The sequence below is a fragment of the Hoplias malabaricus genome, chromosome 3 (assembly GCF_029633855.1).
Source record: "Hoplias malabaricus isolate fHopMal1 chromosome 3, fHopMal1.hap1, whole genome shotgun sequence".
Lineage (NCBI taxonomy): Eukaryota > Metazoa > Chordata > Actinopteri > Characiformes > Erythrinidae > Hoplias > Hoplias malabaricus.
In genome coordinates, this window is record NC_089802.1 from 49,119,458 (window position 1) to 49,191,546 (window position 72,089).

Consider the following 72,089-nt stretch of genomic DNA (forward strand, 5'->3'; position numbering starts at 1 on the left):
CCCCGTGTCTGTGTGGGTTTCCTCCAGGTGCTCCGGTTTCCTCCCACAGTCCAAAAACACACATTGGTGGGTGGATTGATGACTCAAAAACCAGTTTCTGTAGGTGTGAATGTGTGTTGCCCTGTTAAGGTGTATTCCCGCCTTGCGCCCAATGATTCCAGGTAGGCTCTGGACCCACCGCGACCCTGAACTGAATAAGGGGTTACAGATAATAAATGAATGAATTAAGTTAATAATATAATGAATAATATCCATAAAACCAAAGTTAGTAATAAAATGAATAATATTCACTAAATTCCCAATAGTTTAAAAGTGGTAATCTTTTTAAAATTTTCATTTAAACATGTAAATAAACAACAGATCATTCAACAGTAAGCATTTAAAAAAAATCCCTGCTGTATTAATTTTATTATTGGTGTATAAAGTTCAAGACTATATAATACATGCCTTTAGCTTTCCTGGAAAGGGGCAGGGATTTTTAATGCAGTAAGCTGTGGATAGTCTGGGTACGTTCTGTCCGTGAGTCACATCAGCATCCATCTCACAACAGGTGGCTTTGGTGCAGTGGTCTTCTTATGTAAGATGTCCTCACATCCTCACAATGACAGATGAAGTATTCAGACACACTGTATGTCACATCAACTGCCCCCTTAAACCCCTTTAACCAGGTCCAGGTCTTCACTCACACACAAACACATACATACAAACACGTTTGTGTCATAATCAGTTAATAAATAATCCATAACAGTTACTACACAACAAAGCCTTACTAAAGGGATTCAGGAATTAAGATACGGGTTTGAGTAAATGCGGTGAGGTGGAGCAGCAGTACGGCCTCACATGCAGTCATACCTGCAGAGGAGGAGGAAACATGATGTTACTGAATCCTACGTCATAACTCGGGGTCATATTTTTTGCTGAGTCACAGTCCACAGTCTCTACTGCCCTTCAACTGTCTGCTGGGGTTAAGTGGGAGAGAGTGAAAAAAAGGAAAGAACAAACCTCCTTTCTCTGAAAATGAAAGCCTAAGTCAATTGTTTACAAAGAGCCACAGATTTAAAGGCAGGTGAGAAAAATGGTGTGAGTGTGTGTGTGGGTGTGTGTGTGTGTGTGTGTGTGTGAGAGAGAGAGAGATTTTGTGCATGTGGCTGGACACCCATCCACAGGGAAGAATAGACAAGACGTCATGCTGCCTAAAAGGGAGAACATGAGATGATGCAATTGATAGAGAAAGAAGAAGGAGAGGTAGAAATCTGCTCATCTCACCACACAGTGAGTCACAGAGAGAGAGAGAGAGAGAGAGAGAGAGAGAGAGAGAGGGAGAGAGAGAAAGGGGGAGAGCAGAGATAAGCACAGAGCGGACAGAGATAGATAGGGAGAGAAAGAGACAGAGAGAGAAAGAGAGAATAAGTGAGAGACAACCACTTTTGGAAGACCACTCAGCTTTCACCCACCTGCGTCACTTGTGGACTCTTATTTTCTCTTGGATAAATCAGCACTGGTCAGGAGATTCAGCTTGAAGAGAAACTCCGTTTGATACATTGTAAACTCTGCAGGATCACCAGCTGCTGGCATCTGCTCCAGTGGTCTCTGCCTGTGTGTGTGTGTTTGTGTTCTACGAGATGATGAGGGGGGACCTGCTGCAGGGTATGAACGCGGATCAGCAGAGGACACACTCTAAAGAAAAGAAGCTGGCTGCTTTCTGGGTCACTCTCTCACACCGCACCAGAACCTTTTTCAAACCCCGACAACACTGCGCATTCCACAGGACTCCATCGGTAGCAAAGCTACTGAAGAGTGAGGTCTAAGTGTGTGTGTGTGTGTTTGTGTGTGTGTGTGTGTGTGTGTGTGTCTGTATGTGTGTGTGGGTCTGTGCGTGCACAAGGTATTGAACCTGAAACTGAGAAAGTAATACTCCAGATTTTCTGTTTCACATGACTACGTCATATGGACAACAAACCTTCACATGTTCATATGAAAATGGTGTATACATCTGAATCAGGTAAATAGAATGCTTTATTTCTCTGTATTCACTGTGAGCGCGCGAGAGAGGGCTTGACCTCTACAGATCAAGACCATATCTGACCTCAAAACAAAATGAGGATGACGAAAGAAGACGGCTAGAGAACAGCAGAAGACAAAGAGACAATAATCAGATTTGGAGAAAAGCTGGGGACCAACAGGTGCCAGTCACACATTTCTCCTCTGTGTTTGTCCTCATCCGCAATCTAGTCCCAGAAGACCTTGCTCTCTTTTTACTGCTTGCTTGACTGCATTCTGAGGCAAGGACATCTGAAGGATTCTCAGCTGAATGACCACTGCATCTGAATATCCATAATCAGTGCCTCCCATAGTAGTCCAGTTCTAACTCTGTGATGCTGTGTTACACCACTGAGACATTTAAACTCTTTTAGAATGATGCTGAATTACTTCATTGAAATGAAGGATGAACTCTAGTCTCCTTCATATGTTCTTTGGCTTCAAGAGCTCACTCCAGGTCAGTCTCAGGAGGATCTCCACAGACTGGCTCTGGAAGTGGTTTTTAATGTTTTTTGAGCTAGAGCTCAACAGACACTGCAAGGTTTCACCTGTAACCTGACTCACCCTACTGAAGGCTGCCTTCCAGAGTCATTCCTGTATATCTGCTCAGGTGTGTGTGTGTGTGTCTCAGACAGAAAAAGAGAGAGAGAAGCAAGATCCGCAATCCAACATTCATATTTATAACTATGTCTTATGTAAGTATGAATTTCCAACAATAGATTTAACTAACAGGGAAAAAAACGAATCTCTGATTTGTTAATTCTCTTGAAACATTCTTTTACCTATAATGGTCCAAAGAAAGGTATCTAATGTTTCTTCTGATCATCTTGGTTATATTTTGTAAATATAAACTAATTTAAAATGTGACTCCTGTAACACACTGAAAATACTGGAGCTGAGGCATGTTGACAACAATGTAACATCATATTTCCTTATAATTAAAAGTAAAATTGAGACTAAAATTTGTGCCCATTCCTGCATGATACAAGACTTACGCTCTCCAACACTCCACTCTCCTTTGGCATAGGGAACTTGAATTTATTTTTTTCTAAAAGCAAGCAAACAAGCTAAAACATGTCTTTTGGGCCATCAGAAATGAGGTCAGGCCCAATTAACCCAGCAGTGTTTCTGCATAGAAATGATATATGGCTTTATCCTTGTGCAGTAGAGTTTCAGGTTGCATTTCTTGATGCAGCTGTAGACTGCTTTAAGTGACAGCAGTTTTGGGCGTTCCCATAGACTGTCCCACAGGAGTATGACAGTTTCTAATTCAGTGCCATCTGAAGACTTGAAGGTCACCTACATTCAACAGAGGCACCCAGCCTGTCCATAAACAGACTGAGATTTCTCCTGAGCTTTTTCATCATGTCATATGCAGTAGATGGTGAAAGATCACAATTCCTTGCAGTCTTGTGTTCTTATTTGACCTGTTTGACAATTCCTTTGTGTAATTTTTATTTTATCTGCTCATTGTGGAGTTTCAAAACATAAACCTTCTACTCATGTTTTGCTCCCATTCTAACGTTTTGAAGATGATTATTTGAGTTCATATACAAAATACAACAAAGTTTGTCAGTGAAAACATTGGAAATATTTTATTTGTACTTTTTGTCACTTAAAGTTTCAAGAAAATACACACAGTGCACACAGAGCTTTCTAATTTCCACAGGAATGCACAGATTGTGGATGCAGTGATTATTTCCTGAATGTATTTCGTGTTTTCATGTCATCTGGAGTCCATTTTGTTTTGTTTTTCAGCACTGGGAAATGTTTAAGGAAATCTCTGAAGTGTTCATCTTGGTTCCAGCTCTTGTGGGCTTGAAGGGAAACCTGGAGATGACTCTAGCATCCAGACTCTCCACAGCAGTGAGCAAACACACACACACACACACACACACACACACACACACACACACACACACACACACACTAAAGCACTATGCAGTGAATACACACCCAAAGCAGCAGTAAGCCATCCCTGGCACCCGGGGAGCAGTTGGGGGTTAGCTGCATTGTTCAAGGGCACCTCAGCTGTGGCCTGAGGGAGGAGCTCTGTTCTTTCTCTTCTACCTTTACCCCAGTTCTCCTGCCGATTGTGGAAATTGAACCAGTGACCATCTGGTCCCAAACCCACTCCTCTAACCAATCACCCACAGCTGCCCCCAGGGTTTGAAGGTGTTCAGTCACATGAACATTAGTAATGTCAGGTACTGATGTAGGGTGATTAGCTCTGGATTTTAGACACCACTCCAAATCATCCTAAAGATGCTCTATTACTTTAAAATACAGTTCAGAGCCCAACGCTTGGGGGCTTTATACCCCTCTGGTCAACACGTTGAATTGGATGTGGTGAAATTAAGCTTAATTAAGTTAATATTAAGTAGCTGAATTTAAAAAACATATAAAAACATTATGGACATTGTGACTGTGGAATCTGAAACTTGTAACCTTTTGTATTGGGGTAATTATTTCTCCACCATTTGAAAATATAAGTGTTTACACTGTCTGAGTGTTTCATTACAAATGCTCCATAAGAAATGGTTTAGAGGTTTTCTAAAATTGTTGTTCAGCAGCAAAAACTGAAGGTTCCACCATTGTCTTTCTCTTATACATTTAATTTTTACAGATACATGGTTGTCTTACAACAGCAACAACACTCTGACACGTCCACTTCATCATAATTGTCTTTTCTTCCAGGCCAACACAGGCCAGATGGACAACCCCAAACAACAACTATTGATGGTGTCAACCAATCTGGCCCTAATCCAGGTCACTCCAACTTTCTGCACACACATACACATATGCAAAGTTGTCCATCCCAGAATTGTCAACTGCTAACACTAGGTCTGTGACCAACACCGTCCTCATTCTGTGTCTCTGGCAGGTGCAGGCCACAGTGGTGGGTTTTTTGGCGGCTCTGGCTGCAGTAGTTTTGGGGGCAGTCAGCAGAGGCAGAGTGGACCTATTGAAGGCTGCTGTACTCTTGGCCAGTGGAGTGACCACAGCTTTCATTGCTGCTCTTACTTTGGGTTAGCTCATTGCATGCTTTATACTTTCCTTCAAATTATATTTCAGATGTCCAAGGGTTAAAGACTGAACACTTTTGCACTGGAGCTTTAAGGCAAATGTAGCTAGGGAGCAACCCGTAAAAAGTTGTGTAGAATTAGTCTTTACACACACAATCACACAAAGTTTGGAGTAGGACTTGTACCCAGAACCTCCAGGTCCCTGGAGCTGTGTGACTGCGACACTACCTGCTGCTCCACCATGCTGGACACAAGGACAGAGAAACACATTAGAGATTGATGTGCTAACAGTTTTTCTATTAGATTCTATGATTAAAATACTAATTTGTCTAACTGATTTTAATGGTCTTTTTCTCCTCATTATGCTACACATTGCAATCTTTACCCCACTGGTATAGTGAGCAGGTGGGTTTCTGAGTTTGTGGGAGTGTTAGACTGTCCCCAGGGCAGGGAGAGGTACTGAGGGTGTATGAAATACATTTATCCACCTTTGAATGTCACTTCCTAAAACCATTATAAATCTACCTGCATGATAAGTAGATTATATAAATACCAGGGACTTACAGAATGCCCCTTGTATTTACATGAACAGAAACACACTGCATAGCTTAAAACAGAGGTATGTATTACCAGATCCAGATCCCCACAATTTAGTTTCAAATTGGCTGGTTTCTTTAGCTCCGAACCAGGAGTAAGTGGACCTGAATTATCTATCAGCCATATTGAAGCCATATATGTAAGTTCAGTCTGTTTTTACAGTATGTTTTCCTGCTTCAGAATCAGCTGACATCTACCATGCCTTGACTTATTGGCAGCATTGTTAAGTGGAAAATGTGACTTCTCTGGAATAATGCATCACTGCGTCATTCTGGAAAGCCAGCCATATGTCTGTATTATAGCAGCAGAGAAAAGAGCTAAACCCTGGTTTTGTCGATCTTTGCTGTCTTTATAGGCCTAGTTATGGTGGGTGTGATTATTGGATCTCGGAAGTTGGGCATTAACCCTGATAATGTGGCCACACCTATTGCTGCCAGCCTTGGGGACCTCATCACCCTCTCACTGCTGGCAGGATTTGGCAGCTTCTTCTTCCAGTTCAGAGGTTAGTTCTCTTTACTAAGACCCTAAAAGAGCCTAGAGACCATTTTTCTAAGACCCTTAAACATCCCAGATTTAAACATATCCACTCTCTTATGAGAGCTTTAGAGGTTTTAAGGGCAACTCCACCATTTTTTAAAATTATTATTATTATTATTATTATTATTATTTCTGCTTTATTAATTTGATGAGTTAATGATGATCTAGTGAACTATTTCCTTGTACAGAATTCCTTTATAGCAGTGGTGATAAGAGCCTGGGGTTTGTGATGTATATAACACCAACGTATTTTATTTTCTTTCCACAACCACCAGGTGATGCTGTTTTCAATATGTAAATTTGTATGTAAAAATTAATTAATAAAAAGGTTTTATTGGGTCTTGCATGAATCTGCCATTAATTATACAATATTTCGTTTATTGTGAAATTTGTTTTAGGTTAAAACATGACCTCAAATAATCATATAACGTCTTAGGTGTGAGGTATCTTTAGTACTACTCTTTATTTACTGATCAATAGCATAATGCGGGATTAGTTTAGTGGTCACGATGATCAAAATTTGCTGGTGTTACGTATTATTGTAGGTCTTGGACTGTTCTAAAAACCTTGGACACACTTACGGAGTTATTAAAACAGTTTCTATTGTCTAACCAGGGCAGAAGAGGACGGACAGGATGTGTTGTAGGCCACACTGCAACATACTTGTCGATTACTGCTCTGTCCATAGAAAATTCATAATTACTTCTGCACAGTTGGAGCATACACCTAAAAGAACCCTGGTACGGTGGCCCATGGCCACAAATCATGTAGAAAACAGACAGAAGATGAGAATTCAGCAACACTTTGGGGGAAATACAAATACGTCAAGAGAATACAGCACAGGATGTATATGATTGTCATCAGTTAGCCAAATTAGCTGCACTGTGGTGTTGTTGCTAGTGTGATGTTAGTGTGCTCTCCTTACAACAGGTTGTGCTTTAATGTGTTCTCATTCGTCATCAGTGACAAATTCAAATACACATACATTTATAATATTTGGCCATTTCTATGTATGGCGTTGTATCAGTAGTTTTATTATTATATGTTTGGTTTTATATTTAACTGTTATTATTGTTAATAAAAAGAACAACAACAACATTATTATTATTATTAGTAGTAGTAGACATAATAGTAACACAGGACAATACTTTTATTTTTTGACATGCTACATGACCACATTCCCATTGAAAAAACTTGCCCTTGATCCAATATGGCGGCTTTCAAGATGGTGGCCATGTTCCAGACATGGCCTAAAAGATAGGCTCCCTCACTTATTATGTGCTGGGGTATTTAGATAAAAGAGTGTCCTGTGACTTTTGACTCCCCCTGTAGAAATATTCTTTTGTCACACTGTGTTATGAGTAAATGCTGTTGTGTTCTTTCTAGAACATGTTTTTGTTAATTGTGTTGTCCCTCTGTGTTTTGTATTTTTGTACATTTCTGTTTTTCATTAATGTTTTTTCTTTTTTGTTTACTTCTGTTGTTTCTAGACTCTGGGACCCCATACAAAGGACTACTGTTGGTTAACTGTCTTTAACTGTTAGTTTCCTGTTGCATTGTAGAGTTGTGGTACGTATCAACAGTGACGTGTGCCATGTTCCTTACGCTCGTCCCACTCTGGCTGGTCATCATTTTTCACAGTCCATCGATCAGAGAGGTGCTAAGGTCTGGCTGGTGTCCTGTCATTGCTGCTATGATAATCAGCAGGTAAGGACTAACGGTCATCAACTGGTCACATCAAACCTGCAACATGCCTTTTGACCACCAGTCATTTTAGAGATGAGGGCAAGATCAGAAGTATAATGCAAATCTGTTCAAACCTGTAATGAAACTTAGAATTATAGAATTAGGAAGAACCTCATCCTCATTTACAGTTTACTTAAATACACAAGAATTCATGAAGTACAGGGAGTAAAAAACACAAATAAGATTACTTCTTCAATAAGCTGAAATAGCTCAGGTTTTCTCCCACACAAAAACACCAAAAACACAAGTTGGTAGGTGGATCGGCTACTGAAAAGTGTCCTCTATGAAGGACTGGCGCCCCCTCCAGGGTGTGTTCCTGCCTTGCGCCCAGTGATTCCAGGTAGGATCCGGTGCCACCGTGACCCTGAACTGGAGAAGAAGTTTCAGACAATGTATGAATTAATGAATAAGCTCAAATTTAAAGAATTGTGTAAATACAAGTACATTAAGATTTATTTAATTGTTTTCAGTGCATCCTGAATTTAGATAAAAGTTTATATTACAATACAGTGTTTATAATGTATGTTTGCGTTTGTTGTTACTTGCTCTCTCCACAGTGCAGGAGGGTTGATTCTGGATAAGACTGTAAGTGATCCTCAGTTTGAAGGCATGGCAGTGTTCACTCCCATCATTAATGGTAGGTTCCACAAGCTTTGGGCCACAACATTCTTTCCAAAAATAAATAATGATGCAATCACTTTATTTTCTGTATAAAAAAAACAGTTTGTAAATCAAACATTTAATTTACTTTACTATTGGATTAGTTCTCTAGTAACAAACTGTGTTCAAATTTGGTTCATTCACATGACAAATATTGGCACTTGTGTTCACAAAACTATGTTCCATAGAACATAAAAATAAAAGTATTGTAAGTGTTTACAGTTGTGTCTGAACAAAATGTTATTATCATCAATAATATTTATCATTTTGATAATGATAATAATAGTATTGAATAAACAGGTGTATATCTCTGAAGTGGTGTCCTCACTCACTGTTCCTCGGGCTGTGGCAGGTGTGGATGTACTGCGACAAATCTGATTATATTTCGTGCACTCAGTGAGGATGTACAGCTCTGTCTCAGGCCTGTTCAGAGGGCAGTGCTGGCACATTCTCTGCTCTCTGGGCAGCCAGGTCTTCCTGTATTTGCCTGTCTCTGTGGCGAGGCCATGAGCACACTGAGTCTGTATTTTGTCAGGGTGGGTCTCAGTTTGGGGTCAGTCAGTGTGGTCAGGTAATCTGCCGCTCTGTACTGATGGTTTAAAGCTGAATAGTACTGCAGTTTATTCTGAGATTTACACAGAGTCACCCAGTAGCTGATGGAAATTTTTTGAAGCTGTTTTTGTAATTTGGTTGATTCTGATTGGATTCGCTGGTGTGTTCTGGTCCTGAGAGTGTGGGCTGGGGTCTCTCTCTCTCTCTCTCTCTCACACACACACACACACACACACCCAGCAGCTTATCAAACACTTTTTCATTCTTTCTTTGACACTTTCACTCTGCTATCTTTCTCTTGTCAGTTATATCTTACATTCTCTCTATGATTTATTCTTTCTTTCTCTCACCCTCGCTTTCTTTCTGTCCCTAGATTCATCTCTAATTCTTTCCTTTTTTTATCTAGCTCTTTTATTTTTTTTTACTGGTTTACGCTCTCCTTCTCCATCATCTTCTTCTTTCCATCATCTCCATCATCTCTCCATCATCCTCTCTTTCTCTCTCTCCTTCTCTCACATTCCTTCCCTCTTCCTCTCTTCTGTAATTCCTCACACTCTGAGTTCACTGGGGTCAGTGTTAAACAGTGTTAATCTTGTTGCTACTCGTCAGATCCGCTATAGGCTGAGGGTGAGGGTTAGAGAGAAATTCACCTTGTTGATATACACAGTCATATGCAGGGCTGTTAGGACATGCCCTCATTAGGTTGCTTCCACTCCGCTGACTTTTTCCTTCCTTTTATACTACACAATAGTGCTGTGCCATATCATATCGCTCACAATAATATCATCATAATTTTTAAAACGCTAAAAACAATATATCATTCATTGTCTGTAACCACTTACCCAGTTCAGGGTTCTGGTGCCCACCCGGGATCATTGGGCACAAGGCAGGAACACACACTGGAGGGGACCCCAGTGCTTCACAGGGTGACACACACACTCATTCACCTACAAACGTGTGTTTTTGGACTGTGGGAGGAAACCAGAGCACCCGGAGGAAACCCACACGCACACAGGGAGAACACACCAAACTCCTCACAGACAGTCATCCAGAGCAGGACTTGAACCCACAACCTCTAGGTCCCTGGAGCTGTGTATCTGTGACACTACCTGCTGCACCACCGTATCGTGATATCAGTGATATTCAGACTTGTTTACGTAATGACGTCATGCAGTTACCCATAGTATGGGTTCTTTACGAGTCATTTAGCCACAGTGAAGTACAGTGAAAAGTGGCTCTGAGGTGGAGGGATTTGCTCCAAAAGAGTGAAGTGGCCTGTAGAGGTGGTTTGGTTATAAAATATCAGATGTACAATAAACCATGGTACAACCTCCTATCGACCAGGCAAGACCTGCTAGACCACCGTCAGACAAACAATATTTAAAGCTTTTATTTCTCAGAGAACTACAATCTCTACTTTTGCTTCAGATTTGAATAAATACTATTTACTAAAGACAACTCAACACTATAGGTCTGAAAGGGTGTGGAGCTGTCAAGAAGCCATAACTAAAAGAACAATATAGTTGGTGATCTGCTAAATAAATAAAGAAGCTGCTGTTGTTCTAAGAACAAAGGCCCAGTCGCCACAGACAAAAGACAGTAATATGTGTAGGATTATTGGACTGCTAGACGCAGACAGTGCAGCCAGCGTCTAGCACTGAACTTGTGTGGAACTAAAGTGGAAAATTATGCCTGCACACTTCTTTGAAAGTGTCTTTAAAAAAAATAGAAGCTGTAATGAAGGCAAATGCTGGACAAAGCAAATAAAGCTAAATTTTGTTGTTGACACTTGTTAAATAATTTGTTTGTGACAATGAAATTAAATAAATCATGGATGTTTTGACTGGGACACAGTGGCATAGTGGCGCAGCAGGTAGCGTCGCAGTTACACAGCTCCGGGGATCTCGATTCCCATTCCAGGTGACTGTCTGTGAGGAGTGTGGTGTGTTCTCCCTGTGTCTGTGTGGGTTTCCTCCGGGTGCTCCGGTTTCCTCCCACAGTCCAAAAACTAGTTGTAGTTGGACTGGTGACTCAAAAGTGTCCGTAGCTGTGAATGTGTGTGTTGCCCTGTGAAGGACTGGCGCCCCCTCCAGGGTGTATTCCCGCCTTGCGCCCAATGATTCCAGGTAGGCTCTGGACCCACCGCGACCCTGAACTGGATAAGTGCTTACAGATAATGAATGAATGTGTGTCATATAGAGGCACTTAAGTAGCAACTGTCTTTTCTTCATACAAAGTTTTCTTTGTACTTTTTTTTTTTTTTTTTTTTTTTATCTTTTAGGTGTAGGAGGGAATCTAGTGGGGATTCAGGCTAGCCGCATCTCTACCTACCTTCACTGTGTTAGCAGCCCTGGAACCTTACCGTACAGCATGAAGGAGGGCTGTCCACACCTCTGCAGGACTCTGTGCTCTTCAGGTCAGAGACCAGTCACAATCCAGACTCTGGAGACATGCCGTTTTGTTTGTATTGTACTGATTATTGTTTACATTCATAATTGTGAAATGTGGTAGATGCTCTATTCCACAGCAACTTACAATTCGAAGACTGATCCCTAACAGAGACTGTGTTTGTTGTCTTTCTGATTATATTTGTGATTAGGAGTGAACTCCACCTCTGCTAGAGTTCTGCTGCTGCTGGTGATTCCAGGCCACCTCCTCTTCCTCTACACTGTCCATCTGATGCAGGGTGGACACACCATTTTGACCCCTGCTTTCCTTTGTTGCTACCTGCTTGCAGCAATGCTACAAGTAAGAGGTCAAAAGACCAAACAAACTCTTTCTCTTGCACACACACAAACACACACATACACGCTTACACAGCACTTTACACATATATAACTACGGTTACTCATTGAGCCCATTAAATGAGTATGTTGTTAAAAGTAGCTGGTTGCTCGGATAATAAACAGCCACAGCAATCTTGCCACGCCAGCCAATCTCGACTGCCACGATCAGAGATTTGGAAACATTACACACCCAGAATATCACACTTACTGGAATAAAATTATTTGGTTTTATTCTAATGTTGGATGCTATTTGTTCTTTTTAAATCTCATAATCCCTGGTGCCTTAAACCTTTGCACAGTTCTCTCTCTCAGCTCCAGGGACCTGGAGTTTGTGGGTTCAAGTCCCGCTCCGGGTGACTGTCTGTGAGGAGGTTGGTGTGTTACATACATCCACACTCAGTGAAGTGCAAGCAACTGGTGATTTTTGAAATGGAGGAAAAAAGTAAGGCTTGGCGTTTTGAGCGGTGTGTGGCAGTAATAAATCTATTACTGTTACTAAGCCCTGGCTTAAACCCAGCTCCAAATTAGAGCCATATGTGAGTGAAACTAGAGCTCTGTAGCCCTTCTTCACTCACACCCTTTCTCTCTCTCACTCTCTGCAGGTGCTGATTCTGCTCTACGTGGCAGAAGTATTAGTACGGCTAATATGGCGTCATGGTCAGGACCCTGATAACTTTGCCATCCCCTATTTGACTGCACTTGGAGACCTGCTGGGCACCAGTCTCCTGGCCATCACCTTTAGGACAGTCTGATTCTCCCTTTACCGCTCTCTATATTTTAATTATTAGATTCGATTCAAAACAAAACAAGGCCTGCAGTATGAGGTATTTTCCCTCCCATGAGCCAATCTTCACTTCCATATTCAAAATAAAGTTCAATTCTTTATGTTTAATTACATTACATTAGTTCGTCTTCTTGCTCTAGGACACACTACATGTGAACAGTGTATACATTTCTGCACACTTTGAGGAGTCATGAATGTAGTTGGAGTCATATAAGAAGTTAAGAAGTTATAAATGCATTTAATTACTTACTGAAGCGTCTTCTTCACACTGTATTAATAATTTGTGGGACACTTATGGCCTGCCCAGTGGTCTTTTGTTGTGTTTCAAAGTCATTTTTACAGCCTTTTGCCTTTATGAAGGTCTGCTTTACTTGCACTGACCCTTCTCCGTTCTTTACGCTGAAATATCAGTGCAACAGATGGCCAAGAAACAACTGAGCAATTAAACGTCTCATTATTTTTCTTCTCCTCGTTTAAAATCCATTGTTTGTGGACACAGATCCAAAATACATAAAAATGGCCAATTACTCATCGACTGCACTGTATCAATGCCACATTGTTGAGCAGAAGCCATTTACTGGAGTCTCAAAAGTGACTGATGAGGCTTATCACCATCTTGAGAAAGGCAATTAAAAAACGAAAAATGAATCACATTGGGTTAGGAATAGATTCTTCACATTAGCTCCACTGTAAAAGGCTGGACTAGGCTCCGTTAAACTGTTATTCACATTCAGGCCATCTACATATTTGTGAACCAAACAAAAGCTTTTCTCTGTAACGCAGTGTGACTGTGAACAAGGTTTAACAGTCACACGATAGCACTGTTCTCTCTAGCATGTAGCCTGTCAATGAAGAGTGCATTTTCTTTGAAACAGATAGAAATAATATTTTAATGCTGTGCCTTGTTGCTGATTGGTGTAAATTAGTGATGTCAGATGAGCTGCTCACCACTGTGCACTGTATTTATAGTACACATTAAGTTGCCTGCACTTGCTGTCATAGTCTATGCAAAGGAGATGTATGATTTACTGTGCATTTTATACACGAATGTATTTGTTCTATATGCTGCAAAGTCTTACACCATCTAAAGAAATGTAGTTTTTCACTCTCAACTCATTCAATAAAAACTATGTTTAAAGTTTGCCGAAATGGTTTTCTCTTACAAAGGACAGAACGAGCGTGACTACATTTCCATTTTCACTGCTCAACTTAAATGCTCTTTTGGGGAGTTTGTTAAGTTTATCTGAAAGGATTTTACTCTAAGTAATTTAGTTATTTTCATCTGTTTATCATTGTATGAATATTCCATGATACAGACTGCAGGAAATGGTGTTAAAAAATAACAGACCAGCCGTATGACAGGATTATATATTTCTACATATTTGGAATTTGTTTTTGTTAATTAAGTGTGAACCTATTTGCATTTTGTTTTTCAGCATTACTGGTCATTTCTGTTAACCCAGACACCAACATAGAATTAGTGCATGTTCTACCTCAGGTTTAACTTTTACTTCACTAGGCAAATAAGCCTGATTAAAAGCTTACAGACTGGAGAAAAGTTCAGCATTTCAAAGCAGAGGACACTGCTGCTGGTATGTTCAACAAAGCAAATCATACAGATGAATAATGATTCTACATTTATGGAGTGCCAAATTAATTCCTGGGACAGATTTTCTAGCCAGAGAAACGAGGCCAAATTGAAGTAACGCATCTTGACGGCCAAGAAGCTACTGTGCTAAATTTAGCTTTTAGCTGGTTATCATCTGACAAGCCTTTGTCATGGTCTCCATTGGATTGATACTTTGAAGACCATGGAGACCCTTTCACTTCCTAGGAATTAGTATAGTGTTCTGTCTTCCTTCTGTAGTTGCAGGTTAGCAAAAGATTCAAACACGCTGCACCTGAAAATCAAACTCAGAGCTGATTTTTGATACGCCTTCAGAAGGTTTCACAAGTCTTCAAAAATGTCCCTCAGAAACTAGAAGGCATATTTACAACAGATTTAGCAATGGTTACATTTTTCATTTTAGCTTGTGTGCCATTTTAATCAACACAATTCTTACAACACCAACACACTCAGGGACTTCTACCCCAAAAAACAAACACACACACACACAAGCCATATTTGCCTGGTTTATTTGAGTTAATCTGTAGTAATGGAGCTGTTGAATGTTAAGTCTACACTGTGTGAACAGCAATATTTCTCCACCAAATATTTCAGAATAAATAAGTAAGTGTTCCATGCTCTGGAGTGTACAGAATGATTTTCTAACCCTGGTCCGTCTGACAGTAATAACACTGTTCAGCAATGGTTTCTGGTCTCATACTCTGCTCCTCAAGGCACTGACAGAGAACAGATAAAGCATAAAGAGCACTTAAAGAAACTCTTGATCTCTCCTCTACACTGTGTATTGTGCTCAGGAAATGAAAATGCTCCAAGCACTAGCGAATACTGAGGAACATTCAGTTTCTGCTTGAAGAAAGCACTTGCTGAATCTCAGGCTTTGGATTTCATTTGCTCATAACTGACCGGATATCCTTACCTCAGAAACTCGTGCATCTAAATCTCCATTAAACAGCATTAGGGAAGTGATGCACCTTAGTTTCTCAACAGATGCCCTGTGTTAACTCCTGTCTCAGAAGGTGGTCAACTAAGAACAAGTCAAAACATACGAGTGAATAACAAGCAACTCTTCTCACAGCAAAATGAGACATGCAGTGAATTTTTACTGACTATGCATGTTTTCTGTCTAAGCAGCTTTCAGTCATCAGAATTCAGAGCCTGGAGATGTGATTTTTCTTTTAGCATGTGGATTTACAACACAGTTGTCAGTTATTCACTCTTATTCAGCAAAAGTGTGATGTTTTTCACAGAAACTGATTTGTGGAGACTGTTTGTCTTTCAATCTGTGAAATCCCTTTAAAACTGAGAAAATGGGATGGTATCTTCTTTACAATATTCACCTGGAACGTTTTAATAACAGGTTATAAACAGTATTAAACAAACCCCTTTATAAATTAAAACCCAGTGGAAGAGACTTTCCCCCTAAAACTATGGTAAACTTCCAGAATGTACCATTCACTCCAGAGCCCATAGAAACAAACAAAGTTAAAAAAAAATTAAATAAAACAAAAAAACCTCATGGTACTCCACAGCAGTTTAACTCTGCCCATTTGTGCTAATGTTACAATGAGTGTTTCAGTTAGGACCTAGACAGTGTACATGTCAGCCAATCAGAACAGAACATTTACACCATCAGTCTTAAAGGCACAGTAACAGAAACAGCCTGCTTCATTCAGAGCAAGGGTTCTCAGGATAAATTCTAATGACACTATGCTTTGAATAATTTTGTTTTCTCTGCTCCACACATCTGAAGCAGACCATGAGGAGTGGGTTAATAAGTTAAGGTGAACATTAAATCAAGGGTGTTATAGGGGACAAAGCATAAAACTGCACAGTGTGGAATAGTTGGGACTGGGATTAGAAATTCTAAAGTTGCTGTTCCCAACCAACCACCAGGGCTGGAACTTCACTTCTTAAAAATGTTACTATTATTATTTTAATATTAACACGACAACAGCAAAATAAGGACACCTCACACCCCCCCCCACTTCCCTCTTGCCCACACTGATCCATGAAAAATGCCAGGGGGGTGTTGTCTGGTCTGCAATTATAAAAAAGGTTGGGAATCCTTGTTTAAAATGATGAAAAAGGTGATGAAAATTGTAATATTAAAATGAACAATGTCTGTTTTTACATGAAGACACAAAGGCTCCCAAACCACATACTACCATTTTAAAAAGTCTCTCAGACATAGGATGTCTCCATTAGAATTGCACTCACTAAGATACTACATAGAATATGAAAGAATCCGGTTTTGGACATAGGCACAGTTTTGTAAGTGGACCTCATTTTGAATGAAACACAAGCTGATGTGAAAATGCCTGGACTCATGTGAGCTGAAGGTAAGCAGGTGTGGAGTAGTTGAAGAGCATAAAGTCCATGCTGTAAAGATCGTACAGTTTTCTCTGGTACTCGGGGCTGATGCTCTTAAAGAAGTCCGCGGCCATGTCCCCCGTAGTGCGTGCATTCCCGGCAGTGCTTGGGAAGGTCACATGCTCATCGACGCCTGCTAGCCGCAGCACATAAGCTGCGTCCTCGCTCAGAGTCTCGTACTTCCCCACTACGTCGTAGCTGATCAGACATGGGTGGCAGAGCGCATGCGCACGCTCCCAGTGCTCATTAAAGGGCTCCTCGTGCTGCGTACTCGGGTCCACGAGGTAACGCACGAACTCTGTGAAGGAAACGTCATCTCCGCGCTCAAGTGCCTCGGGCCGTGGCTCGTGCCGGTGCCTGCGGATGATGCGTGTGCCGTAGCGCCGGTGGAACGCTGTGTTGTAGCTGCGTGTGAACTTGTTGCGGTAGGCAGACACGAGCCGCTCGAAGGGCTCACGCACGAATAGGAATTTGAGGTAGGTTCGCAGGCGACGGTTGATCTCTGGTGCTGAGTACTCGGAAAGTGTGCGCAGGCGGCCCGGCGTGTGCGCTTCGTTGGCTGCTATCTGCAGTGGGTCGTGTGGGCCTCCCAACTCACCAGTGAGGACCAGCAGCACGCGCTTCCAGTTTGTACACGCCACTTTGGGCACATAGCAGTAGAGCAGGCCGTGACGGTCATCCACAATCACATGCTTGAGGTCGTCAGGGATCAGCACGCGGCGTTTGTGTGTGTGCGCACGGCAGGCATCCCGCAGGAGCTCTCGCCTCTCCTGGTGCATCAGGTGCAGCGGGGACGGGTCAAGCTGAGAGAGAGAGAGAAAATAAGAGAAGCAGAGATAAATGGAGTGAGGATAGAAGAATACAGAAAGAGGATTGAGACAGAGAAAAATGACAGAAGGAGAGCGAGAGAAAAATAATGTGTAAATTATACATCTAGTGTAACTATTACCCAGGAGAACAGAGGATGTTATTGCAGCAACAAGGGGGTAAACTTTCTATTAATTCTTGATTTCCGAAGCATAAACCTGTTGCAAACTTGTGGACAACATTGTATAAATAATTCACTTGCCTTTTTAATTCAGTTATTCGATGTGCAAAGAAGTTTTAAAATGTTTCTGTGTAACATACAATTGTAATTCATAATTTAAACCTTCTCCAAATATTTTGTCATTTTATGGTAATGTGTATTATATAAAAAAAATGCCATTTTTGATTTTAAATAAATAAATAAATAAATAAATAGATAGAGTAAACATCAATACCCTACATTCATGATCCCCAACATCAAATTATTCATTCATTCATTGCCTGTAATCGCTTATCCAGTTTAGGGTCGTGGTGGGTCCGGAGTCTATCCAGAATTACTGGGCGCAAGGCAGAAACACACTCTGGAGGGGGTGCTAGTCCTTCACAGAGAGACACACATTCAACTATGGACAATTTTTGAGTCGCCTATCCACCTACCAATGTGTGATTTTGGACTATGGGGGGAAACTGGAGCACCCGGAGGAAACCCACGCAGACACAGGGAGAACACACCAACTCCTCACAGATCGTCACCCGGAGGAAACCCACGCAGACACAGGGAGAACACACCAACTCCTCACAGATCGTCACCCGGAGGAAACCCACGCAGACACAGGGAGAACACACCACACAGCTCACGGACAGTCACCCGGAGGAAACCCACACAGGCACAGGGAGAATACACCAACTCCTCACAGACAGTCACCCGGAGGAAACCCACGCAGACACAGGGAGAACACACCAACTCCTCACAGACAGTCACCCGGAGGAAACCCACGCAGACACAGGGAGAACACACCAACTCCTCACAGACAGTCACCCGGAGGAAACCCACGCAGACACAGGGAGAACACACCAACTCCTCACAGACAGTCACCCGGAGGAAACCCACGCAGACACAGGGAGAACACACCAACTCCTCACAGACAGTCACCCGGAGGAAACCCACGCAGACACAGGGAGAACACACCAACTCCTCACGGACAGTCACCCGGAGGAAACCCACGCAGACACAGGGAGAACACACCAACTCCTCACAGACAGTCACCCGGAGGAAACCCACGCAGACACAGGGAGAACACACCAACTCCTCACAGACAGTCAACCCATGAGTCAAACCCATAACCTCCAGATCCCCGGAGTTGTGTGAGTGCGACACTACCTGCTGCGCCACTGTGCCGCCCTAACATCAAACAACTTTTTTGGGGTTTTTTCTAACATAAAATTACAATTTTCATATGTGATACTAGGCAGCGGTCAGCATAAATTTACAAAAGAGCACCAGAATATTTGAATTACATGTTACAAAAAAATTGCTTTTACTTATTTGTACACTTAATAGTCCCCATGTCCCTGACCTGAATTGTACATATGGTTTCTTTATATACATGTATACCAATTTTGTCGAATGCCAAGAGTCAGCTAAGCAAAAGCAGCCCCCTTCATTGGGCTGTATAGCAGTTGAACTGTATTCTTTGGTGTGAGCCCCATTCATTACCTTTGAGATAAGATGGAGTGGAATTTTTGTTACAAAACTAATGATCAAACATCAGTACCTGAGCTAAAGATCTTGTAACTGAATGCCATCAAGTCCTCACAATCTCCAGTATTCCTAGACAAGCAGAGGCTGTAAAACGGGGATAACTGCTCATTGTAGGTATCCACAAACCTTTGGACATACACTGTGACTCACATAGCATATACACTGCTGTGTATTTGTTCTCTGGAAATCTGCTGATACCACTACACTGCAGCACATCTGTGCGTTAGATATGAGAAGTGAAACAGAGCTCATAGACTGGAGGCAGATCTTGCTTAATGAAAGGGTTCCACTGTGCATCTTAACCTGCAAAATTTTACTAATCAGATTGATCATAACAGTGCATTTCACTCCTGTGAGAGATGGTTTATTTGTACTCCTTAATGGAACATGTTTAAACCACATTTCCTGGCTCTGGAAAAGCTCATCTACACAGCCAAAAGGCTGCTCTCCTTCACTACGGAGAAACACTTGGTGCTCAAACATTCTAATAAAGTCCAGTTTTCCATTTACCCACTGAGTCAGATGTTTTCCTCAGTGCCAGCTGCAGTGTGAGCAGTTATTTACCTGTCTGCCCTAAACAGAGACATCAGAACGACATTGAGGCTGTTACTCTCTGTCCAGCCATCTGTGCTGCAGTTAATGGGAAACATGTGGAAGCTGAACAGTGTCATGTGATGACAGGTTTGATTGTTGGTAGTCTTCCCCCATTACTAATAAGCCCATCTTCCCTGGTTATAACTCCACAGAAAAACGCTCAGTGGAAGGGAAGTCTGCAAATTATACGGAATAACAACAACAAAGTGAAAACCACCAGACTCTATAATTAGTCCTGAGACTATGTTTTGTCTTACTGAGTTTGTGGTTTTCCCTTGAGCTGAAGGGTTTAACTCAAAACATGTTGGGCGTGTGTCTTTCTCACTCAGTACTGAGAGCTCCCAGATTACCCATTCTATTGTTTTTTTTTTTTTTTTTTTTTTAGAAGCCTTATATACATCCAAGATTTAACGCTGTGGCGCAGCAGGTAGTCACCAGTCACACAGCCCCAGGGACCTGGAGGTTGTGGATTCGAGTCCCGCTCTGGGTGACTGTCTATGAGGATTTTGCTGTGTTCTCCCCGTGTCTGTGTGGGTTTCCTCCCACAGTCCAAAAACACACATTGGTAGGTGGATTGGCGACTCAAAAGTGTCTGTAGGTGTGAGTGTGTGAGTGAATGTCACCCTGTGAAGGACTGGTGCCCCCTCCAGGGTGTGTTCCTGCCTTGCGTCCTGTAGGCTCCAGACCCACTGCGACCCTGAATTGGATAAGCAGTTACAGATAATGAATGCATGTCTTAACAGAGTAGACCCTAATTCAGAATTTCAGGATTTATTGAAGATTAAACAAATGGAAATGCTTCAAAATATCGGAAGTAGAGGGTGACCAAATTGACCAAGATAGGTTTAGCTGCTTTTTTTTACTAGTATTGGTGAACTAGTTTTTGCCAAGAACTGACCAAAAGATGGTTTTTATACATTTTAATATATTGTGGAATCAAAAAACGGATCATTACTATGGATGTCAAAGCAAATTGCTTTTGTTATTTGTGGCAATAATTGTAAATTCTAAAGAGCAAAATGAAGAGAGACAGACCTAATGAGATCTGGAGCAAAGAGAAACCATCATAATGGTGTTTTATTCAGATTCACAGGTTTAGCCTTTACAGTCATACTGGAACAAATAATACTGGATTCCCAAGTGGCACAACTGCCTCAGTTTTCTCTCTGAGATACATGTCTCTCTGAGAAATCGAGAGTGTGAATCCTGCCAATGATGCAATCAAAAAGTCAGTAATTATCTGCAATGTTTTACATAATGTTAGCCAGACATCATCGGAGTTCTTTGTTGTGTGTGTGGTTTTGATTTGTAACATAAATTAAGGACAGATGGCAGCTGATTTATGAGTTTGGCCCTGTAGCAGCTGATGAAGTGTTAAATCATGTGGCAGTGCTGCGTGATGGTTACTCACAGGGTCAGTAGCGTAGAGGGTTTGGAGTGGGCTCCTGACAGACTTCCTGGAACCTACAGTCTGGCCACTGCCTAGTTGAGATGCTGAATAAAGCACAGAAAAGACCACATGTGTGAACTGAAATGAAAAGACAACCCCACCCATATTCCAAAACTGTGTTTGGTGTAGCAAAGTAGGTAACATCACTGCCCTCAGCCGTGTTTAAATGGCAGTCTGGGGTACGACTCCCTGTCTGGGCAAGCATCTCTCTCTCATACTTATATATATATATATATATAAAGGTTTTAAGCACACAGAGTTTGAGATTTAAAAAGCTATTCATCTGAGCAGTAACAAATAACGCCCAACATTAGAATAAAACCAAATAACATTATTCCAGTGTGATATTCTGTGTGTGAATGTGTTGGTTTATTTTTTTTCCCCCCAAATCTCTCCTCGTGGCAGTCTGTATTATTTGAGATTATCATCCAATACCTAGTTTTACCAGTTAATAAATAATGATCGCTGTTGATTTAACAAATTAATGCCATCAAGGAGAATCTGAACAAAACATTGTTCTTCGAACTCACTCTCACCTACTACTTTATAGAAAAAGTTACCTTATATTCCTTATTTGTTTTATATGATTATATTTTTGTATTCACTGTGATTATATACAACTTTATACAAACACCACGCTCACTGAGAAGGCTTTAGTTTCATTATTTCTAATTATCTTACATGTACTTCTGCACATTACTGTATATATACTCACATGTAACATGATTCAACTTAATTCGCACTGGAAATAAGTGTCTATGAAATGTAATAAATGTAAAAGCCAGGCATACAAGCTTAAATATTTCACAAATGATACTGACAAAATAAAATACATGGATAGACAATGAATAATTATTTAAATTTTGGCCAGCTGACAGTTTGCAAAGAAAGCTCAAGTATCAGAGTTGCATTTTCAACACCATTTGTTGCTTGATATTTACAAATAAAGTGAGGGCTGAAAAAATATTTAGTTTAAAGCATGTCTTCAGTTTGGGTTCTGGCAATGACTCTTGTAAAGAAAATAAGAGCTTTCAAATAAAGCTGGTGTCTCATTGTCTCAAATGCCAACACATTTCTACTTCTTTGCTTTTTTTCCCCCTTCTATTTTTGTTTTTGTAAGGCCTCAGTTTGGACTGTAGTGCCAGAGCTTGATCATTGGGTTGTGACCACTGGGCCAAAGTGTAATATCTGTTTGACACTGCAAAACAATATCTTTTTAGCTAACAGCCACAATTCCCAGAGCCGTACCCCACTAAAGCTCTCAATGTTAACTTTTTCCAAATGAGCGTTTATGGAAAGCAGATGGCCTGAAGCTTCAGGATCAGGTTGCACCCTCTATCTTGTAAAATCCTGTGGATCAACTGGACTTTCTACGGGGTAGGAATAAATATGTGAGTTACTCATGTTATTTGAGTGTCTCAAGTGCTTCCCAGTCCCAGTATCAATGGTGTTTATGGGATAAAACTATAATTCTTGTGAGTAAATACATTTGAACATTATTGAGTGCTCTAGCGGACATCTCATTTGATTTATCTGAGGATTATAACACGCATATTATACCTTAAATTGAACACTTGGACAATAAAAAAATCTGACACAGAGCCTTCAAAACCTGGTAATAATACCACTCAAAACTTTCAGAAGTCCTAAAAAAAACCACCCATTCTGAATGAATATGGCAGACTCAGCTGCAAGCTCCTTAATGTCTTTGTAGTTAATCTAATGGTGGCACAACATCCTCCTAACACACAGCTCCATGGTCCTGGGGTAGTGTGTTCAATCCCTTCCTCAAGTGACTGTCGATGAAGAATTTAGTGTGTTCTCCCTGTGTCTGCATGGGTTTCCTCAATGTGCCCTGGTTTCTTCCCTCCATTCAAAAACATATGCTGAATAATTGATTATTCAAAAGTGTCCAGTGTGTGAGTGAGTGTATGATGCCCTTTAATGGACTGGTGCCCTGACCAGGGTGTGTTCCTGCCTTGATTGTAGGTAGGCTCTGCACCAACCTTGACCCTGAACTAGAAGAATGGTTCAGGGTCCTGTGGTTGTGGGTTTGAGCCCTGACTCAGGTCACTGTCTATGAGTAGTTGGATGTGTTCTCCCTGTATGTGTTGTTTCCTCCGGGAACTCCCACATTCGAAACATACACATTGGTAGGTGGACTGTCTACTCAAAAGTGTCCCTAGGTATGAGTGTGTAAGTAAATATTTGTGTGTGTGTTGCCCTGTGATGGACTGATGCCCTGTCCATTGTGTGTTCCTTGCACCCATTGATTCTGGGTGGGCTCTGGACCCACCGCAACCTGAACTGGATAAGCGGTTACAGACTGAATGAGTTAATAGTGTAATCATCACTCTCCAAAGAAAACATGTATCTCCAAAATAGTAACTTTAGCATTTCTATTGGTTCATTCCTCATGGACTGCTCACACAAATGTGCTGTGCTTTAATTATGTAGTAACCTACTACTGCTGTGTTTTAATTATGTAGTAACCTAAAAGTTCACAAAAATAGAAATACATGTTTTTATTTTGGACAGCAATAATATTTAAATCTATGGTCAGTATCAGAAAACCACTTCATGATGAATGACGAAACAGTTACTAAGAAACTAAATATGCAGAGGAAAACAAGGTAAATGGAGTTATCACATGAGATTAAGCTGCTTTCAGCTGTCATTCAGCATGTTCAAAACTGCACACAAACATCTATGGTCAAACAGAGCTGTCATCTACCAGTAAACCTCACATTGAAATACATAATAGAAAACTGAAGATGGATCGGCAAGTTAAACAGGGTCTTTATTCAGAGTCCAGCTGAAGCCTTGGTGATGACCTAAGGTCTGGTTCAACTTGTACACATCTTACACCAAGTTCTAATCATAAAACAACACTCCTATTCTGAAAAAAGCTGTAGATGAAACCTTACTGCTTGCTTACAAGGAGTGGTTTGTAGCCGAGATAGGGCTGCTTGAGGCTTGATGGATTGTGACCTATTGTGCTCTTGTGTTTGCTCTGCACTGGTCCTGTATCTCCCGCAGCCAGGTCTGAGCTCATGTGGACTCAGCTCAGCAATCCAGCTGGAGGTCTTAGAGGTTAGGATACACTCCAGCACCAACCTAGCTGTGTTCGGTCAAGCTGTTTAACACAGAGAACTGCATAATTAACCCAGATTTTTTCCTGCTGAAGAAAATGCTTCGTGAATAATGAAGGGAATTTTGCAATAGAAATAAATCTGGACAAATCACTGATATTACTGAATTACATCGTTAACAACATCTGTCGTATCCGTGCTCACAGTTCTTCATGTGGTTTGTTCAACCTCCGAGTCTCTCTCTCTCACACTCACACACTAACAGAAACCTTTCAAACTGTAGTTTATATCAGTTATTATCAATTTGTGATGTCTGTTAGGAAAACATACAGAGAATGGAGGACATTTCATGTCTGCTTTAGGGTCAAACCCAGCATGTATAATTCTTGGATTCTAGTAGCAACTTTTAGTTCTAATTAACCTTAATAACAATAAACAAAGCTTCTCAACCTGCCATGCTATCTTACTCTATCACAGTAAATCCATCCAACTGGCAATATTTAAAACACCTCTTAGAGCCCACTGCTATTTATACACCTTTTCTTAGTCAGTTAAGCCTGTCAGAGTTGCTCCTGTGCCAGGCACCCACTTAAATTGTGTGAGATGAGGCATGCAATTTAAAGAAGAGACAGTAAATCATCACGCAAGAGAACTCACTGTGTTCGTAAGGACTGCCTGAACTTTAAAACCCACCTATGGAGAGCTGGCGTGGAATTTTAGCATTTCTAGGCATGTATTCATTAATTCTTTCATTATCTGTAACCAATTATCCAGTTCAGGGTCACTGTGGGTCCAGAGCCTACCTGGAATCATTGGGAGCAAGGTGGGAAATCACCCTGGAGGGGGCACCAGTCCTTCACAGGGCAACACACACACACACACACACACACACACCCATACGGACATTTTTGAGTCCCCAATCCACCTACCAACGTGTGTTTATTTTTTTTTGGACCATGGGAGGAGACCCACGCAGACACAGGGAGAACACACCAAGTCACAATGTCCTGGACCTGCGTGACTGCAACACTACCTGCTGCGCCACCGGCCGCCCTCTAGGTATGTACTGATCAGTAAATCATTTATACATTAATATATGCACTGACAGTTTTATCTGATTTACATCCACATTTTGTATCGTTCCAGGATGGTTGTGAAAGAGAACAAGTGTCTCAGAACAGAAGCTGGTTTTCCATTCACTAGGTTTTTGTGAATTGCGCAAAATACAATTTTGTGAAAATTCATTCATTCGTTGTCTGTAAGCGCAAGGCAGGAACACACCCTGGAGTGGGCCCCAGCCCCCACAGAGCGACACACACCAACACATTTACTCAGACACTCACACCCATGGACAATTTTTTTGTCGCCAATCTGCCTAACAAAGTGTGTTTTTGGACTGTGGGGGGAAAACGGAGCAACTGGAGGAAATGCACATGGACACAGGGAGAACACACCAAACTCCTCACAGACAGTCACCCGGAGCAGAACTTGACCGACCCCACAACCACAGGTTTTTAACAGACTGCAATTACTCATCTCTGCTCTCCACGTTTAAGGACCACTCTGTTCCCACTCTAGCACCACTTATGGCTTATTTTAGAGCATGTGCAGATTAATGTACACATACAGCACTAAGCAAGACTCAAGAGACATCTAGATTTGATTTGCACAAGTGCAGTGTATGGAAACACGACTAATTTCACTTTTTTTCCACCAATATTCCTTTATTGTGCATAACATTTGTGAACATTTTGGATGCAAAACCCAGCTAGACCAAGGAAAGCAGGGGAAGAGGAGAATTCTCTTGACTGTCAATGTGTGTGTGTGTGTGTGTATGTGTGTGTGTGACTCCACGCTCAAGTGAGACTTGGCACTATGCACTATACTGCTGTCTGTGAACAGTGAACCCACTCACACTCTCCACACCAGTACCAGTCAGAGTGTGAGAGCAAGCAAGCAAGCCAGAGAGAGAGAGAGATTGCAATTTCTAAGATGGCTTTAATGCATCAGTTCACCCCCCTCTGCTTAAAATTCTAATCTCAACAAGCGAGCATAGAACCTGCAAAAAAAATTAGGTAAACATGACAGTAATGTATCCTTGACATGAAATGGGCCTACTGAAATGTCTGTAGACTGAGTAGCATTCCAAAATAACAAAGCTCTGTGTAAGAGGGGAAATATATTTAAACTAAAGAAAAACTAGTTTTTCTACAATAAAATTAAACATTTAGACTAAGATTTGACCTCCTGAAACATCAAGCTTTCCCAGAACCAAATGAGTAGCTAAAATTTAATGGAGTGTAAAAAAAAAAAAAAAAAAAAAAAAAAAAAACACTCAAGAAATAAAAATCTAATGAAATCTGAATGAAAACTAAACTGCAAACAGATTAAACAGAATGTGTTTCTAGCAGCAACTAGTAAATGATGTAACCCACAAACTATGTTAATTCATTACTATCTCAAGGTACTAGAAGGGCAGTAAGTCAGCACTCTGGCATTTCATTTGAGCATTTCAAATCTGGAAAGTAGTGGAGAAATAAAAATAGCACACCTTCTCTGTCCTTTGCCCTATCTACAAGGTTCAGGTAGTGTATGTGCTATCCATAAATTCCCTGAGCAAGCACTTATCCAGCGTAGCTGCAAAGGAACAAGCACACAGGACAAACCCATGCCTGTGAGGCTGAATAGCAGTACTGTGTGTGTAACAGCCGCATTATTTCCCAGGTGGGAACATTTTCCTTGAGCGTTCAGCCTTAGCTGAAATATCCCTCCTTTTTTAAAAGTTTGATTTTTTTTGTTATTTGATGTTAGGCTTTTTTTTTTCCCTTTCCAAGTCCCCTACACCCCCTGCTTTTTCACTGAACCCTGCATTGAGAGGCAGCATTGGCTTGAATTTCTGTAGAACTCAAACTATATACAAGCTATGGCTTACTTCCTTTCTTTACTCCTTCTAGACACACTCTCTCTGCAGAGTTTAGAGTGGATAACGCAGGACCCTTTGGCTACTATGAAGACGGCTGTGTGTGGAGACTCTCGGGGAGGGAAGGCCACAGTGAGCTGAGCACTGCTCTTCAGACTTGTAGCTGAAAAGACATTTGGTTTCTTCAGGAAGTTGCTTAAGTTTCCGTGGTAATCTACAGCAAAGCAGTGAAGCAAAAAGGCCAAAGTTGTAATTTATTCCCTACTAATTTAGAGTGCTTGAGGACTTCAAGGGCTGGTTTCCCAGATCCAAATTACATTTAAGCCATAACTGAAAAGACACATGTCCATAAAAACAACCCTTAACAATTTAGGGCATTCAGGTCTATTCCTATGTAAGTACAGAAGAGAATGAAAAGTGGGTGTCATTTTATTTGGATAGTATATTACAGCTGTGCTTACTCCGAGCAGGATCCAGTCGGAACAAGATCCGGCACCTCTCACATTGAGTAAATGTGTTCCAGAAACTCTTTATTTGGATCCAACACCACTGTGTTTTACCCCCCACCCCCCAAATCCCAGTCCATCCACAGATGAGGTGTCAAACATATGGCCCACATCAAGTTCTACATCGGCTAGCACATGAATTTAGAACCCATGTTCAACAGCAACAGTTTTATTGAGTTGACCTGCTTATTAAATCTGCTCTCCTTAAACCCCGCAAACTAGGAAAGAGTCAAACTCTGAACCAGAACCAATCACAATCTCTATTTCAGGTGGGGGCAGGACAACAGAGTCAAATTGAGAGAGAACCAATCACAATCTCCATTTGAACTGGGTTGGGACAACAGCAAGTGAAAATTCCCACCCCCCCCGCACTCTGTGTCCCCTTACATCATAATTTACCAATTAAACTAAACTAAAATTGATTCCCAACAGTGTAAAATGAGGGGTATGGGCTCCTGAAGGCAGCAACTGCTTTGGTTCCATACTCAGGAAATTGAGAGTTTGGTGCCCAGTGAAGCCTCAGCCATCTGAAGCCAGGAGTTAAACTGAGCAGTGGCCATGCTCTCAACTGGTGGAGGGATGGCTCTCCTCTTTATTCACACAGCACAATGCTAGCCAATGTGGGTGTCTGTCAACTGATGGAAAACAACATGGTGATTAGTGTTTGCCTCCAAGGATATTGAGTTGACTAATAGTGTTTTGTTAGTGGCCGTTCATATACAAGCAGAGGCTGACAGCACATGTTTTGGAGTCTGTACTGCCCTTCACACTCTAACCTTGGTAGCATTGTGTGTCTGGAGGAGACCTAAATAAAGGGTGGAGATGACAACAAACAAATCAGGGAGAATATATTTGAAATGTTTAATTTAATAAACAATTTTTTAGAAAAAGAAAGAAAATGGGCATATCTGAGTAAGAATAAGAATAACGAAATGGTCAAAGCTAAAAATATGATTATACACAAGTGAGGTTTATGGAAAAATAAGGGGAATTTAATCAAATTATCCATGAACAATCTACAACTGAACATGGAAAATGGGACCTTGAGCATGTATACTAAATTAAACCCAGTAATCACATGTTAAACAATGTTCTGTATAATGCGAGGTCTCAAATTTGCAAGGTCAGATTCAAATATCAGTCCAGGCAGCAGCAACAGTTCACACTGTTGATTATAAACAGCCTGGTCACAGTAATATGCTCCTGTCAAAGCGACATATTCCAATGAAGTCAGCATTACCCTTTTTAACATTTAACACACTTGCACTTCAGTCAGGCGGCTTCAGCTGAGTGCAGCTGAGCCACTTGATCCAAGCTCATGGCTGGGATGTGTTCCATTACCACAGGTACAAATCCATTTGATGAAGTCTTCAAAATATTGAGCTGATCGACATCTTCTGGAAGAGTCACATGTGCATGACGCTATTGCAAACCTTCCAGATAAAACAGTCCTTAAGATAAGTCAACCTTAATTAGCCGTATTCAAGTTGATTTGCCAACAACTGTAAAGCAGCTCTTACTAAAAGATTTAGGATTCAGTGAAACACAAATCACAGTATTAGCAACAGGCTCTACACCTAAGTAAATATTTTTAAGCATTTCACAGTTAATAAGGCATCAATAGGACTGTGTAAAATAATTTTTGCCAACAGTTAATCGTCATACTGGCCTTTGCAGTATTGATATTGCAGAAACTAACATGCACTCATTCCATATCTGAGGCTGATAAATTATTACCAAGTGGTGATATTTATCAGGGTAATGTTTGACTTCCATTTTATTGTTTCTTAACACTCTGATTCTTATTGCCAGAACTGAACTTCCAGTCTTATGTCAGATGGATGATTACTCCAAATAATTGTACTGTCAAAAGAAGCCCCAGAGTTAAAGTAAAAGTCATGCTGAGACAGGGTTCAGCTTTGGATGCTTAAGGGTATAATTCCTCAAAGCTCTCTCTACGCCTGGCCCCTTTGCTCCTATCAAATTCAGAAATCAGTTGTATGAGTAAACCTGACTAAAGGACACAGACACATCAAGTGGCCATAGTTCAGGTAAATTCAAAACCCACATGAGCTCTGAAACAACAAAGGAGACAATAGCAAAATTATAGCCCAGAGAAAAGGATTAATGGACACCAACAGTGCAGATATCCTGTTTTTGTTCAAAGGAAAATTCTGTATGAAAAATATAAACATCCTTTTCTCATCACATGCTTTGCACTTTCAGATCACATGCATGAAGATAAACAAATATAAAACTAAACTGCCTGTGTAGGAAGAGAGTGAGACAGTTCAATGTACTGGACTTTTATTATTTCATATCTAAAGTTATAGGCCCAGATTATGTTCCCAGGTTTGAAGGGGAGTGGAGCACCTGTGCTGGACACTAGCTTATCATGCGCATCAGTTCCCTGCCCTTCATAAATCAAAATTCCTGCCCAGCCCCGCTGCATTCCAGCATTGACTCTGCCCTTAGTGCCACACAGTGCCATGAAACTGCTCACCACATCTGCAGGAAGCAATGAGCCAAGTGCAACAATACATGGCAGTGATCCCAACAGTAATGAGAGCAATCTGTAGAGCAGCTCAGAGCAGGACTATGCACTTGGTCAGCGATGGGGAGGTGGAGGACATATTCACATTCAGATATTTAGACTCATTTATTGGAGTGTAAGAATAGTATATCAGATCTAAATTTATAGATATTAATACTAGAATTAATATATTTACTTTTGCAACACTATTAAGGGTAGGTTACTTATAGTAAAAAAACTTTAATACTGTATATTTATGATCTGTGATATGTTGTAGTTCCCAATTTACTATACTTTGTTTTGCTATATACTTCTTGAAGTATAAGACACTCTGGACCTTTATTACATAATAAAAATGTATCAATTTTATAATCATTCATTATCTGTAACCGCTTATCCAGTTCAGGGTCACGGTAGGTCCAGAGGCTACCTGGAATCATTGGGCGCAAGGCGGGAATACACACACACACACACCCCTGCGGACACTTTTGAGTCTCCTCACAGACAGTCACCCAGAGCTGGAATCGAACCTACAACCTCCAGGCCCCTGGAGCTGTGTGACTGCGACACTACCTGCTGCACCACCGTGACGCCCAATTTTATAATCATCTACAGTTTTATGCATCATGTATGCATTTATTTTTAACACTTTAAAACCATATGAATTTTAAAAGAACTTCCATATTAAAATATACTTTAAAATATCAATTTTCAACCATATCAGTTTGACATGACTGGAAATATGGTCTCCAATTTTGCGACTACATCAAAATTATAGTGTACACACAATAACATTTTCTCTGTACAAAAATAGCTATTTGTTGTTTTTTCTAAAACAAAAACAATTGGCTGTTTCAGAGACCGCAGAATGCATATTGGGATGTGCTCCGGCTCTGTGTGGAGTCACACCACAACAATGTCCTTTACTGCGCCTGTGAACTTGGGACAGGAGAGCTAAAGCACATTACACTCAAGGCTACCCAGGCAGGGTTGCAGTATAACCCTGATCCTGGCTGCAGTAATGGCACAGCACGTGGATGGATTAGTCTCATTGTTTAGGGTTAGATGAGGGACAGACGAAACTCACTTAATTTTCCTGCTAAACCAAAGAAGCTCTGCAAAAATAAAAAAGGGATGGACACATTATAAAAGTAAAGCACAAAACTGACATGACCCCCTCATCACTTGTTGTGTCAGATATTTAGCACATATTAAGTAATCATGTTTAATTGGTGCCAGTAGCTTTCTGGATTGATCTGGACCATCTCTCAGTAACTCTGGGATCTTTTGGCGAAAAAAGGAGCCGTGTCTGGAGGTACTTCGGGTTTAAAAGGACGGACATGGACCAAACAAACTAACACTAGGTGCAAATGCTGTCGGGCTAATGTATGTTAAACTAAGGGCCTTTACTGGGCTTAATCAGTGCCTTAGTGACTAATGGTGAAAAAAGACAATGTGTTCCTTCCTAAATTAAAGATACATTTACAAAAACATGCACAGAGACCAAACACAAATGTGCAGTGACGTAGACATTGTATTAATTATTATTTTGCACACATACAGGAATTATAAGTTATTGTTTTTCAAATTAAGTTTGTGTTGGTTGTAGTTTGCATGTTTTGTATAGCCATGTGCCATTTCAATCCCACCTACAAAAGTTTTTTTTTTTTTTTTTAAATATTCATCTGTCCAAAAAACAATTATTATGTAATTATTATTTGTTATTATTGTGTATTTAATGTGTAGAGTGATGTAAACCCTTAGTGTACCTAATTTTATCAGTGCAACTCTCCATGAAGCTAAAGAGCTGACCTTTGTCATTAGTTTGTGCACTGCTTCATAACTCTTACCATATGAAGGAAATTTCCTAAATTACAATGTAGGCCAATAATCTCTAATTGTCCATAAGGCAAAAATACTTACTAAAGAACTGGCTGAAAATACTGGAAAAGTGATGATATCTGAGAGGCCCCAAAATTCCAATTTTTTTTTTTGACCATGTGAAGTCCCCTGAGATGTACACGCAGGCAGGACTAACTCAGCACTGGCAAATGAATAGCGTTCAGTAAAATGACATGTCTGAAATTGCTGGATTCAGTAGCACAAAATATAATTCTCCTTTTATTTATTGAGACTTCAAAAATGAAAGTGGGCTTAAAGGCGACAATCATGATTATAATTTTTTTAATCACTTTATAAAATTTAGGATATTTCCTCTCCATATGCTAGGTCTTCAGTCTGCTTGTGTGGTCTAATGTTTTTATGAAGCCCCAGTGTCTGTAAATGGGTTATAATAAAAAAAAAAAAAAAAAAAGATGTCTCTATCTCTCTCTCTCTCTCTCTACAGAAAAGGCTGGGGTTTTTAGACAAGGAAGAGGACTCCCTTATATATTCCTGCTCCCTAGGTGGGTAATATTGACTTACTTTTGTAATTTCAGATCACTTAGGCTGGAAATGTCTCCAAACTAGGGAAATGTAACTACTTGAAAGTAAACACAAAGACAAAATGTGACAGAAATTTGCACTAAGCAAATCAAGTTACAAATGAGTTTCTGTGGTAATTCAAACAGTGAATAAAAACCTACAGACAAAGTAAACTTCAGCCATACATAAAACAACAGTCATTTTCATCTTAAAACATATCGTTTCACCTTAACGAGACCAAGCTTCATAACGTAAACAAACCAGAGAGGATAGCGTTTCCTCGTAATCATCGACATTCCCTTAAAAGGACACATGGGCATAATGGAGTTCAGTTATCCTACCGCACATATACCTGCTAGGTTATCTTCCTTAAAATCTTTCAAAGTAGTCTTTGTGGTGATGTGGCTTTGTGGTGATATATATATATATAACATATATATTCTCTCATTCAAATTATTCCTAAAAAAATCATTATATTACATAATCTCTGATCCTTTACATGCTTTATCACACATTCACATATAGCCGGTGTTATTGCCAGAGCCTCAATGACTACTTACTGCAAAATCTCACTCAGGGCAGAAAAGATAGGAGGTGAATATTAGGGTAATTAATCTCACAGAGGCCCTAAAGGGTCTGACAATGAGTTATCATTTACAGACTTACTCATTCGTTCTGCTTTCTGACTGCTTCTATGTGCTTTGCAATAACACTGAATACCTGCACACTTTACCTTTCATATTTGAAAGCTCTCATTGTATGAGATGGATCGGACTGCACAGGGGAGGGAGAGAGAGAGAGATCAGCATTCAGACAAGTCAGTCTACCTAAAAGAGTAGAACTACATTCTGTAGAGATATAAGTGTATGTGATGTGGTTAGTTAGCTTAAATCTCTACCTTTCTCCCTCCTTCTCTCCCTCTTTCTCACGCAAAAAAAAACAGCTGCAGTAATTGAACTCAGCTCCACCCTCAGCAGTTTCTATAGGGCAAAGGCTTTTCTGAGCAGCTCCAATTCAGTCCAGTTTGCTGGAAACCTTAACCTTTTTTTTTTAATCACACTATTAATTTATTTTTATTCACAGCACATTGTTCCATCAATAAGAATGTGTAATATTGTATCATTTTATTGTATGCAATTTATTGAATAAAAAGTTTATTTAGTATTCATTTCATACTTTACACTTATTCTCTTTCATTGTCTAATGTAACTGATTCATATCTGAGAGTTTGTCTCTTCTCTGACTGTTTATAACTGGTTTATAACCTTGATTCTTATGGGAAAATACGTTTTACAAACAACTGAATGTCATAACATTCTCTATATTCATTCATTCATTATCTGTAATCTCCAGTTCAGGGTCGCCGTGGGTCCAGAGCCTACCTGGAATCATTGGGTGCAAGGCGAGAATACACCCTGGAGGGGGCACCAGTCCGTCACAGGGCAACACAGACACACACACACACATTCACTCACACCCACACCTACGGACACTTTTGAGTCACCAATCCACCTACCAACGTGTGTTTTTGGTCTGTGGGAGGAAACAGGAGCACCCGGAGGAAACCCACGCAGACACAGGGAGAACACACCAAACTCCTCACAGACAGTCACCCGGAGCAGGACATGAACCCACAACCACCGTGCCGCCCCACACTCTCTATAACATTTTTAAAATAAAATAATTTATGATATGGGTTTCACACCTTTGATGTTTTTTGCTAGATTCTGTGTTGATTTATGTTTTTTTTTTGGATAAATTATTTATGTAATCCCTTTTCTTACATATTGTATGCTAACTAAGCTTTGTGTGTGTGTGTGTGGATTGTTACTGCAGTAACATGAAGTACATTTCCTTTACATTTATGGAATGTGCCTACTCTTGTTCAGGGCATCTTACAGGGAGAGGCAAGTTTAGAATCAGTCGTCTTAACCAAGGACTCTCACTCGGGAGAGAACCAAACCCTACTTTGCTGATGGAGGGCAGCTATGTTACCAACATTTTCATCAGCTGCATCAAAATAGCACATGAAGATAAATTGTAAACGTCCACTTAACAATGTACAGTTCCTACATAAACAGCTTCAAAATGAGTAGCTGACTTGGTGTGAGCTGTCTGCCTTCTGTCATAGCATGTTTTATATGAAGCTTCCTGTTTGTTGATGCATTTTGTCATGTCCAAGTTGTTCACAAATCTAAATTTCATGATGCATATTTTGTCAAGTGGGAGCATTTTCAGCTTTAAATCGTGCTGTTTAAGTTTTACCATGACACATATTTAAGAGACACTGAGCAGCCTAATAAGAAAATATTGTGAAATACCTGCCTTCATGATAATCTTAACCACTCGGAAAAGTACAATGCAAAAGTACCTCGAATGTATAACATGGTTTTAAAGTCCAGTTGTTGTTTCATTATACATTTTTAACATGTTCCCTGGCTACAAATATAACCTTTTTTCAGAGGGTGCATGGCATCATTAAACATGTCCAGGATCTCAAGGAACAGGAGGAGGCCCAAGTCATTATTTCATCCTAATGTAGGCCTAGTTTAAAGAAACTTAGGAGAATATAATTTTAAAAAAGTAGAACCTCATACACTCTCCCACATAAAAGAAAATGTTATGGTAGAGGTACATTGTTGGTCATTAAAAGGTACACACAGTGTAAATGTTTAAAAGTACGACAGTGGTGTTAAAGTCCAGTTGTGTTCCAGTTGTGTTTCTTGAATTTCCCCTGGATATCAATAAAGTATCTATCTATCTATCTTAAGGTACATTACTTTACATTGTAATGTGAATATTTATAACCTTTTATTACTGAACTGTGCAAAATAAAAGAACATAAGTCCCAGAGATAAAATGCGTATGGGGAAAAACACAATTGTAATAGAATAAGATACATGTATGTTCCTAATTAAAGATACGGATATGTTCCCGTGAGGGTAGCTCCAGTGACAGTTTTCCTAAGTGTACAGAAAGGCAGGCTAATACTCTGTCACTGAGGCTCAATGGCTGCATCTTATTTTCCTACTTAAATATACCGAACTGTATCATGCTCTGGTTCCATTTTGTAAATTCATGCGTCCTGTCGTAAATAAAGGCTCTTTGTTTTCGTATTTTTAAAATGTTGGAAATGTCCCCTGGGAACTGAGTCAGAAGGACCCTTATCTTACCCTTGTGGGTAGATTTCCATTCTACATCAGGTGGCAGAAATGTACCGGTGCAGTACATCGTCCTTCTGACAGTGGAGAAATGAACCGAAAACAGAAGAGGGGTATACAACTGAAGACTGGTGACTCACCTGGCTTGAGGTTACTTTGGAAATACAAGACGACCATGACAAAGGAACCCAAACACATGGCGAGGACCATCCGACTGAGTCTTGCTGTTCTCATATTGTCCTCGTTTTTTCTGAACACGCACAGTGGACATGTGTGGACAATGCTCTCGGTCTCTTTTATAGGTTATTTCAGCGGGAAACATGCCCTAGTCCCGCACATACTCTCAAGTGAGCTCTGCTCGAAGAACCGGCGTTTTATCCACCGTGTATGCCGGCATCGTCTCTTCAGCCCCTGAGTCGAACTGGAGGGAATACGCGCTTCAGAAATAACAGTAGGTTGAAAATATTCGTCCGTGTTTTCTCATTTCTCATAAACTAGAGATTCACTGCTGCTTCTAATGCCTGAAAGAGGCTGTGGACGTATAGCCGTGAACACCGCGGTTTGAGAAGCTCTTTCAGCTGTTTGCTCTGAGATTTAACCCCTCCGTTACCTGAGAGCGGGAGAGGGCAGTTGTTTGAGGCTAGGTTTCACCAAAGCAACGGCGCCGCCCTCTGGTCAAACAATACACATTCGCTCACTTACTCGATACAGTTTTTCTGTAAATTGGAGTTTTATTATTTAATTAGGCGCATTTGGTCATTTTAACGTTTTTGGTAGATACATGTTATTTTAAGATTAGCATGCTAGCTAGCTTGGCTATTTAATGCATACATAAATCTAACTTACTGGTTTGTGCTCATCTGTCAAGTTGAGCAGCACCAGCAGGAAACATGACACACCTCCTCAGTGTCCAGACCTTCCTGGGGCCCTTAGCAAGATTTTTAAACTCTGAGCCAAAATGTGACATTTTTGTTGACAGTTGTACCTCACTCTCCACTAATAGTCTCCTTTTTTTGGCTTAACAATAAACAGCCAGCCATAAATATAACAAATAAGTAAACAATGTAAACAAACAATATTTATTCAAAAACAATATATAAATAAACAGTTATAACATAATTAACTTTGTGCTCGGCCTTCCAGCGTCCATTTGTCTGATTCTGTAACAGCTACAGTCCTTAAAGTGGAATAGGAGAAAAAGAAGCAAACAAGCTTGCAGCTTTGTGTCACCTTATGCAGAAGTTTTCTCCAGGCACTTGTAACTGCTTCACTGTTTAAAGTGTAACGAAAACGTCAAATATGCCGGTTAGTGTGATTGTGTGTAAATCGCTGCAACATATAAGGTGGAACTGTATCTTTGAAGAACTCAACTTAGCACTTGGAAATAACTGTCATTTTCTAATGTGGAATAAAATAGTAAGCAACTTTTAGTCTGTACTGGTGTATTTGGGGAAGTTTAAACGAGTACTAGACAGTTTAAAACATTGGTATAGGTTCATTTTGCTGCTTCAAAGTTTGGTTAAATGGTACTGTGATGCTGCGAGTGTTTTAAGGTGTTGGAGAGTAAATGCACAGTGCATGCCACCTGTTTGTAGAGTATTATTTATTAATCCAACCTTAAGAACTGTCATAGGTTTACCTCACTGCTTACTTACCTCACGAGACTGAACTGTTCATGCAGTTTAGTCTCGTGGAGTCTTTTTTTTTCCTCTTTTCATATCCTGAAGTATAGTTTCTCTTCATCTTCTGATGATACACAAACTCTCCCTAACTCAAGATGAGGGGGCCTTCATGAATTTGCGGGCCCCTACAATGTGTGTAATGAGCGTAATGAAGGTTGTCTGGCTCCGCACATCATTGAGTTCAAGTGTTTATTTCTGTCCCATTGCAACAGGTATAAAATCAAGCAATGTGACTGCTTTAATTTACATTTGTGAAATGTGGAGAATGAGGAATCCTAAATGGTGGCTGAAGTCAAGCATATACATAACAGAATGTCATTAGAACAAGTCACCTGGTAAAATTTCATCCCTCCTATGGCGCACAGTGTGCAAAAGCCAAAGCACTGTTAACTCAATAACTGCAGAATTACAAAACTCTTGCAAAATCATTTTGCAAGTCGTGGGTGTCAACGATCGGGCATGTATATGAAACTACATCGTCAAACACACTGCCACTGAATTCTGGAGCAATGGAAACATGCTCTGTGGAATGATGAATCGCACTTCTGTCTGTCGGATGGACGATTCTGGGTTTGGTGAATGTTACCTTCCTGAATGCACTATAGTGGTAAAGTTTGCTAGAGGTGGGAAAATGCTATGAGGTTGTTTTTCAGGGATTGGCATATGCCTCTGGTTCCAGTAAAGGGAAACCTTATTTTGGAGAATTGTATGCTTCCAAAATTGTGGGAACAGTTTAGGAAGGCACTTTTCTGTTCCACAGTGATTGTTCCACATTGCAAAAAAGCAAGATCTATAAAGAGTGAGACTGACGTTGAGGGAAATTGACTTGCCCTCTCAGAGTCCGGACCCCACCCCATCAAATACTTTTGGCATGAGCTAGAATGGAGATTGCAAGCCAGGTCCCCTTGACCATCTTACAAATGCTTTTCTGAATGAATGAGCAAGAATTCTCACAGACACACTCCAACATTGTGTAGCCTTCTCCCAAAGGGTGGAAGCTGTTTTTGCTGCAAAGGGGGAACCAACCCCATATTGATGCCTATGGATATAGAATGGAATATCAAATATTTAAATATACACTCACAAACACACTCTGTTTAATTTTTGTAATACAGGTGTAGTTTTGTAGCTATCTACATTTACAGTTAATTGTATTGACATGTATCTATGTAATAATTACATTCTACATCAGTTATTTTCAGATGTATTTTTGAAGAGAAACTATATTGTTGTCCTTTGTTTGTAATATGTGGGTTTTCCTCTAGGTGCGCTAGTTTTGTCCCACATTACACAACCCATGTTGGTTAGTTGATTGGCTATACAGTATAGTATAAGTCTCTAATGCCCTGTAAAGATCTGCCCTGTAATTGTTAAAATAGTAACACTAAGCAGGTTGAAGCAGTAACTGAAGATGAATTAATTCAATATATAGGCACTTTACTGACCAAGTTACTTCTCACATCTGGGTCATGCTTTGTGATATGCACATTTCCTTTGAATATGGCATATTTTATAAAACAGGGAGCATAAGAAGGGAAAAATATTAAAATAAATAAATAAATACATAAAAAGAATGATGCATTTCAGTTTGAAGTGTGTTTTGTGAGAACAGGTCTGAGCTCATATTTGGCAAGTTTAGAGTCCAGCTAAGATTAGGTCACTCAGCAAAGGTGTCCAACTGCCTCCGCCCTTCCTCTGCTCTTCTTCACACTCAAGCACTTGCTTTCAGGATCTCCTCGCTTATACCTGTTGGGTTCAAGTCTTTTGTGTCCAGTTCTAGTAATTCACAGATTGTCTTGTGTGCTCAGAGCTGTAGTAGTCACACATAGATTTTTCACACATAGAGTTATTACCACACAAACCTGGAAGCTTCACAAGAACTTTTTTTTCAGGAAAGTTTTTTAATTACAGTTTGCTGCCATCTTGTGACAGTTCTGCAGAATGGTAAAACCCTGAAAAAAAATTGTGTTAAACTAATCACAGTGAGCTCCAGGAGTCTGAGATCACTAATAAACAAGGAGTATTACAGCATTTATTTAATGCATATAGCATTGACAGTCACCAAATATATAATCACCAAACTATCAGTTAAATAAAATTTAAAATATATTCACAAGTTTACAAATGTCTTAGCATTTAATGGGAGGATTTCTGTGAGGATTTGTTTGCACTGAGCCAAAGGAACATTACTGAGGTCTGGTGCCAATGATTTAATTTGAATCACAAATTCCATTCCACGGTGCTCCATTACCACAGAGAACACAGTCCCACTGCTCCACAGCCCAGTGCTGGGTGTTTAATTCCCCACTTGTTACTGAGAACGTGTACCTGATTCATTTGCATTTATACATTACTATGGAAATGTAACAGGCTCGGTGTGGACAGCTGAACGATTGTGTGCATAAAGCAGCAGATGAATCTAATTATAAAGGGTGTCAACAAAGTTTTGGACATACAGTGTATTAAATATTAAGCAGAATTGAATAGGACTGGGGTTTCTGTTCTTTCTCTGCGCCACTGAACACAAGGACATGTGCTCAAGGTGTTCTGAGGCTTTAAAAAGATAATAATAACATTGCTGCTATAAGAAATACCAAAGAATTGTTTGTTTAATTTAAATGACTTAACTCAGAAATCACTACTAATCTGCATCAGCAGGTGGCAACAGAGGATCACTCTTATGTTGGAGTCCTAGGCCTACTGGAAAAAATGGAAGTCTGTGACACAATCTCAGAGAAAAAGAAATTTCAGTAATGTTGTGGTAATTACTAGGAAATGCATCATCCTTTATTATTTTCTGCATTTAATCACACACCCTGATTAAAATCAAAACTGCACTGTCATTGTGCAATTTCCCGAATCTAATTCCTAACAGGAAGTCCACACTTTTAGTTGGGTTTGCTTGGTTAAGCCCATGAATGGTCTATTGTGATACAACTGACCAAGCTGTTACGCCAAGGAATAACTTATCTCTGTTTTAATATTGATGTAGTCTGCTGACTGTGTACAGTTACATTAGTGAGTACAGTTAATAATTGTTCTGAAATTGTATTGTATTGCAAAGTCATTATGACACACTGACAGTTTTACAGACGGCGGGTCAGACACGAGGCTTATTACAGGGCTTATGTCAATTTCTCAGTTTTAGACTGATGACTAGAATACTGGGAGGTCAAAGTGCACTACTCACCATGACCATGCATACAGTAATCGCTATCAACTAAGGGTGGATTGGTCAAGGACAAAGAACACGAGAGAAATGACAAATGGAAAGCTGACAGCACATTATCTAATTTCTTTTAGAATTACACACACACACAGGAGTGCTCTGAGAAGGCATTGCAGGTTTAGGTGTGGAGTGGCTAGGAGATAAGGTGTACACAATAGGAGATATGCGATTCTGTATTACACAAAACCTGTCAGGAGAGGTCCCTTAAGACTCTTAAATCCGCAGATTTGGACAGTTCAAACATGACTCACCAAAGACCTGTCTCTTGAATCACTAGGAATTGTTGCTAAGATTAAGAAACACCACAGTAAGGTGTTTACCGTGAATGAGAAACAAAATAATAATAAAAAAGCTCCTCACTCCTGTCTTCTCATACACACACACACACAAAAGACCACTGAAATGGAATACAACTATAGTACAAGGTCACTAATCTTATTCACAAAGGGCCACTGTGGTGGCAGGTTTTCCTTCCCACTGAACAGGAACACATCTCATAAATCTAATCTATTATATAAACACAAAGAAAAAGCAATTAAACAAACATTAAATAGACTGGAACCCTGCAGACACGCCAGCCCTTTACCAACAGAATCAGTAGTCCTCAACACAATCTTTTTGTAAATGAGATATACAAATGTGAAGAGGATTTTCAGAATGGTATGAACTTATACATGATACATATAACTTAGATAAAGTCAGGGTTACTTATGAATGTCCCTGAATTTGAGAATGAATATATAGTAAGTATAAAATAATAAATACATTTCATATAGGGCTTCCTCTCAGAAACATATCTAGAACTAAACCAAATACTTATATTTTAAGCAAAATGTCTTAAACAAACAAACAAAAAACTGGTTGACATTCTCCTGCCCATTTAAGGATGCAGAAAAATAACGTATTCCACCCACCCCCACCAAAACAAGAGCTTCACACCAGTCAGACCTCATCAGAGCTTCAGGCCTGTGAGCACGGTCACAATTAACCCAATACATTAAAGCAGATTAAAAGGAGGCGTTATATTATTAGACTGCCAGGTCTCTTCTGATGTGTATAAATGAACACAGCTCTACTTCACAGGGACAGGTGTGAGTCGCTTTGTTGCTGTCCTGGAATTGAATAAAGTGTTTTAAATCTGGTAGTGTAATTGGATATACATCATTATATTTTCATGACAAAGGAAGGCCCTATGAGATACTTCTTTGAACCAATTATCTAGGAAGTGTTCACTGGCCTGTGTACCAGTGGCTGCCTAAAAAGCATATTTTCTAGATTCTGCAATAACTGTACAGTCTATACAGATACTGTAGGTCATGGCTAACACCTCAGACACAGACAGCGTGCAGATTCAGGAAGAGTCTAATCAAATTGAACTGTTGAGTTCTGCTTCCTGGAAAAGCAGAAATAATACATTACTAAACAAAAACTGTTTATGCTGTGGGCTAACGGGTTTCCTCATCTTGTTAGGTCAGAAATCTAGGAAGTGAATATCATATTTAATTATATAAAATTAAATCCAAGTGTTTTTTTTTTAAACATATGAAAATGCACTGCCAGACGTTTTATGCAACAAACAAAATCTCACTGCAAAAGGTTGTCTTATAACTTTAATTATTCAGAAAACAATGATGTATACACTGGTTTGTACATTTGCCAGACATTGTTTCAAAGTGAAAGCACTTCAGCAGGAATTTAGACAAACTCCATAGCAACCAAAGATGCTACAGATTTTACTTCAAAGAGCAAGTAAATGGTCTAAGAGACACACACAAGCATTTGTTTGATTTATTTTTAAATAGTAACATTCATAATATGTCAAATTTGGAAATAAGTGCATTAAAAAGCTTCACAAACCAGGGAGCGTAAATCAGATGAACATTTGTTATAAGTATTTTTAAGTACATATTGGGGACATTATCTGATATTTTACAAGCCATATCTACATGCCATTTTCGGCGTGAACTTTGGTAAAAAGAGAGGTTATAAAACGATATTGTACAGACCAATGGTTCAGAAAACATTTCCAAACAGATATTCAGACAACCAGGAAAAGTAAAAGACAACTGTGTATGGAATGTTGGTGATAAGCAAAGAGCCAACCACAAAATAAATGTACTGCACACCCTGAAAAACAAACCCTATCATTAACTTCTAAAGTAAAAGGTAAAAACATCTGGCCTGAGCTCCCAAAAATGTTGCAGCTCAGAGATAATGTAGTTATAGAAGGCCAGTCCTTGATTGTGAAGTATCTTCAATAGAAAACCACCATGTAATGCAGCATGAATCTGACATTGAAATCAATAGCCTCTGGTAAGGCCCTAGTAGCGAGCCTGCGATTGAGTATGAAGAACCAGAGTGAGTGCAAGTGAGTGTGTGTGCACGTGTGTTTACCTCTGAAGTCTAAGAAGAGAACATCAGTCTTAGCCCACCTTAGCATTTAGGTTAAGGGCTAAAACATCACATAGCACTAAGAGTGTGAATGCAAATGTGAGTGTGTGAGAGACACATCCAAACTCATAGTGCATTTCTGACTCAGACATTGAGGATTTTGAGCAGCAGCGTAACCCCGCTGTTTAACAGACTGTCCTAGGGTATTCAGCGCCTTTCCCTCTTCTCTACAGCAGCTGGTTCTGAAGAGCCACATTCTGCAAGTTTTTTCTAAACTCAACCACTAAGACCACTTGCTCAAAAAAGTGTCAAATGTATTTAGTAGACAAATATTTAGAAAACCTACAGACATTAGCTTCCATGGCCAGAATTTAGCCAGGCAAATTTACATTAAATGGATTCTCAAATGTTCTATAATTCTAATAATTCAAACTTCAGCTCTTTTAACTAATTTAGATTGGATTGAGGCCTGAGCTGAAGGATTTATTATTTAGGGAGCCAAATAAAAGCAGTTATGCTGTTGTCCACTAAAGAGAATGAGCAGAAATAAAGCTGAATCACTGGTCAAATGATGGTTGGGACCAGCATAGCCCGTATAAACTAGTGTTTATACAGCATTGAGACAGTCTGTTAAACGAGCAGGGTTTAACCTCAGCAGCCAGCCTGAGCAATGTCACCACCTGACCGCTTGGTCACCTCCATCGTTGTGAAGATCTAAGAAAATAGGAGAAATAGTGTTGGTATGTGTGAAATTAATTATTTATTAACTATTAATTAATTATTTATATTATGATGTCAGGATTACAGTTTAAACCTTATTAGCTACCTCTGTTACAAAAGCACTTACCTCAGCGCAGGTGGGGTGTATGCCTATGGTAGTGTCCAGCTGCTCTTTGGTGACGCCACACTTCATAGCAGCACCGAAGCCCTGAGTGACTTCTCCAGCATTGGGGCCCAAGTAGTGAAACCCAATCACACGGCTCTATACACAAACACAAGACATTAACTCCTGTTGGTGTTGCTTAAAAGTTTGCAAAAACAAGTATGCTGAAGCATAACCTCAGTTTTTTTGATGAAATTAGTTAGGACAGTAAATGGACAACATTGACCTTAATGTGTAACCCATGTTGTGCTTAAATTATGAAAACATTAAACACTTGTAATTGTGGCTGACTAAAAACAAATATGGTTCTCAGAAGGTTTGCCCCTCAGATCCACTTCTGCTGCACCCTGGAGCAAACTCATTCGGTTCACTTTAAGATGAACATGTAATTGTTAAAAAGGTATCAATTAAAAAACAAGTTCTACTAACTATATACACACACACACACACATTATTAAATGGTTAAAAACAGACAATATAAAAAGAAAAGTACTTACATTATCTAACTTGTTGCAAATGATCTTGGCATAGGATCTGTTGTTGTCCCTGTTGGGCACGGTGTATTCCAGAGGCCAAAACAGACTGTGGAAAATCTTAACACAGATAGGGTTTAATTTATTTATTTAAGTACCTTAAAAATTAATTAAATTAATCTATTATTCATACCTCCAGATTTTCCTCCCCATAGAGCTCAGTAGCCTTCTCCTCAGGGTATCCACAGCTGCCATATTCCAGAGGTGTGAACACAGTGGTGGGAACATTCACATAGTCACACTATAAATGAAAAATGCATAAAAATACGTAAGTGAAATGGCATGAAAATGCATCTGAGATGTTTAGGTTTCATTACACAAAGCACATTTCTTACTTAATCAGATAACCTGAGCCCAAAGCAAAGTCTGTCAAGTATGGCTCTTAAAGTTGTACATAAATTATCAAGCTAGCTTAAAAATCTTGTTTCTCGCAGTTACACATTTTTATACAACAGTTAAATGACAGGCTATAAGATAAGCACCTTTACTGGGGAGCCTGCAAACAGCCTGCGAGCCAGCAGCTTTCCAGCCTGGATGGCAACAGGTGTTAGCTCCCATTTGCCTTCTAGGATGTCACCGATTGCGTAGATGTGGGGAATGTTGGTCTGCTCCTCATCGTTCACTGGGACTTTCCCATTCCTCAAGAGAACAAAATTTCACAATGAGTTTCTACAAAGGCAATTAAATCATCACAGCAACAACTTACATTTTCTCACGCTTACAGGCAGACGTTCTAGCTCCTAGCAGAACATGTGGGTTTGGGTTGTTGCCATGCATCATGACTAAGCTGAAATTAGTCACTGATCACAAGAGCATTACAAACACTGCTAACAACCTACAGTAGGATTAGAGGAAAAATACCTGAACAATGAATGCAGAAAAAGTGAGTGGAGATGAAAAAGTTTGTTTGTGTGTGTGTGTGATAGAAGATGGTAGACCGACTGAGGGGTCATACAGAATCATATGACTGCTCAAGTGGTGAAGTCAAGTCTCATGTGCTAAACAGGTCACAAAGCCATGGAGCTACAGAGGGCTGTCTGCAGATATCTGGCTCAACCTTTTAAAATTCTTTAGGGCAAATTAATACATAGACACACTACAAGAAATGTGCGTTTTGGTATTGTTCAAGAAAATGACTTTTTCAAGCCAGCAATCCCCACCCAGTATAATTCTATCAAAAACTTTCACTCATTCCACACCCACTCATAATGTCCCCCTAGCAATACTGCTGAATCATAGTGACCATGTTGTTCTACATGCCCAATTCTAACTGTTTTTCACCACTTTACCAAATACCATGACAACAAAATCCTTCTGAATGAACAGAGGGAAGGAAAGACGACTTTAAAAAAATAAAAAAATTAAAAAAAATAATACATTGGCCAATAATGAGATGGAACAGAATAAAAGACATAGACAACAGAAAGATACATACTTTGGATTGATCTTAACCCCAACCTTATCCAGACCAATCTTCCCTGTGCAGGCATCACGTCCTACAGCTATCAAGACCTAAGAGACAAGACTTCTTAAATAATTTACAAATACAGGCACAAATATTACTTAGCAATAATAAGCTTGAGGTACATGTGCATGTTTGTCAGTTTGTCTAAACATGGTCCTGTGTATACTCACTGTGTTATATTCTCCTTCAAAAACCTCATCTGTTTCTGTAGACTTGGCAGTCACTTTCAGTCTTCCTGGAGTGCCAGCTTCAAGCTCTTCCACCTAAAAACAAATGTAATCTTTATTTAAAACCAATTAGACATGCAATCTTGATCTCAATTTAAAACCCCTTACAAATTTTCACATCCCACAGTTTTACACACACCTTAGTAGGCACAAATTTCCTGAGGAATTTGATCCCATGCGTCTCCATGTAGTCCCCTGCACGGTTGGCCATGTCCTGGTCAAAGCCTCTCAGCAGAATGGAGCGCACCATTATGGTCACATCTAGTCCCAGGCCAGCCAGAAAACCCCCACATTCAAGAGCAACATAGGAAGCTCCGATCACTAGCGTCTTACCAGGACAATACGGTAAGTAAAACAGGTCATCGCTATAGAGAGAGAGAGAGACAAACAAGAGAGATAAAAGTACAAATATTTGGATAAGTACACAAAAGACAAGCAACAAAATATGCATGTGTTCCTTTTTCTTCAGACTGTTTTGTCTGAAAAATTATGCAGAGTAACTAAACTCCTAAAATATTGTGGCACATCCACATTTCAGATGACTAGCATTTATTAAATGAATAAATAACCCACTACAAGCTTGCAGATTGTCCTCGTCATACTAATGTTTTTGGGTCAGGCCACAGAGTATTTGAGGTATTCTAAGGTTTTATATATATATATATATATATACACACAAAAAAAAAATAAAAATATTGCTCCATTAGTCAAAAGTAAATTCATGATACTCACAAAATGTAATTTAACACTGCTGGCCAGATACATGTATTCTGAGGTAGTGCTAATAGGCAGGATTGGGAATTTGTACCAAAATATTATAGATTGTGTATTTAACAACTTGATGTTGTGTATCCTGAATTTTGCCTAATGCTTTGTAATTTTTTTTGTTTGTTTTTTAAGAAAGTGAAAATCCTCTCTTGCCCATTAACTCCTCCATTTCATTACTGCAGCTGGATCCTGATGAGACCCTTTGATCCCATTGTGTAATGTTAAGCCAATTATATTGCTTTCATGGGTGAACTGCTCTGATGTTTATGAATATCTGCATTTAACTGATCAGTGTGTGTGTGCTAAGCCCATCCATGATCATCCGTGGAGCCTGGGGCTCTCAGGCTTTCTCCCCTAAGGACAGCAATTTAACTAAGCTGTGGGCTACGATCTCCTGTGTTAAGCTAGGCTCTCCTGAGACTGCAGTTTCTCTCCATGTGTTAAGATAGCCCTCCTGCAGTCCCTGCACTTTAAAAGGTATCACTCACCTGGTGATGCAGTACTCTTTATCTCCAGGGATGCCCAAGTAACGTGGCCGCTCCCCTGTCGCCAGCACAAACTTAGCTGCTGTGTAGAAGGTCTCTTTGCCGCGCTTGTTTGTCGCCTGTTGAGTAGGGTTTGATGATTTGTAAGAATTGTTTTGATTTCTGAATGTAACCCATTTTTCAACATGCAAAATTGTCCTTAAACTACTATCCTAAGCTAAGCTTATAAAATAGTTTTTTATATAATTTCCCTTTGTAAACACAAGGTTTTTAACTTGCCACGCAAACCAAACTTAGTCCTGCCAAACTCAAATCCAACAGAAGAAAACTAGAAAAATTAAAAATCTCTCAGAACCTAAAAACCTGCCTCACTTTCTCTGCCACTACAAAGCATGTTTATTAGTGATGTCCGATCTAAATCTTTTAACTTGATTAAAATCAGCCCAGTGTATCTGCTTGACACAGAATCTCACATTAAGAAAGAAATTGCCTACATCGAGGCTGCTGCTTAAATTTTGCTTTTAATAACAAAGTAAACAAAAACGTTAGTGAAGGCACAGCTCATAAACGTATTATTTTTAATCATATATGAAATGATCTAATGTAATTTTTATATAGTTAGTTAACGCCATATCTGCCCATAGGGCCACATTCATGGCAAGAAAGATAGTAAGATGTGATTGATTTACTAATACGGTTTTATTTTAGACATGTTGAGGTTGCCATCTATTTAAGTTCATCATATGTGTTGCTTAAGTTTTGTTATTGACAGGAATTTTAGGAGTGCAGATGCTTTTAATTTTTATGTGGAAATAATTACTTTAATTCTAAAAGTCAGTCAGTTTTGTCATTACAGATGTGTTGAGGGTCAAATGAAATGTAGTTTCTTCAAGACACTGTGCTAAAATAATAAGTTATATCGTTTTTCAGCACTGACCCATTTTTCTCAGCGCCACCTCAAAACCAAACCTTGTAGACAGGACCGTGACTCCATTGGCCACAGCACTAAATGATGAACAGCCAACTCTGGCTGCTGATTGACTTAATAAAAGTGACAACCAATGAGAAGCACGTACTTTGTTTAGGAGCCACAGAGGATCTACTCCTCCCTCTGGCGAGCAGCATGTCTCAAACTTATGGTCTTAACAGTCTCACCTCAAAAATACGGGACAAAATGTGTCCCTTATGGGTCTAAAACACAACACGGCTTTTAATGTCCAAATACGGGATGGCTAGCGACCCTAATCGTATACCCTCATGCTCCAACTCTGAATCCAACTTGTGGGAACGCGCGTTTGTGTGGAAGAGTCAAAAAGACATGTGTCTGCTACGGTGGCCAGCAGAGTCAGATCACAACATTTACACAGCATGCTACAGGAGGAGGAGGGAGTTTGCTGCCTAGAGGAAACGGAGGATGGGATTTAATATCGAGCTCAATAAAGTCGATACAGGTCAGCAAAATAATGCTGTGATTGGCATTAATACAGATCTTTGAGATAGGACCAGGATATTCCTGATATTTAGCATAAAGCATGCAGATAATTGTTTAAAGAAGAAAAAAGGGAAGAATTAAAGCATGAAAACGAGTGAACAGTAGCTTTAAAGAAAACAAAAAGACACCAACCTTGATTTTATGAGGCTCCACAAACTCTGCGTAAGCGTTGACATAGTTGACATTCTTGTCTCGCAGGGACACTCTGTAGCCCCAGTTCAAAGAACCAATGTAATTATTCACTGCAGTCCTCATCGTCTCCCAGTTATGTTTCACTGAATGGGGTGGGTAAACGAACTTTTAACAAATTGACGTACTACAACACAACATAATATACACTGTTTTAGGTGCCGGTGCACTGAAGAAAAAAAAAAAAAAAAAAAAAAAAAAAAAAAAAATAAGAATGACATCTGAATTTAAACTCTACAATTATGCTTAAATTATATTGAGCTGCTGAAGGTGGTGAGATTTTCTGTAACTACTTTTCTCCTGTTCAGGGTTGCACTGGGTCTGGAGCCTACATGGAATCTTTAGGCATATGGCAGGACTACCAATTCACACAGTGACTTACACCTATGGCCAATCCACCTACTAGCATGTGTTTTGGACTGTGTGATCAAACAAAGGAAACAAATGCAGACACAGGAAAAACACTCCTCACAGAAACAGTGGGTTTAAACCCACAACCCCAGAATCCTAGAATTCTGGGATAGGGACAATACTTGCTGTGCCATCATGCTGCAAATATTTATTCATTTTCACCAGGTAAATATTATTTATGTTTAGTATGCATTTCAGACACTGGGTATAATTCTACTAACACAAGCTCCCTGCTGAAAAGAGACGGGTCAGAATCATAATGAACAGTGTTAGTATATTAGCTCACCTTGCTCACTAAACTCCCAGCCAAACTTGCGAGCGTCTTCAAGGGCTGTGCCCAGTAGAGCAGTCTGATGCATCAACTTCTTTGGGATACACCCTACGTTCACACATGTGCCACCAAGGCCTAGACATATTTAATATTGTTAGAAATTGCTATATCACAAAGATATAGGAGAAAACACACCTATTACTATTTCTAATCTGGTCATTACAACTTACCCCAAGTAGTGCCCTTAGGTGTGGGGACAACGTAATCCAGTACCATGACTTTCTTACCCAGGTTAGCTGCTTCCTATTGAACAAAGTTAAGAGCATTTAGTTGTCATATAGATATATAAAAAAAAAAACCCATCATATGTCAAGTTTTTAATACAATATTTCCAAACAGGTGCACAATAAAAGTAAATAACTGTTACAGTGTTGGGACTTGAGGCTATTCCAATTGCATCAATAGGCTTATACGTAATTTATTAGAACATTTTTTTTGCGTCTAATAGCTGTAGTAAGCACATTAATAACTTTTATCATTTCTGAAAGCACTTGTGTGTTGGGAGAGTTTCTTACCTTTGAGCAGGCCAGGCCTCCGGAGCCGCCTCCGATGACAATCAGATCATAATCATACACCTCACTCTCTGCTCCCAGCAGCTGCTGAAGGAGGCCATCTTTATGCGCCTGTTACCATGACAACCAGGGAAATTATCATAGGCACAAAACCACTATAATAAGGGGATATCATAATAAGGGTACTCATGTATCATTCATTTCAGGTACAAAGGTCTTTCTTCCTCATTGCTACAAAAAGTAGCATCTGAAAAGGGCACATATCTGCACTGCTGGCTGGGAAAACTGTACAGAAGACTGAGGTGAAAGAGGACAAAAGTGTCTCTGAAAAGGAGCATTGTTCAGGCACATTTTTAGACACCATGCTAGTTATATGGAACAAAAATAAATTTTATTGTCTAATTGCTATTCTAGAACATCCTCTTTTCATGGAAATGTGATCCCTGTGGCCTACTGATCGTATCCAGAGCATATGTAAACCATTGGGATTCTTGAGTACAGCAGTCAAAGTTATTCAAAACGTAGGGAAGCAAATGGCCTTAAAAGCACTCTAATTTATTCTCAGAAGCTCTGCTTTTTAAAAGCAGAATGGAATGTTTGAGGGAAAAAAAATACACTTGTTTTTATGTAGCTGAAGTGTAATTTCTCCAGGTTTTTATTAATTATTCTTTTTTAGCAATTTTTTTGGTTTGTTTAGTTTCATGCAATTTATACTCAAATTTAGAGAGAGAGTTCCATCTACAGCATGTATATATTAATTATATTATCCACCTATGAAGAAGCAAGAATAGAACACTATCCTCATCTTTCTGCTATGAGCAAAGATACTGGATTGTATACCGGACAGAGACACCTTGGCTTGTTTTACACTTTTACTAACACCAGAGCTTCGTAAAACGCATTAGACTGATTTTGAGCATTCAAACAGACTGGAGAGCTATCAAAAGGTGAGAAAACATCCTCAGAATTTTGATAAAACACAAGACTGCCAAACAGCATATTGTTTTTCCACACACACAAATAAATAAATAAAAAGTCCAAGTGAAATTAGAGTTAACAGATATTTCAGTATGTGCTAATACCTGTATGGTCTTGTCACAGCCCCCAAGGTGGGTCTTATTGATGAAGACGTTGGGGACGGTTTTCTGTCCAGTCATCTCCAACAGCAGGTCCTGGTAGTTGGAGCCATTCTCTATAACAGATGCCAGACAAACACGGTGTGATACGGCCACTCAAGTTACTGCTTCTTTCAGTTTGTCTGGAACACCTCTATTGTAACAGGCCAAATGTGAAGCAATTTCCATAAAGATGAATAACTTTTAAGGGGAAAAAAATGATTTTCCTGTTTTTTTTAATTAAGAATAAAGGTAAGGATAAAGAGGAAGGAGTTATGTAAAGGTTAGTGCTAAGTAGCCATTTTACCCAGCATTGTAGCACTATGCAGCATAAACACATGCCTATACATAAGTCAGGTGTAAAATGTTCATCTCTCAATTTCTGCACATTTGTCAATAATATTAACCATTACACACTGATTTCATTCAGTGACGAACCCTCATCCTAATATGGTAGGAGTAGCAACACAAAGATAAGAGATATGGAGGCACATGCAGTGACAAGCAGAGAAAGAATAATACATTATGTGAATGGTAACAAGGTAAAGTGGATACAAGGAAGCAGCTTGAGAGCAAGCAATAGAGAAACATGACACACTGCCAAGCAAAACGCTGGACAATGACTCAGCAAGTTGTGTGTGGTCAACTACAGTTGCTGTACTCAGAGCTGACACTTACTCTGACCTGTTAAATATTAGCACAACACACAGCAGAACGCTGCCATTCGTTAGAAAATGTATAGGTCAATTAGTTAATGGCCAAAATAAACAGGCTCATAAATAAGTAGTATCAAATATGAAAAACTTTGCAAAGTGACGCAGTTGTTAAGGTTCAAATATTTCCAAGAACAGACTAGAAACCAGTAACACATCAATTAAAACACTAGATTCTTAAGACTCAAAAAGCAAAGAAACAAAACTTAAACTTATACTGTCAAAAGATAAAGGCCACTGAGCTCTGCACTTACAGTCCTTACACAAAAATTGCATGAATGCAGAATGACATTCAGATGAAACGATTAAGCTGGATAAATAAGGTTTAAAAAAACAACCACATTCAAAAGCTGCAGAACAAGTCTGATTTAAACAGACTGAACAAACTGATCAACTGATAAATGTTTGGACTGGCTGATCTAAAATTCATATCACATTAAGGACAGCAATCACACAGCAAAAGAAAGCACAAGTGACATTAAAGAAGGTTGGGTTTGGGGCATTACAATGAGCAGCAGCATAAAATGTAACAAAATTAATAACCCTGTAACGCTGAACCAAACTAATAAAACTCCACATATTCATAACCTTTGGGTCCTACCGTCCCACAGTTATAATTATTGTGTGTGTGTGTGCGTGTTGTCTTGCATACCCATTAAATCCAGTTCTATGACGTTGCATTTCACATTCAACTCCCGAAAGAGCTCCTTCACCTAAAAATACAGAAATAAGTAGCTTTCACACACTAATAGCACATTAATGTATTACCAAGTTCTAAGTTGATCAAAACTCAATATCTAATTTGAGAAGGCCGTCTTTCAAAAAGAATTCTGATATTTGAAGTCTAATTGAACTTTGAGCATTGTGACCACTCAATCAGCAAAGTCATATGTAGTCCATTCTGCAAGATAAGCTGAGGTGACTCTGAGTTAGCATAATGAATTACGGTAACCTATTACCTAATGATCCACTTAGTTTAGGGGTCCTTACCCTAGGGACTCTTAACTGCTTTCTGGGAGTCAAGGAGCTCTCCACGGTTATGTTCTTTGTCCTACACCCATGTCTCCCCAACCTAGTGCTCAGAGACCACATCAGCAGTCAATACCGCTGCTATGTTTCATCTCCTGGTATGCCTATATCATGACTTTACAGTAAATCAATGGCAAGTTTAGAAGTGTTGGCTAAGTTTGACAAAAAGAAGATGCTGACTATCTGTATTACACCAAGTAGTGGGCTGACAAACTTCCTTGAGCTGTGGGTCTGTTGTCCCAGGAAACTACCATTCAAAACATGAAGCAGATTTGGCAGAGCACTGAAAATCAACTTCACACTTATAGGTAGCAGAAACCAAGACCAAGGCTGAACACACACACTAAGAGCACTAGAAGCAAAAACCACCTGATACACATCTGTTGAATAGTCGCTACTGATCTGAGTGAAAATAATTAGTTCCATTTATTGAGCTTATTTTACTGCAGCATCATGTCTCAACGCCATTTGGCTAATTCTGTTACACAATATCCGGACAATTACATACAAATCCTCTTAAAGGAAAATTCCACTATTTGTATTAAGCTGATTCGATATGAACTAAACAATATAATTTATGGATAAAAAAAACTGAACAACAGAGATGTTCTTTTAAAAAAAGTGGTGACAGGAATAAATCTCACAACGTCTACTAGGTCAATGTAGTCCAATTGTTTCCTTTCGCACATGCGCATTATATATATATATATTCCATGCTAATACGAAATTAAAAATAAATCAATAAATAACGAAATTTTCACTAGAGTGAAACTACCAAGCAAACCAATGACATTTTCTAATATTTACTTAATTAGACAGTGAAAACTACATTACTCCTACCTCAACATTTTTGTCGGCGTACACACTTTAGTGAGTATGGAAATATCTTACGTTTACACAACCCCGTTGTCCATAAGACAACTCTGTATCAACACACAATACAGACTACATGGCGCCATTTCTTAAGTGCTAAGTATGAAGTCTTGCCTGTAGAACCGCGGGAAGAAGAGCCGGGCAGGGGCTCAAATGCCCTCCTCTTCCCTAAGTAGTGCACCAAGTAGATCACAAAACATCATCTTTTAAGTTAAATTTTCGCATTACCAGTCGTATCAATTAAACAAACAAACACACGGCCCATGTAGAACAGGTTATTTATATTCAGTCATTATCCAATAGCTTAATAACCTACAAAGTGCACTATCTAGGCAGCGGGAATTCATTTAAGACTGAGACCTGTCCTGAACTTCGCCGTCTCGCCCACTTATACTTACCTTCTTACAGAAGGGACAAAAGCTTTTACTGAAAACCACGACAGGGTTGGAATCGATAAGCTCCTGTATTCGGGCTTTAATCAGGTCCCGACCGGCGTCGTTCTCTACCGGTGGCATGGTGTCTCCGGTCCAACGCAGCTAACACTACTACAGCGGAGTCGGCGGGTTTCCACTGAGCTAAAGAGCTAACACATTAGCCAGAGAGTTAGCCGGCTAGCAAAGTTCTCCAAGAAGCTCCGCGCACTCAGAAAACAGTCGATCTCTTTCTTGATAGAGACGCTGTTGTGATTAAAGTACAAAAACACAACAGTGCAGAACTGCAATCATAAGCGAACAGTTCCGTGGTGTTAAACGCTACTGTCCGCATTACTCCGTGCACGTCTTCCTCACGGCACCGGTATAAGAACCCCGCGGAATGTCTTACATAGTGACGTACGACTCGCCAATGAATCAGTTCAACTGAACTGGCTCTTTACCACACAAACCCTCAAGTTGATTCACGAGTCAAGGCTTTTCTGTAGCTTCATCCACAGTAAGAGTACACTGCATTTAACATTGCACACTACTATACACCATGCTACATTCACCACTGAGTATAATATTATTATTTAGTAATAGCATTGGACTACAACTGTAAACATTAGTCTTATAATTAAGCAACATTGTTTTGTCCAAATGAAACGATGTAATTTGTCGATTTATAGTTTATTACGTCATTTGAACACAGCGGCTGTCCTTACAAAGTGTGTAAATAAAATCTTTTTATATTGACGTCCATCGCAAGTTAATTTGTGTTCCTTCTTCTATAAATTTACTGTTTTAAATATACCTTTTTTAAAAATATACATTCAAAGTTTCAATTGTTTTTGAAAACTATGAAAACTATATTTTATTACTACAAAATTCCTAACACTGTTATGAACCATATAGCTAATTAGAAAGACCACAATGTATTGACACTCATTTTCCAGCTCATTTACCATGTAGGGGCACGCTGTAGTTCTACAGTTACAGAATGCAATTCATCTGTTATACTTTGTTCTTCACTGGTCCACCTGTTCGTTAACAATTCGGGTGTGGTTCGGTGGGGAGCTCTCGGGTCATGGCCAAATAGCTCTCAGCATGCACTGCGCCCAGCTTAGGGTGACCAGACCTCCTCTTTTACCCGGACATGACCTCTTTTTTAGACTTAAAAAATGTCCGGGCGGAATTTCACAAACATTTTGTTTTTCTAGAGCTTACATAGAATTTCGAGAAGCGTTTCGTTCACAAACTAGTCCCGCCCTCCCCTACTCCGATTGGTTCGCTTGAGTGAGAAGGGGGTGTGGTGAAGTAGCCTAAAATCTTCTGATTGGACGGTCTGACTGTAGAGCTACCGTTATTGGTCGATAACCTCTGTAAACATTTAATTGGTCAGTCTGCACGTCAGTAGTCCTTGTTTACGTCAGGCAAAGCTCATGTACCTACCCTCAGCTCTAGCAGCTATGCCGAAACGTAAATATAAGTTCTCGGATGAATTAAAAAAGTAATTCCAATGTTTTTCCATGTGTAGCAAATAAAGGTGTAAAGGACCTAAAAGACCCCACCCCCGCGACATGTCCTCTTTTTCACCATCTCAGATCTGGTCACCCTAACCCAGCTAAAAGGATTTTGTTGTTGTTGGTTTTTGCCATCACTGATTTTGTTGTTGTTGTTTGTTTTTTTTTCTTGTTTGTGTAGTATGTTTGTTCAGAACAGTGGTGGTTCTGGACTTCACCCAGATTGCTCAGTCTCAACTGGCGTAGTGGGCTTAAAGTAGGTTTTACCTGCTTTTATGGCCGAAGACCTACATTCACAAATAGCCATTCTAACTGAGATTGAAGCAACAACTTTGCAGTTTAAAGAGCTATAATAATAATAATAATAAGAATACACTCAAAGAATGAGGCCAGTACAGCACTAGAGGTTCTTTGAATATATGTGTTTCCTCTGTAAAACACAGTGAACTGATAGAGTTCATATTCTAAGTCCTCAGTACATTGACAAAAGTTTTTTCAGTTCAATTTTGTGAATGAAAAAGCCTGTCTGAGGTTAAATCAGAAAATAGAAAATGGGTGTAAAGCTTCATTTTTTTCATTTTATGTATAAAAATGAAATATATATGGGCACGTGGGCATAGGGGAATTCAAGTTTTCTCAGGACCACTGGCCCCTGTTGGCCCCCCTCCCAGAACTAGCAGTGGTTCAATGCAGTGGATAGATGTTGTGAATTGTTGTACTCTTGACTATTCTGAGCATATTTTCTGTTTAAGGAGGAATGAGAGCAGCTTAGAGGTAGTTCTTCTGCAGTAGCTGGTGTGTTGTGTCTTTGCCTACTATGTTTTAAACGTTATCAACACTGACGGATTATAATACAATAATCTTTTACATTTTACAAGTACAATATAAAATACTAAATGATGGCACAACATCCTCATTCTGCATTGTGTGTCATTCATAACATCAGACTCAGTGAACTAAAAATGTATATTGAGTGAATGAGTTAAGCGCTGACTAGACTAATATATCAAAAGCTAAAAATACAGTTAGCTACATATTAGTTTACTTGTCTAGTCATTCTGCCCGCCCACTTGAAATCCAAAACGATTCACCTAGTCGACACTGATATTTGTCGAACAGGAAACCTTGAAGAATCGGTTCAGTAAACTGAGTCAAACTCTTTACTGAGTCTTACGCCGAAACTTCGAGCTGGTTCACGACGTTAGGCCGAGTGTTTACATGTTACACATTTTAAGGAGATTACTCTGGGTCTGACCGCATAGGAAACAGGTTTTTCTTAACCGTCGTTTAATTGAATCGCACTTAAAAGGACCAACAGGCAATGCGTGGAGACGGCTAAATATCATATTTGTAGTGTAATAGCACCACCTGCAGGGAAAGCAAGGCGAAGCACTGAGATGGGCTATTTTTGAAAGACCTACATATATATATATATATATATATATAGTCCAGTGTACTGTACCTCTGTATTTTCAAAATTGTTTTGGTTAATTACAGTTACAGTGTATTTATTTTACATGTAGGTCATATGTATGCATGTATGTTGCACTTTAGGTCCTGGAAGAAACTACTGTGTTGTGTGTGGTTGTGATAAAAAAAAGACATAAATCTCTGTCTTGATATGATTTGCCACTCATAACATATTGCTGGGTTTGTGTCGATGTATCAGACGGAAACATTGTGCACATGGCCTTAATGTTCTTCATTGAATCTCTCTTCTTTTTTTTCTCTCTCCCTCTCTGTGTGTGTGACTGGCTGTGTTTTTCAATGGTGGTGGAGCAATAAAACACACACCACTAACTACAAAAAAAAAAAAGAAAAGAAAAGAAAAAAAGCAATTAACAACACAATAAGTCCACTGGGGTTATGGGTGTAAGAAGCTACTTTAAATTGGGTGTAAGAAGCTACTTTAAATGCTTGCTCCTCTAAAACAATATTTTGGACCGCAGGGTAGTTGCGTAACCTGTTTTTATTTTCATGGGTCATGGGTTAGATTTGATGCTCAGATTGGTTAATTCATATGTAAACACAGAATTTAATTCATTTATTCATTATCTGTAAGCGCTTATCCAATTCAGGGTCGTGGTGGGTCCAGAGCCTACCTGGAATCATTGGGCGCAAGGCAGGAATACACCCTGGAGGGGGCGCCAGTCCTTCACAGGGCAACACAGACACACACACATTCACTCACACACTCACACCTACAGACAATTTTAAGTCGCCAATCCACCTACCAACGTGTGTTTTTGGACTGTGGGAGGAAACCGGAGCACCCGGAGGAAACTCACGCAGACACGGGGAGAACACACAGAATTTCATGTCATCGTAAATTAATCTAATTTTTTAAGTCAGAATGGGCCCCTTGTTCACACAAATTGTGGTTCTGAAGACAGAATTAGGTTTAGAGGTTTAAAGTAATGTTGGACACACATCTTTCTTTCTTTTTTTACAGAGATGAAATGCAGCCCGGTGTTTTACAACACAGTGAACAAAGACAAATGAAACCTTCTAGAGAAAAATGAATGATTTAGGACATTTTTGACTGTAATTCCCTGTACTATTTTCTCACAGTTGCTCAAGAACAGCCATAATAACTAAAAGTCTGGTACTTCTGCCAGATTTCTTATTGGCTTTTTGTGCTTATGGAAAATTGCTTAATTTGTAATACTGCTTAGCCTTTTGTGCTGTCTAAGTGTTGTATTCCATTATTTATTTCACACTCTGTGCTTGTATTGTGTGGTTAGTCAGTGGCTCAGGCTCTTTATTCTTAATTACAGGCTTCATAGAGTGGCCACTCAGCCAAAAAGGACCATGCCACACAGCTGGCCACAATGGGCCAAATTACATTAAAGATTTTGCTCTTCTAAAAGGAATCAATACAATTGTCTGTGTTGGTTTCTGTTAGAAATATCACCCTCCAGCTCGACTGGGGATTTATATGTTCAGAACAGTGTGAAGAGCACAAAACGCTTTTTATTATTTAACACCATTATTTAATAACCTGCCAAATAACTGCCAAAAAGTAGATCCTCTCATTGTCACATTTTATCAGTGTGACTTATTCTTTATAGGTTCATGCATAAGTTTGGTAACCACTTGGCTAATGTCATGCTTTGTTGATTTTCAGAGTGAAAATAAGTTAACACGTCATTTACAAAGAACACACTTTTGCACGTTAATAGAGTTCCTTTTAATTTTGCTGAACTTACCATATTGCTTAGAATTCCACAGTCATGGCATTTGTCCATTGATCAATGTGCCGAAGGCCGGAACACACCCTGGACAGGGAGCCTTGCCACAACAGTTTGGTTTGAATGACCCAATGCTCAGCTTTCTCACCTTGTGTGGTGAAATTGATCAAGGGCACCCGTCCCCAGCAAATGAAATCTGAGAAAGTCTGTGTCCTGGGGCTTGGGGGGTGGGGTGGGGTTTGAATGCTCTAGGAGGATGGGGCTGTTGTGGGTGAAACAATTACGTCTTCACTTTCTCCACAATTTGCTGCTCTCTCCTCAGCCAAAAGGCAACTATTGATGGTGGTGATGGGTGAGAAATTCATGTTTAAGTCAAACTGCAGTTAATGGAATGCTTTTACTAAACAAAATAAATAAATTAATAAATAAATAAATGCATTTTATTTTCTCTCAGAAAATCAAAAAGATACAATATAACCAGTGGTGTCCAAACATTTGCATACAACTGTAGTTATGTGAGAATAGACTGTAGTCCTTCTGTTTCTCTGACTAATTCAGCACTGTACTGTGCTCAGTAATGATCCTGTAATTTATATACCCTGTTCATTAATCACAATAATATGTAATAATATGTACATTCCTGTATAAATTTCCTGTACGTAGCTGGAGTCCTATTTCAATAATAAACCGGACTTAAAAATCATTATCATGACCAAGTTTTTAGCTCCTTTATAATACAGACATTGCGAAGACAGTTATTCACCTTATACACAATCAGAAAAACTGTCACTGTTTTTGTATCTTTTGGTGACCCTGTCACTTTTAGAGAGCAGCACAGTGGCGCAGCAGGTAGTGTCGCAGACACACAGCTCCAGGGACTTGCGGGTTGTGGATTCAAGTCCTGCTCTGGGTGAGTGTGAGGTGTTTGGTGTGATGTCCATGTGGATTTGCACCAGTGATAAGGTCCAAAAACACACGTTGGTTAGCTGCTTTTATTATTTTATTTTACACAGTTTTATAATGAAATCTTACACATGTCTCTGGAGAAGAGAGTGTAATGTAGCTTTAAAGATCAAAACTAGATTTTAAACCCTCTATTGTACCTTTAAAGTTCATTTACACCATCTGTATCTTTAGGGACAATAACGTACTTGTAAGGTACATTTTTCTGACAGTGTACACACTCTATATAAATACATAGAATGAAAAGAGATGCACTGGCGCAACTATGCAGAATGCTATACATGATCTAGAGTGATAAAACACCCCACCATCGCCGGGCTGTGATCCAGAGCCAACCACACAAGATCAGTAGTTGACAATAATAATGTCATGGCAGAATGTTACCAGATCCTCACAGCAATGTTCCAAACAGCTTGTTGTAACTGCAGCAGAAGGGGGACAAACTCCCTAAGTCCTTTGAGAAGAAGTGTTGGATCATTTGGCCATACTGGGTATTTGGAGTGCAGAGTGTTTAAATAATTAATAGTGTTTAAAATAATCTCTAATGATTCTTACAGTATCCTGAAAGAGTAGAACTTATTCTTTGTGTTCACTGTGTTTTTAATGCAGCTGATGTATTCTCCTAAATGTTTTCCACTAAATACAACTCAACACTTAAAAACAGTTCAAAATGTGAATGCCATCTGTTCACACAGAGATGAAAAGACATGATGAACATATCATACAGAACACAATAAAATACTTCACTTCACTATAATGTAATTCACTATAGCACAGTCCACATACACAAACCTACAGCTCCATCCAGAAAAGCTCAGAGTCAGTACAGAGACCCAGTAAGGCAAGAATACGCTAACAAGGCCCTGACAGTGATGTCTTTCTCACGCTCTTTCATTAACAGCCTTTCTCTGCAAATTACATGTCTTTATATACTTTAGAATGGGGCACTGTTCCAAATGAGCCTCGCTGTACAATATTTCTTTTCATTTTAACACGATGAGGTTCTTTTGGGTGAAGATGAATAATACATCTGAATGCGAGTTTTGACTTGTTTCATTTACCATTTGTGCTTCCAACGAGCAAAGCTTTTAAGTTCACATGGTTAATATGTGAGTGTTTCTTGAAATTCAGTTATTCTCCAATTCCTTTAATGATAAAGCAAAATCTAAGCAGGGACTAGCCTCTGCAGCCTAAAGCTATTCTCAAGCATAAGTGATGACACTTTAATGAAACAATGACTCAAGTAGAATAAATGTAGCCATGAAAACACTGTATAGCACTGCTCTTAGTTTTATTAAATGTGAGTGAGTAAATGGGTGTGAGTGAGTGAGTAAGTGAGTAAATAAATCACAAGCAAAGTTCCATGACTTGAATTACATTACAGTGATACTGGTTAGTACATTTCACATCTATCAGCATGCCACTGTGAAAGCAAGGAACAAGGCTTGGGAGTAAAAGCAGAGATGCAGGACTTTTATTAAATAAAGGATCACAGACTAAATGAACAAAAAGCAAGAGGGAATTCTACACCACTAAACATGTACTGATGAAATAAACAAACAAAAAAGTAAACAGACAGAAAGTCTAACAGCTGAAACAGAACAAACAGGAACTTAGCTTAAACAGATACTTAAAGACACTAAAGGAAAACAAGACAACTCATATAATGAGGGGTTGACGAATTGATCTCACAACAAACAAAAATACTAATGGTAAACAGACATAGGCTAACTCCAACTCACTATAGACACAGCCTAAGTCTACCACACTATAGACATAGCCTAACTCTACCTCACTATAGATATAGCCTAACTCTATCTCTACCTTAGTATAGACATAGCCTAACTCTACCTCACTATAGACATAGTCTAACTCTACCTCACTATAGATATAGCCTAACTCTATCTCTACCTTAGTATAGACATAGCCTAACTCTACCTCACTATAGATATAGCCTAACTCTATCTCTACCTTAGTATAGACATAGCCTAACTCTACCTCACTATAGACATAGTCTAACTCCAACTCACTGTAGACACAGCCTAACTCTACCTCACTATAGATATAGCCTAACTCTATCTCTACCTTAGTATAGACATAGCCTAACTCTACCTCACTGAAGACAAAGCCCAACTCCAACTCACTATTTACATAGCCTAACTCCAACTCACTATAGACACAGCCTAACTCTACCTCACTATAGACACAGCCTAACACTACCTCACTATAGACACAGCCTAACTCTACCTCACTATAGACACAGCCTACCTCTACCTCACTATAGACACAGCCTAACTCTACCTCACTATAGACATAGTCTAACTCCAACTCACTGTAGACACAGCCTAACTCCAACTCACTATAGACACAGCCTAACTCCAACTCACTATAGACACAGCCTAACTCTACCTCACTATAGACACAGCCTAACACTACCTCACTATAGACACAGCCTAACTCTACCTCACTATAGACACAGCCTACCTCTACCTCACTATAGACACAGCCTAACTCTACCTCACTATAGACATAGTCTAACTCCAACTCACTGTAGACATACTCTCTGTACATACAGCCCAGCCCTAATGCTGAAATACTGAATGTTCTTGGTGCCTTGATATTTGCTGATCACTCTATCCTTGAAGAGACACATAGCCTTCACAGTGTGCAATGCATGTTTACATAGACACTCATCCACCCCTCCTCCTCCCCTGCCCTCATCACCCACACAAACACAGCTATGTTAAATACAGTGTGCAATTACAAGTGATTACAAAAAAGCTGCTTGATATCATTCATCCATTGCTTTTTTCGATTGTGCCATATATCTGTGTGCTGTGGAATACAGGTAATTGTGCATTAGGGACAAGGGCTACAGCATGAAGTACAATAATCAGTCTTTCTTACAGGAGGCACTGTATTATATCCGCTACATTGAACATCTATATACAGGCCGTGTGCCTGTGGGGATGATCACAGGGACAGAGGCTGTAGATCAATGGCTGATCCGTCTCACTAACCTACCTGCCACATGCTGAATGGTAATGGGCCCCGCTACTGAAAACCAAATGAATCGTGTTTAAGTTGAATTGCAGTTATTTTTAATGGTGGCCAACACCTCTTTGTAGAGTTTGTGGTTTGCTATCAAAGGCAAAGCAAAGACATTTTACTCTCAATCTCTCTCGCTCTCTCTCTCTCTCTCTCTCTCTCTCTCTCTCTCTCTCTCTCTCTCTCTCTCTCTCTCTCTCTCTCTCTCTCACTCTCTCTGTAATGTTCTCAATGAGGAATGCTTGGGCCATTGGTAAACCATTGACTTTCCCTCCTCTCTCCCTCCATCCCACCCTCCCTCCTCGTCTCAGAATCGAGCTCCTGGCCTACGAGGGTTCCTCTGGCCCGGTCGATATCTTGTTACTGCAGCAAAATCAATTACCCCAATAACGCCCAGGGAAATGGGGGCCATGATGACAAGATGCTCCTCCTCATTCTCAGAGCGGCTGACAGATATTAAACATGAACACGTCTCTGCCTCTGCTTTCTTTTAACGCTTGGGACGTATTTGCTCCTCTCATCGCTTCGCCGGGCCGTAATTGGGCGCAGTACATTTTAACAGCTCTGAGTCGTGTGGATATAAGAGTAAAAGATTTAAAAGCCTCATCCATATGCTCCACCTTCCCCATTGTTCTTATGTTGTACAGAGCTATTCCACAGAGGGATAAAGAGCCAGGCCCCCATGAGGAGAATGGACGAGAGGGGTGGAAAGCTATGTAATAGCCAGAGGGATGATCCAGAGGATATATTATCCATACTGGAGACATCAATATTACAGAAAGGTGATATGTATACTGCTCGCATTATAGAAAATAGGAGCAATCGGCCAGGTCCTACTTCATCTTCTTCTTTCAAAACACACACACACACATTTCTGTATCACCCCAGGATCTTATGTTATACAGATTACAGATATCATTACATTTGCAATTATTTTATATGAAATAAATTTTTCTAAGCATAACCCTAAACCTTAGCCGAACATTAAAGAAATAATCAAGCCACTAAAATGTAAACGAATTTCAGATGTGAAAAGCACCAGATTCAATGACTCTAAAGCTCTCTTTAAGGAAGCTGTTACATAAAATTGTCATAAATGTTTGATCCCTGAGATCTTTTATGATAGTTTTGAGATGAGATTTTAGTGTTTGTATATTATATATATATATATATATATATATATATATATATATATATATATATATATATAAATATAAGCATATAGCGATCTTTAAGTATAATACTTAAATAAAACACATTCATTATTTTACTTTCGATACTGAAAACACAGAAGCTGTGTACACTCTGAATTATTAAACATAATTGTATCATATTCAGCTCCACTTATAATTTTTTATATTATAATATTTATAATATTTTTATGTTTATAATTAATTGAATCAAGTATTTGCATAGTCTATGTGATAAACCTCTGTGTTTCTCTTCCTGGTACCAAACCTTGTGATTGTAGCCTTGTTTCCTCTGTTGCTGACCTTTGCTTAGTTTCTTGTTTCTTCCAGTGTGGATATGTCTGACAACCCTTGCTTAACCCAAAATGCTTAACCCTAATAAAACTACTCTGCACTTGTAGAAAAGATTTGGCCTTTCAGTAAAAATACATTTTTACATTCTTACATAGTAGAGGTACGTCACTGGTCACTAAACCTATAGACAATGTAAATATATCTTTAAATGTATAAAAGTCCAATTGTGTTCCCTAAAGGTACATAACATTATCTTCTCCAGAAGGAGGGGTAAATATTTGTAATCTTTCATTATAAAAGGTTAAATGATCCCTAATTAAAAGGTACAGAATATACCACCACACTGAGAGTTTTTCTTAGTGAGAGGTGTCCTGAAAATGTAAAAAAAAAAAAAAACCAACACAGAGAGAGAGAGAGAGAGAGAGAGAGAGAGAGAGAGATGGACAGACAGCATCATTATAAACAGTATGCTCTACCAGGCTGCTGAGGCCTGCGGGAAACAAAGTCTGATGGAGGAAACACACAGATAGAGGAGACAGCACAGCCACAGGTGAATATGGGAGTGAGGCCTATTATTCCACCTAGTTTATAAAGAAGGAAAGGGAACAGCTTCATTTAGTTAAGTCGCCACTTAGAGTGTGTTTTGGAAGTTATAAAGACTGTCAGGGAACTTATAATTCCTCCCATGTTCCCCAATAGGAAATACTCATCCATTCAATCCAAATCACCTGGAAAAACAATTGCACAGAGGCTTTAGTTGGTAATGAGCAACACTTTTGATGTAATCACAAAATAATTAATAATAGTTGTGATTTAGAAACTGTATACAAACATACACACACAGACTAAATAAATACATAAATAAATATATATATTTATTATACAGACACAAAGGGGAAAAATATAATTTATCATCAGTCTGTCATCATTTTTCAAGAGTTTCAAATCTCAGATGTTTTGGAGGCAGGAAAAAATCACATGTAAATGGTTTGGTACAAGGAATTTTCCTTAAGACCAGAGAACTAACAAGGTAGAGGGAAAAAAGCCATACAACTACAACAAAGGAACTCTTCAAAGCTCGTCACTTCTTTCCCTGTTGTGCGAAGCTCTTAACTGCAAAGACATATCACAGTCACTTGTGGTAAATGGATCTCTAGAGTTTCTAAAATGGAGTGTGTTTGCTGCTGTGTCTTATTCCAACTCTTTCTGGCTGTTTGCTTGTTGTGTTTGGTCTATTCAAGCAGAATAAAGGGGAGTAATGAGGAGAGAGGAAGGTATAATCTTCCCAAAGAGCCACCGCACTCATGCTGCTTCTGAGAGTAACCGTGGACTGCTAAACACACACAGCTGTTGTTTCTCTGTGGTCTTCTTTCTTTATGTATGACTGTCTCTCTCATTCTGTCATTCTCTCACTTTCTGTCTCATTCTCATGTATGCATTCACACACAAGCAATTTCTCTCTCCCACACACATACACTCACTCTCTCTCCCTCTCACTCTCTTCCTGACTCCCTCCCGTCAAAAAAAAGCATAAAAAAGATTCATTGAAACAAAAGTGAAACATGTGAAATATGACTGAAAATAAACTTGAAGTGTTTTATACTACTGAGCATTTCAGTCTTGGAAATAAAAGAAAAGAAAAGAAAAAAAGGAACCCCACACAAACAAAAAACTCCCACAATGTGCTGTGGATGATGAGGAAAGCATGTAAAATGGTTCTTTTCAGTCCATTTTATCTGAGATAGACAGAAGAGAGCTAAGTGGAGCCCATATTTCATGCCAGTTATCTCATGTGTGGGGTGCCTAGCAAAGCATTAAATCAATTGCAGTAAAAGACTTCATGCTGAGTATTTGAATACAAAAAAAAAAAAGAAAAAAAATTCAAATTCAAGAAAATGCTTTTGGAACTTTGAGTGAATACAAAACCCCCTGAAAGCCAACGTAAAGGCACAAAGATGCCAGGGCTGAAGATCCTCCAGAAATCCTGCAGTGTTCAACATAAGGTGAAATAAAAATAATACATTCCTGCATGCTGTATGCTAATGAGCAGGCTAGCCACAGAAGTCAGTGCTGGTTAAGCCAGGCATTAAGTCTGTTTGCTTTCAGATGATCACTTTGTTGCACACTAGTGAGTCCACACTCCACATTGGGTCATCAGCTCCATTACACACACACACACACTTCACACACTGATAATTAAGGGTGTTCGCCAAGATTGAGTGATATTTAATGAGGTTCTGTGTTTCCTGCTCGAACATTTCACTCAATGTGTTTTGTAAAGATGAAGAAACAGCTGTGTGTGTATAACCTTCACCCTACCATCATGGGTGCCTTAATCTCAATGGACACGTACACACCACCTTAAATAATTACACACACGAAGAGAGCTAACAGGACCAAAACACACACAAATTCCTTACTTTATATAGACCTAAAATAATAAGACATTTACAGTTAAAGCTTACTGTTTACAGCTAAGTGTGTTCCAATTACATTATTTAAGTGAACTTAATTGTAGTCAGATAGCCAAGACATGTTGGGTGTCTAAAGTAGAACATTGTTTTCCCCACAAGGCTAATGTAGCTAGAAGTAAAGGAAGACTACATGCTTATGGTGTTAATTATAATGATGGGTGAACACAAATTTGTTTGTGAAATGGCTACTGCTTTGTCCATGTTTATTCATTCAGTATTATGCAGAAGTCTGAGAACATGTTTAAAGTATATGTTTTAAAAAACAAAAACAATAGAACCCTGTTTTCTGTGGTTGCTTGGATGAAGCAAAAAATGTAACCTACTTCGAAGACTAATCTTAGACGTGTAAAAATATGCTGCTGCAGATTCACTTGAAAAAACAGAAAGTTCTGTACTGAAGAGAATGGAAGCTGAATTAAACACAAAGGGGAATAAAGATTGATAAAGTCATGTTTCCATTAGCTTTGTTCTTGGCATTAGATTAATGGGCACTTTTGACTGAAAATCATAAAATGTATATAAACGGTCTGATCCTGAGTGCTTCGAGCTTCAGCTCGAGTTGGACACCATCTTTCAAACTGCATGGGAGATAGGCATCAAGACTCTTCTGTGTCCTGGCTCCCAGATGGTCTAATGAACTTCAACTGGCCTTTACTGTCCGAACAACAGAGCCGCTCTGTCTCTCACTGTCTGAACAGCAGTGTCCCTCATGGTCTCCAAACACAGACTGAAGACTCGTCTCTTTGTGCAGTATTTAAATGACCACTAACCCTGCACTGAAATGTCGTGAATTGTTCTGTTTTTTATTCTCCCCCAGGTATCAGTGATCACCGTTGTATGTTATTGCACATTTTTGTGTCTCTGTCTAAGGTACCAAGGTTGACTCCGGTGTGATGTCTCAGTTCAATGTTATTTTGACTCTAATCCTGTACAGGATACATTCTCTGGGCAAGTGTATTTAGGTATAAATGTCATACAGAAAACAGATACATAGGCCTGTTACTGTGCAGGCCTGTTGCTGAAATGCTAATCTAAAGCAATGGTTGTTGTTTGTCACATTGCTCTTTGAGTGTTTTAGCAGTTGTTATTTGGATATGTGATGGAGAGAATAAATAAAAAACAGGCACTAGGGCGAGTGACTGCGGTATTCACTGTGTTAGGCTTGCTGTACATCACACCTACAACAGCAGCTGCACCAGCAGCTTGTACTCTGTATAGTCTGGGACATTACTCAATACCCTGAATTGTGCATGCACAGGGACACACACAGCGCTAAATTCCTGAGCACTTTGAGATGGCCTAAATCACTCTCGGAGGAGCTGTCAGAGAGGCCAGTCAATTACGGCTAAAGTGGAAAGGTGCTATCGCCGCTCCACGGGCACATGGCACAAATAGGAAATTTGAGGGAATGTTTATGTGTGGGTCAGTGGGGGTGTTAATGAGAGAGAGAGAGAGAGAGAGAGAGAGAGAGAGAGAAAGAGAGAGAGTGAGTGAGAGAGAGAGTAAATGTAAAAGAGTGTCTTTGCTGTAGATCTGATGCATTAGATATGACAGTCCCTCACAGAGTAAGAACATTTACAATGACAGGTTGCCTGCCATCCGAAAGGAAAGTCAAGCCCACCCGGAGACACAGACACACACACACACACACACACACACACACACACACACACACACACACAAACAGAGTGTGGTAACTCCAAGCTGACAACTCCTCAATGTATTATTTATGGGCTCCCCCACACTGTGCAAAAAGACTGCAGAAATCATCTCTCCGCGAACCCTCCTCATAAACCACAGATTTTCAATCAGTAATCATCGCTAATCAATAACACTTCAGACACATTCGAGTTATACATCTGATCTTTTAACTTCTTATAAAAGAGGGATAATCTCTCTGGTCAGTCTGTGTAAACCTTGATTGTGTTAAACCTGCTGCTGTACCATGACCTGTGCCTGAAATATTCCAACGCAGATTGCTGCAGAGAATCAAAGTATCCAAGGCCCTATTCAGGTGCATACACTTCAGGTGATGTATCCATTTTAGATGAAGCACCTCACAGAACTTCATCATTCATAGACTCATTCATCACTCACTCACGTACATGGGTGATTCTTTGAAATGGGTGGTTTATGATTTTTTTTAATATCATATTTCTAGTAATTTCATCTGATAGTGGATTAATTATGTCTCTGAGAAATATGTTTTCCCACCACAGGCATGAAATTTCAATCACATTTAGGGACTTTTTCAAAATTGGGTGCTATCGTGCCTTGCATAAATGACACTTTGCGCCATTATTATTATTATTTTTATTATTATTATTATTATTATTATTATTATATTATGCTTCTTGTCTATGTGGTCTGTAAGAGTATGAAGATTCTTATGCATTGAATCTGAAACAGTGCTTCAGTGTCTGTGCTTCATTCTCATTTGCTGTTTTACAAGAAATGATTACACACGATAATTCTCAAAACAGTATCTTAGTTGTGTACTTACTGCTCTGTGTGAGACTCAGTTAGACTTTGCCCACATTGTAATTGGGTTTTTGGTGATGCTGCTATTTCAGTTTTGGGGTTTAAAATGGAGACGTGATGTAAGAGTTTTGTTAGAAGGCATGTTTTTTTTTTATATATTATTTACAGCGGGGCGGCATGGTGGCGTAGCAGGTAGTGTCGCAGTCACACAGCTCCAGGGGCCTGGACGTTGTGGGTTCGATTCTCGCTCCGGGTGACTGTCTGTTGGTGTTGGTGTGTTCTCCCCGTATCCGCGTGGGTTTCCTCCGGGTGCTCCAGTTTCCTCCCACAGTCCAAAAAACACACGTTGGTAGGTGGATAGGTGACTCAAAAGTGTCCGTAGGCGTGAATGTGTCTGTGTTGCCCTGTGAAGGACTGGCGCCCCCTCCAGGGTGTATTCCCGCCTTGCGCCCAATAATTCCAGGTAGGCTCTGGACCCACTGCGACCCTGAACTGGATAAGGGGTTACAGATAATTAATTAATGAATGAATTATTTACAACTCAGTTGCCCGAGACGCGACTTGTTTTATCCACTACATCTGGATAATTGTGTACACTTGATTCAAACCTAAACAGGTGAATAGATATTCCCCAAGCCAATGACTGAGCCTTGAGTACACTTCAGGCTGTGATTGTGCAGTAGGCTTATTTATTTATTTTATTTGGTCAAACTTGTGCAGGTGAATTCACAGAAAACATGAGAGGAGCACAGAGCGGGAGTCCTGGTGCACCAGTGTCCAGTTAAGTGACTTCCCTAATCAAACCACACCATCTGGTAACAGTCAGGTTTTTTGGATGTGCTCAAGTAGGGCAATCACCAAACTGTGCAGGACACTGGTCCATGAGAACCCAAGTTGGCTGCCAATGAGGCTGTGCTGTAGTACAGCTGTGTGTTGAAGTGCAGGCTCACACTTCCTCATGCTAACACTAGAGGGCACTGTTGTCCTGTGGCCCATTGACCAAAGAGCCAGAAGAAAGAGCGTGGAGCTACTCCCACAGCTCCTCTGCCACATGACAATTCCCCCACACCCACCACATCCAGAAATAAAAAAGTCTATCTTGGTAGATGTGGTAGATTCTTTAAAGAAGTTTTGAAATAATGCATCAGTGTGTACTGGATGTTTGAGGAGCTCTGAGGAGTTTCTCTCTCCCCATCTCTCTCTCCCTTTATCTCTCTCTAGACCTTAAGTAAATATTACATGAATCAGATCATATTTCACACATTCATAAATTTTTTATTACACTGAATTAATACGGCACTCACTAACTGGAAGAACAAGTGTGGGTCTCGCCATTTTACGCGTGTTCATTATGTTCTGAGTCTATAGAGAGAGAGTGTGTGAACTCTATCTGGGTAATTATTATACAGCGTCAATTAAGTCTTGAAAGTCACCTGAACTGATTAATTCCCATATATAGCACAAAGAAAATATCTACATTACGTTCTGTCAAAATGATCCGTGAGGTGTTCCCGCTATGAGCAGCTTTTTGGAACAGACTTTTGAACACTTAAGCTTCTGAAATCATGGCTGAATTGCAGATGTGTCAGTCACAGAGAAGAAGGGATGATCCGGTGTCACAAATCATGAGGACACACACTGAACAAGAGTCTGTCTGACCATGGAGAAACAGTTGTTAGGAATTGAAGCTCAGTGACAGAGACAGAGATATAAATAGCTCAGGGCTTCTGAAGCATCATGGACAGCAGGATTAGGCCCCCATAGCCTGTCAATCTCTGCCTAATTTATAGGAGAGTAACAATACAAGGTATCGGCTAGCCCAAGTCTCTCTATTCACTGTCTACAGAAACCAAGCAGTACATTCAACAGATTGAAGCAAATCTCAGTTCTCTGATTACTGTATGAACTAATATAAGCAAGACCACAATGGGTGAAGTAAGGTGAAGCTATTAGAATAAAAAAAAATAAATAAATACAAAAATTCTGTAACCTAGAGCATACCTGAAACCCCTGGGTCCAAGGCAAGACCACACCCTGGAGAGGGCGCCAGTCCTTTGCAGGGTGGCACATACTCACACATTCACACCTATGGACACTTTTGAGTAGCCAGTCCACCTAACAACCTGTGTTTTTGGAATCGTGGGATTAAACCCATGTGGACACAGGGAGAACAGACCAAACTCCTCACAGACAGTCACGCGGAGCAAGGC

The 72,089-nt window shown here is 39.7% G+C and overlaps 3 protein-coding genes across 3 annotated transcripts; 1 reads left to right on the forward strand and 2 right to left on the reverse strand.

Moving 5' to 3' along the window:
- Window positions 1-2,451: 2,451 nt before the first annotated feature.
- LOC136691953 (solute carrier family 41 member 1-like) lies at window positions 2,452-13,835 on the forward strand. Its single transcript, XM_066664919.1, has 10 exons — window positions 2,452-2,735; window positions 3,799-3,906; window positions 4,738-4,809; window positions 4,925-5,069; window positions 6,019-6,165; window positions 7,763-7,907; window positions 8,504-8,583; window positions 11,440-11,574; window positions 11,758-11,906; window positions 12,547-13,835. The coding sequence occupies exons 1-10, from the start codon at window positions 2,727-2,729 to the stop codon at window positions 12,694-12,696; spliced, it is 1,140 nt and encodes a 379-aa protein (XP_066521016.1). The 5' UTR covers window positions 2,452-2,726; the 3' UTR covers window positions 12,697-13,835.
- Window positions 13,836-14,861: 1,026 nt separating this feature from the next.
- On the reverse strand, window positions 14,862-36,560 carry LOC136692023 (carbohydrate sulfotransferase 11-like). The gene is made up of 3 exons (XM_066665068.1): window positions 36,115-36,560; window positions 21,300-21,382; window positions 14,862-17,528 (listed from the first exon to the last, which is right to left on the reverse strand). Exons 1-3 carry the CDS (start codon window positions 36,206-36,208, stop codon window positions 16,680-16,682), a joined length of 1,026 nt encoding a protein of 341 aa, XP_066521165.1. The 5' UTR covers window positions 36,209-36,560; the 3' UTR covers window positions 14,862-16,679.
- A 5,927-nt stretch (window positions 36,561-42,487) lies between these two features.
- txnrd3 (thioredoxin reductase 3) lies at window positions 42,488-55,111 on the reverse strand. Its single transcript, XM_066664312.1, has 16 exons — window positions 54,701-55,111; window positions 53,053-53,113; window positions 51,655-51,764; window positions 50,576-50,683; window positions 50,231-50,303; window positions 50,016-50,135; window positions 49,262-49,404; window positions 47,641-47,756; window positions 46,524-46,749; window positions 46,328-46,420; window positions 46,128-46,204; window positions 45,175-45,331; window positions 44,826-44,933; window positions 44,657-44,752; window positions 44,124-44,258; window positions 42,488-43,990 (listed from the first exon to the last, which is right to left on the reverse strand). The coding sequence occupies exons 1-16, from the start codon at window positions 54,815-54,817 to the stop codon at window positions 43,928-43,930; spliced, it is 1,803 nt and encodes a 600-aa protein (XP_066520409.1). The 5' UTR covers window positions 54,818-55,111; the 3' UTR covers window positions 42,488-43,927.
- Window positions 55,112-72,089: the final 16,978 nt, after the last annotated feature.

What these genes read in the sequence shown, in the direction of transcription:
- LOC136691953 (XM_066664919.1), top strand. An exon ending in CCAATCTGGCCCTAATCCAG is followed by an intron (nt 4,810 to 4,924) that starts GTCACTCCAACT and finishes TGTCTCTGGCAG; the next exon opens with GTGCAGGCCACAGTGGTGGG. An exon ending in CAGGACTCTGTGCTCTTCAG is followed by an intron (nt 11,575 to 11,757) that starts GTCAGAGACCAG and finishes ATTTGTGATTAG; the next exon opens with GAGTGAACTCCACCTCTGCT.
- LOC136692023 (XM_066665068.1), bottom strand. Translation starts at nt 36,208, where the DNA reads ATGAGAACAGCAAGACTCAGTCGGATGGTCCTCGCCATGTGTTTGGGT. An exon ending in CCAAAGTAACCTCAAGCCAG is followed by an intron (nt 21,383 to 36,114) that starts GTGAGTCACCAG and finishes TGCTTTATTCAG; the next exon opens with CATCTCAACTAGGCAGTGGC. An exon ending in CCCTCTACGCTACTGACCCT is followed by an intron (nt 17,529 to 21,299) that starts GTGAGTAACCAT and finishes TCTCTCTCTCAG; the next exon opens with CTTGACCCGTCCCCGCTGCA.
- txnrd3 (XM_066664312.1), bottom strand. Translation starts at nt 54,817, where the DNA reads ATGCCACCGGTAGAGAACGACGCCGGTCGGGACCTGATTAAAGCCCGA. An exon ending in ACCTAAGGGCACTACTTGGG is followed by an intron (nt 50,136 to 50,230) that starts GTAAGTTGTAAT and finishes AAATATGTCTAG; the next exon opens with GCCTTGGTGGCACATGTGTG. An exon ending in TTTGCAACAAGTTAGATAAT is followed by an intron (nt 44,259 to 44,656) that starts GTAAGTACTTTT and finishes GTTTGTGTATAG; the next exon opens with AGCCGTGTGATTGGGTTTCA.